The sequence below is a fragment of the Rhinolophus sinicus genome, chromosome 18 (assembly GCF_057876585.1).
Source record: "Rhinolophus sinicus isolate RSI-liver-muscle chromosome 18, RSI-T2T, whole genome shotgun sequence".
In the NCBI taxonomy this organism is placed as follows: domain Eukaryota; kingdom Metazoa; phylum Chordata; class Mammalia; order Chiroptera; family Rhinolophidae; genus Rhinolophus; species Rhinolophus sinicus.
Window position 1 is genome coordinate 81,687,640 of NC_142518.1, and position 60,948 is coordinate 81,748,587.

General features: G+C 39.6%; 2 protein-coding genes and 1 pseudogene across 3 annotated transcripts; 1 reads left to right on the forward strand and 2 right to left on the reverse strand.

Annotated features, from left to right (window-relative positions):
* Positions 1-20,618: 20,618 nt before the first annotated feature.
* LOC109437685 (nascent polypeptide-associated complex subunit alpha pseudogene) lies at positions 20,619-21,711 on the reverse strand (annotated as a pseudogene).
* A 1,657-nt stretch (positions 21,712-23,368) lies between these two features.
* STEEP1 (STING1 ER exit protein 1) lies at positions 23,369-40,702 on the reverse strand. Of its 2 annotated transcripts, XM_074323505.1 has the most exons (8): positions 40,514-40,702; positions 37,711-37,828; positions 29,812-29,853; positions 27,999-28,137; positions 27,222-27,311; positions 26,545-26,637; positions 24,757-24,849; positions 24,209-24,346 (listed from the first exon to the last, which is right to left on the reverse strand). In XM_074323505.1, exons 1-7 carry the CDS (start codon positions 40,635-40,637, stop codon positions 24,787-24,789), a joined length of 669 nt encoding a protein of 222 aa, XP_074179606.1. In that variant the 5' UTR covers positions 40,638-40,702; the 3' UTR covers positions 24,209-24,346; positions 24,757-24,786. The 2 variants fall into 2 exon arrangements, with proteins under 2 accessions (XP_019572605.1, XP_074179606.1); XM_019717046.2 differs by having other exon boundaries at positions 23,369-24,849.
* Positions 40,703-49,733: 9,031 nt separating this feature from the next.
* Positions 49,734-59,301, forward strand: UBE2A (ubiquitin conjugating enzyme E2 A). The gene is made up of 6 exons (XM_019717037.3): positions 49,734-49,968; positions 50,103-50,183; positions 50,601-50,626; positions 56,218-56,307; positions 57,251-57,339; positions 57,866-59,301. Exons 1-6 carry the CDS (start codon positions 49,925-49,927, stop codon positions 57,992-57,994), a joined length of 459 nt encoding a protein of 152 aa, XP_019572596.1. The 5' UTR covers positions 49,734-49,924; the 3' UTR covers positions 57,995-59,301.
* Positions 59,302-60,948: the final 1,647 nt, after the last annotated feature.

The window sequence follows — 60,948 nt, forward strand, 5'->3', positions numbered from 1 at the left end:
AAGAAAATATACAAATGGCCAACAAGCATAGAAAAAATTGCTCAATGGTACCAATTGTTAGAGAAATGCAAATAAAAACCATGAAATATCACCTCATACCTGTTAGGAAACTGTCATAGATCAGAGGAAACTAAAGAGACATGACAGCTAAATGCAATGTGGGCTCCTGGATTGGATCCTGGAAAAGAAGGAGGATATAGTGGAAAAACTGGTGAATCCAAATGAAGTCTATCTTATTGTACCAGTGTTAATTTCTTAGTTTTGACCAGTGTCCTGTGGTTTTATATATATATTAGTCTGCTAGGGCTGCTATAACAAAATACCAAAGACTGGATGGCGTAAACAATAGGTATTTATTTCTCACAGTTCTAGAGACTGGGAAATGCAAGATTAAGCTGCTGGCTGGTTCAGTTCCTGGTGAGAGCTCTTCTCCTAGCTTGCAGATGGCTGCCTTTTTGCTGTATTCTCACATAGCAGAGAAAGGGGAAGTAGAAATAGAGATAGAGATACAGATAAAGAGAGAGAACATATGCTAACTTTCTGGTCTTTTATGAGGGCACTAATCCCATCATGAGGGTCCCACCCTCATGACCACATCAAAAACTAATTACCTCCCAAAGACACACCTCCAAATACCATTACAGTGGGGGCTTGGGCTTCAAAATATGAATTTTGGAGGGGGACACAATTCAGCCCATAGCATTACATAAGACATTAATATTAAGGGAACAGGAGTGAAGAGTATACAGGAAATCACTGTACTACCTTTATAACTTTTCTGTAAATCTAAAATTATTTAAAGATTTTTTTAAGTTGAAAAAAATCATGGTAAGAGGAATTAAATGTGCTAGTGATGAGAATTCAGATCATCAATCAAAGGATCAGACTGAGGTAAAAGGAAGAGAGACGATGATGGAATCACAAAACTGGAAGAAAACGGATGGATCAAGGTCCTATCAAGGAAGTTTAAAAGGATCAAGGAAGTTTAAAAACAGGTTAGTTGAGTCCTGGTCAAGATGGTGGAGTAGCTAAATGCTGGGCTCACCTCCTCCAATAACCACATCCAAATTAAAACTAAATTATAGAACAATTAACCTGGAGAACCATCTGAAGACCAACTGAACAGAAGTCCTATAACTAAGCATATAAAGAAGAAACCACGTCAAGGCTGGTAGGAGGGGTGGAGATGTGAAACAGGCTGGCTCCACACCCATGAGTGGCAGTTCAAAATTGGAAGGGATATCTCAGCTGCAGAGGTCCCCCCCCATGGATCCCTGCCCTACACCAGGATCCCTAGCCCACAGCATCAGTGCCAGAAGAGGAGCCCCCACAACATCTGGCTGTGAAAATCAGCAGGGATTCAGTCCATCCCGGTAAGATGGACAGTGGCTGGAAACCCACACATCCTCTTAAAGGGTCTAGATTCACGCACTCACAGGCACTCACTCTGGGCTCCAGTGAAGGGATAGCAGCTTGGGAGGTGCCAAAGACATACAAGGAGAGACTGAGTTGTGTGGCTTCACAGAGAGGGCTAGAGGGATACTTACCGTTGTCTTTGTGTTGAGCCCTACCCCAACATGGCCAAATCTGTATCCACATTAGCCTGGTGAACAACACTTGCCCACTATGGTGACTTCCTGAGACCCCACCTCACCCAACTCTTGTACTGCCTAAGGCTCTTTCAGTAGTTAGCCTTACAGGGAGCTGGTAGACAGCAGCAAGCCTCAGGATACCCTGGGCCTTTTTCTGAACTGCCTGAGGCTTGGTACTGGTGACAGCCAGCCTCAGTTCATACTGTGGCCTCTCCCATGTGCCTCCAGGTACACCACAGGCAGCTACCAACTGCAGCTCACTTGGTAGCTCCTACCAGGAGCCCTGGGCTGGTCACAGGCAGCAGCTGACCTTGGCCTGCACCAGAGCACCTCCCAAGAGGCTCAGGAACCAACACACAAGGAGGCCAGCTTCAGATCACAAGGCACCACCCAATTAGCCCCACAAGTGGCATACCCAAAGGTTGGTCTTGGCAGGCACACAAGCCTGCTGACAAATCCCACGTTATGGGGTCAGCCCATACACAGCAGCTCATATGCTGTGGGCATGGCCAATCCACACAGCCACAATGCCTGAGAGTCACTCCCACCCACTGATGTGCCAACAGCAATCAATGCTCAAGTACAACAGGAGGGCACACACAACAGGAGGGCACACACAACCCACACAAGAATAACTCCTGGAGCACCTGGCTCAGGTGATCAGGGAGACTTTGCCACTGAGCCCCATGTGACACCTACTACATAAGGCCACCCTGCTAAGTGTGGGAGACAAGCAGATCTACCTAATACATAGAAACAAACAGAGAGGTGGCCAAAATGAGGAGACAAAAAGAAAAAAAATGTGTCCCAAATGAAAGAACAGGAGAAAACTCCAGAAAAAGCACTAAACAAAATGGAAGTAAGCAATCTACCAAAGACAAAGTTCAAAACACTAGCTATAAATATGTTCAAGGAACTTAGTGAAAACTTCAAAAAACAGGTCGTAAGCATAAAAAAGAACATAGAAACCATAAGAAAGAACCAGTCAGAAATGAAGAATATAATAACTGAAATAAAGGATACACTAGAGTAATCTACAGCAGACGAGATGAAGCAGAAGAACAAAATAGGCAATTTGGAAGACAAGGAAGTATAAAACTCCCAGTCGGAACAGTGGAAAGAAATAAGAGACCTCTGCGACAACATCAAGTGTAACAACATTCGCGGCATAGGGGTACAAGAAAGAGAAGAGAGGGTGGCTGGTTAGTTCAGTTGGTTAGAGCATGGTGCTGATAGCTCCAAGGTTCGATCCCCACATGGGCCGAAACTTGAGAGACAGAGAGAGAGAGAGAGAGAGAGAGAGAGAGAGAGAGAGAGAGAGAGAGAGAGAGAGAGAGAGAGAGAAGAGACACAGCAAGGGATTGAAAACCTATTTGAAGAAATAATGACAGAAAACTTCCATAACCTGGTGAAGTAAACAAAAATACAAGCCCAGGAAGCACAGAGAGGCCAAAACAAGATGACCCCAAAGAAGCCCACACCAAGACACATCATAATTAAAATGCTAAAGCTTAAAGAAAAAGAGAATCTTAAAAGCAGCAAGAGAAAAGCTGTTAGTTACCTACAAGGGAGCTCCCATAAGACTTTAAGCTGATTTCTCAACAGAAACTTTGCAGGCCAGAAGGGATTGGCACAAACTATTCAAAGTGTTGAAAAGCAAGGACCTACAACCAACACTACTTTACAAAGCAAGGCTATCATTTAAAGTTGAAGAAGAGAGATGGACATACAGCAGAAGCCACCTTGAGACTGGTAGGAGGGGCAGAGACGCAGAACAGGCTGATCCCATACCCGGGTGCGACCATTAAAAATCGGGAGGGATATCTCAGCTGTGGAGGTCCCCCCCCTGAGGACCAAGGGGTCTCAGCCCAGGGAAGAGAAGTCCCCACAATTTCTGCTTGTGGAAACCAGCAGAGATTGTGACTGAGAGAGATGGAGGGCAGCTGCACTTCCAGGTGCTCCTCTTAAAGGGACAATGCACAGACTTACTCACTGAGGGAATCACTTACTCTGAGCTCCAGTGCTGAGGCAGCACCTTGAAAGTCAACAGGGGCATATGGGGAGGAACTGAATTGTCTAGTTTCAGGGTGAGAACTGGAGGGACAGCTTTTTTCCTGACAGAGGAGGTGGCAGAAACTATTGTTTCTGTGTTGAGCCCTCCCCATCCCTACATGCAGACACAGGCAGCCGCCATATCTGAGGCTCCATCAAACTGGCGATCGCCTTACGTATGCACTGCCCTACTGATTCCCTGAGACCCCACCTCATCGAAATGTTGGGCACATCCGTTGCTTCCAGTGGCTTTTCCATATAAACAGCCTGCTTTGGATCATGCTGTGGAATTTCCTAAAATCTCTCAAAGGTTCACAAAACCCAAATAAGCAGCATCTGGCTTTGGCAAGTCCTGTACATCTGGCTGAGCAGCCCTAAGTCCGGCACTAGTGACAGCCAGCATTGGTTCACGGCTTCGCCTCTCAAGATACCTCCAAGTACAGTGTGGGCAGCAGCCATTTCTGCATTGCTTTGTGGGACGTGCCACGTGGCCCCAGGGAGGGCACAGATTGCAGCTGAACTTGGCCTGCAGTGGTTTCCCTCCCAGGAGGCTGGCAGGCCCAGGAGCCAGCTTCAGACTGGGCCAGAGAATCACCCTGCCACCTCCAAGGACGACACACTCAAAGGGCAGACTGGGCAGACACCAGAGCCCTGCTAAAGCAAACCCTACTGGGTAGGGTCACCTCTGCACAACAGCTCCTCCACTGTAGTCAAAGCCAGTCCAAACAACCAATGATCAGTAGGTTAGATGAAGCAGAGGACTGAATCAGCAATTTAGAAAATAAGGTAGCAGAAATTAGCCAAAAAGAACAGCAGAAAAAAAAGGAATCTAAAAAAAAAAATAAAAATGAGAGTTTAAGGGACCTCTGAGACAACATCAAGCATACCAACATTCACAACATTGGGGGTACCAGCAGGAGAAGAGAGAGAGCTAAGATTTGAAAACCTACTTGAAGAAATAATGACAGAAAACTTCCCAAACCTGGCAAAGGAAATACATATACAAGCCCAGGAAGTGCAGAGTCCCAAGTAAGATAAACTCTAACAGGCCCACACCAAGACATGTCACAATTAAACTGCCAATGCTTAAAGACAAAAAGAGAATCTTAAAAGCAGCAAGAGAAAGAGACAACTAGTTACTTACAACAGAGCTCCCAAAAGGCTATCAGCTGATTTCTCAACAGAAACTTTGCAGGCAGAAGGGATTGGCATGAAATATTCAAAGTGATGAAAAGTGAGGACCTACAACCAAGATTACTCTACCCAGCAAAGCTATCATTTAGAATCAATGGACAGATAAAGAGCTTCCCAGACAAAAATAAGCTAAAGGAGTTCATCACTACCAAACCAGTACTAGAAGGAATCTTAGAGGGACTTCTTTGAGACAAAAGAAAAAAAAAGATAAAAAAATATAAATAATAAAATGGCAATAACTACATATCTATCAACAATTACCTTAAATGTAAATGGATTACATGCTCCAATCCAAAGATAGGGTGGCTGAATGGATAAGAAAATGAGACCCTTACATATGCTGCCTACAAGAGACTCATTGCAGATCAAAAGACACACACAGATTAAAAATAAAGGGATGGGTAAAAGATATTTCATGAAAATGGAAGGAAAAAAAAAGCTGTCATAGTAATACTTATAGCAAACAAAATAGACTTTAAAAAAAGGCTATGTTATGGAAGGCAGTGTAGAGGTTCCTCAAAAAATTATGAATAGAATTACCATATGACCCAGCAATCCCTTTCCTGGGTATCTACCAAAAAAATCTGAAAACATTTATACATAAAGACATGTGTACTCCAATGTTCATTGCAGCTTTGTTTACGGTGGCCAAGACATGGAAACAACCAAAATGTCCTTCGATAGATGAATGGATAAAGAAGTTGTGGTATATATACACAATGGAATACTATTCGGCGGTAAGAAAAGATGATATAGGAACATTTGTGACAACATGGATGGATCTTGAGAGTGTAATGCTGAGCGAAATAAGTCAGACAGAAAAAGCAGAGAACCATGTGATTTCACTGATATGTGGTATATAAACCAAAAACAACAAAAGAACAAGACAAACAAATGAGAAACAGAAACTCATAGACACAGACAATAGTTTAGTGGTTACCAGAGGGTAAGGGGGTGGGGGGTGGGAGAAGAGGGTAAGGGGGATCAAATATGTGGTGATGGAAGGAGAACTGACTCTGGGTGGTGAACACACAATGGGATTTATAGATGATGTAATACAGAATTGTACACCTGAAATCTATGTAATTTTACTAACAATTGTCACCCCAATAAATTTTTTAAAAAAGGCTATAAGAAGAGATGAAGAAAGACCCAGTAATCGCACTTCTGGGTAATTATCCAAAGAAACTCAAAATGTTACTTTGAGGGGACATGTACATCCATATGTTAATTACAGCATTGTTTACAATGGCCAAGATGTGTAGGTAGCCTGGGTGTCTGTCGATGGATGAATGGATAAAGGGTAGGCAGTACATATATACAGTGGAATATGGCTCAGCCAGGGAAGGAAATGGGGTCTCACTATCTGAGGTGGCATGGATGGACCTGAAGGGTATTTTGCTGAGTGAAGTATTTCATACAGCAAAAGACAGATTCAATGTGATTTCGCTTATATGTGGAATCTGTAGAACAAAATAAACAAACTGTTAAAACAGAAACAAACTCATATATACAGAGAGTCTTTTGATGGTTTCCAGACAGGAGGGGGGTTGGGAATGTGTGAAAAAAGGGAAGGGATTAAGAAGTACAAATTGGTAGTTACAAAATAGTCAAGAGGATGTAAAGTAAAGCACCGGGAAAATAGTCAGTAATATGGTAATAACTGTGTATAGAGCCAGGTGGGTACTAGACTAGTCGAGGGATCACTTCTTAAATTATATAAATGTCTAACCACTATGCTGTACACCTGAAATTAATATAAAATAATATTGAATATTAACTGTAATTGAAAAATTAAATAAAATGGGAGGGAGGTGAAGGGGAATAAAAGGTTCAAGTTTCCAGGTATAAAACAGATAGGTCATGGGGATGTAATGTACAGCATAGGGAATACAGTCAATAATAGTTTGATAGCATACGAGGCCTGACAATTAAGTTGGCAAACTCATCCTAGAAAAAGAGCTACATACCTCATTGCTGAATATCACTATAGTCACCTTCGAAGTACTCCCCTTGGGAAGCTATGCGTGGACACCAGCGCCTAGTCCACCCTTCAAAGCAATTTTGGAACTCTTTTTCTGGAAAGGTGATCAGAGCTGTCGTCATATTACCCTTGATGTCCTGAATGTCATAAAAATGTCTTCCTTTCAATGTTTCCTTTATCTTCACGTAAAGAAAGAAGTCATTGGGGGCCAGATCAGGTGAGTAGAGAGGGTGTTCCAATACAGTTATTTGTTGACTGGCTAAAAACTCCTTCAGAGACAGTGCCATGTGAGCTAGTGCATTGTCATAATGTAAGAGCCGTGAATTGTCGGCAAAAAGTTCAGGTCGTCTAACTTTTTCACACAGCATTTTCAGCACTTCCAAAGAGTAAACTTGGTTAACTTTTTGCCCATTTGGTACAAACGCATAATGAATAATCCCTCTGATGTCAAAAAAGGTTAGCAACATCGTTGCAACACAGTTCACGAACTTAATTGTCTGACCTCGTAGTACGGTATTACATGGTTGCTAGACTTATGGTGATCATTTCCATAGGTATATAATACTGAATAACTATTGTGTACACCTGAAACTAATATAATATTGTATGTTATCTATGTTTTAATACAAATCTTTAAAGAAAAACGAAGTTGAAGGAGATATAGAGTTTCCCAGACAAAAGAAGGCTAAAAAAATTGATTACCACTAAACCAGTATTACAAGAAATGTTAAAGGGACTTCTTTAAGAAGAAGGGGGAATAAAAACAGAACATAAAGATGTATAACAAAATAGCAATAACTATGTATCTATCAATAATCACTTTAAATGTAAATGGATTAATGCTAGAATGAAAAGACATAGGCAGCTGAATGGATAAGAAAACAAGACACATACATATGCTGCCTACAAAGAGACCCACTTCAGATCAAAAGACACACACAGACTGAAAGTACATGGATGGGACAAGGTATTTCATGCAAATGGAAATCAAAAAAGTTGGGGGTAGTAATACTCATATCAGACAAAATAAACTTTAAAACAAAGGCTATAACAAGAGAAAAACAGGATCATTGCATATGATAAAGGGATCAACCCAACAACATTTTAAACATTTATTCACCCAACATAAGAGTACTTAAATGTAAAAAGCAAATATTGATCGACATTAAGGGAGAGAGCGACAGTAATACTCATTATAGAGGAATTTAACATCCCATTGGCACCAATGGACAGATCTACCAGACAGAAAATCAATAATAAAATAGCGGCCTCGGGGGTGGCCAATTAGTGCAGTTGGTTAGAGCATGGTCAAGGTTGCAGGTTCAATCCCCGCATGGGCCACTGTGATCTGTGCCCTCCTTAAAAAAAAAAAAAAAAAAAGCAAAATGGCCTTATGTGGCACACTAGACCAGATGAATTTTATTGACATCTTTAGAGCATTTTACCCCATAGCAGTAGAATATACATTCTTTTCACAGGCACATGGGACATTGTCCAAGATAGACCACTTGTTAGGCTACCAAACAAGTCTCAATGCATTTAAGAGGACTGAAATCATATCAAGCATCTTTTCTGACCATGATGGTATGAAACTAGAAATCAAGTCCAAGGGGAAAAAAAACACTGAGAAACACACAAACACATGGAGGCTAAACAACATGCTACTAAAAAATGAATGGGTTAACAATGAGATCAAGGAAAAAATCAAAAGGTACCTAGAGACAAATGAAAATGAAAACACAACAGTCTCAAATCTACGGGACACAGCACAAGCAGTTCTAAGAAGGAAATTCATAGCAACACATGCATACTGAAAGAAACCAGAAAAATCTCAAATAATCTAACCTACCACCCAAAGGAACTAGAAAAAGAACAGTAAACAAAGCCCAAAGTGAGTACAAGGAAAGAAACTATAAAGATCAGAGTGGAAATAAATGAAATAGGGTCTAAATAGGGTCTAAAAACACTCCTCAAAAGATCAAAGAAACCAAGATCTGGTTTGAAAAGACAAACGAAATTGAAAAACCCTTAATCAAACTCATCAAGAAGTAAAAAGAGGACCCATATAAATATAATCAGAAATGAAAGAAAGTGACCACGGACACCACAGAAATAACAAAGGATTATCAAAAACATTATGAACAATTATATGCTAACAAGTTAAACAATCTGAAAGAAATGGATAAATTCCTAGAAATATACATTTTTCCAAGACTGAATCAAAAAGAAACAAAATCTGAACAGACCTATTACTACTAATGAAATTGAATCAGTAATCAACAACCTCCCAACAAACAAAAGTCCTGGAACAGATGGCTTCACAGGTGAATTTTACCAAACCTATTCTCAAATTATTCCAAAAAATCCAAGAGGAGGGAAGGCTCCCATGCTCCTTCTACAAGGCCACCAGTACTCTGATTCCAAAACCAGAAAAAAGACATTACAAAAAAAGAAAACTATAGGCCGATATCCCTAGTGAGCATAGATGCAAAAATCATCAACAAAATATTAGCAAACCAAATTCAGCAATACATTAAAAACATCATACATCATGATCAAATGGAATTCATTCCTGGTATGAAGGTTGGTTCAATATCTGCAAATCAATTCATGTGATACATCACATAAATAAAATGAAAAATAAAAATCATATGGTCATGGGGGCCGGCCCGGTGGCTCAGGCGGTTAGAGCTCCATGCTCCTAACTCCGAAGGCTGCCGGTTCGATCCCCACATGGGCCAGTGGGCTCTCAACCACAAGGTTGCCAGTTCAATTCCTCGAGTCCCGCAAGGGATGGTGGACAGCGCCCCCTGCAACTAAGATTGAACATGGCACCTTGAGCTGAGCTGCCACTGAGCTCCCAGATGGCTCAGTTGGTTGGAGCGCATCCTCTCAACCACAAGGTTGCCGGTTCGACTCCCACAAGGGATGGTGGGCTGTGCCCCTGCAACTAGCAATGCCAACTGGACGTGGAGCTGAGCTTCGCCCTCCACAACTAAGACTGAAAGGACAACAACTTGAAGCTGAATGGCACCCTCCACAACTAAGATTGAAAGGACAACAACTTGACTTGGAAAAAAGTCCTGGAAGTATACAGTGTTCCCCAATAAAGTCCTGTACCCCTTCCCCAATAAAAAAAATAAAAGTAACAGAAACAGAAACTCATAGACACAGACAATGGTTTGGTGGTTGCCAGAGGGTAAGGGGTGGGGTGGGGGGTGGGGGGTGGGGGGTGGGAGATGAGGGTAAGGGGGATCGAATATATGGTGATGGAAGGAGAACTGACTCTGGGTGATGAACACACAATGGGATTTATAGATGATGTAATACAGAATTGTACACCTGAAATCTATGTAATTTTACTAACAATTGTCACCCCAATAAATTTAATAAAATAAAACTAAAAAAAAAATCATATGGTCATATCAATTGATGCAGAAAACATGTTTGAAAAAATTCAGCATCCATTCATGATTAAAAACTCTCAGCAAAGTGGGAACAGAGGGAACATATCTCGTCATAATAAAGGCCATATATGACAGCAAATATTCTCGATGGGGGAAAGCTAAAAGCACTCCCCTTAAAACCAGGTACACTACTTTCACTACTTTTATTCAACATAGACTGGAAGTTCTAGCCACAGCATTCAGACAAGAAAAAGAAATAAAAGGCATCCAAATTGGAAAGGAGAAAGTAAAATTGTCACTATTTGCACATGACATGACACTGTATAGAGAGAAACCCAAAGATTCCACCAAAACAACTATTAGAACTCATAAATGAATTCAGTAAAATAGCAGGATACAAAATTAATATTCAGAAATCAGTTGCATTTTTATACACCAATAATGAACTATCAGAAAAAAATTAACAAAACAATCCAATTTATAATTGCATAAAAAATAAAATATCTAGGAATAAATTTAACCAAGGAAGTAAAAGGCCTGTACTCAGAAAATTACAAGACATTGAAGAAAGAAATTGAAGAAGATACAAACAAATGGAAGCATGTACTATGTTCATGGATAAGAAAAATTAACTTTGTTAAAATTTCCAATCAAATAATGAAATCACCCCCCCAAAAAAATGTCCATAATACCCAAAGCAATCTACAGATTTAATGCAATCTCTATCAATATACTAATGGCATTTTTTTTTCCCACAGACTAGACCAAATAAAAAAATTTATATGGAACCACAAAAAACCCTCAATAGTTACAGCAATCTTGAGAAAGAAGACCAAAGTTGGAGGTATCACCCTACCTACTATCAAAATACACTATAAGGCTACAGTAATCAAAACAGCATGTTATTGGCATAAAAACAGACACATAGATCAATGGAATAGAATAGACAGCCCACAAATAAATCCATACCTATACGGTCAATTAATCTATGACACAGGAAGCCAGAATATACAGTAGGGTAGAGGCAATCTATTCAATGAATGGATTTGGGAAAATTGGACAGATACATGCAAAAAAATGAAACTGGAGGACCTTCTTACATCATATACAAGAATAAACTCAAAGTGGATTTAATACTTAAATGCAAGACCTGAAACCATAAAACTCCTACAAGAAAACATAGGAAGTAAAGTTTGAAATTGCTCTTAGTTATATTTTTTTTTCCATTTTAAAAAATTAGTTTCAGGTGTACAAGCAACAGTGATTAGAAATGTATATACCTCACAATGTGATAACCCAAATACGTTTATTAACCATCTGACACTATACATAGTTTTTACAATAATATTGACTATATTCCCCACACTGTACTTTACATCCCCATGACCCGTTTGTAACTACCAATGTCTATTTCTTAATCTCTTCAATCTTTCTCGCCCAGCCCCACAACACTCTTCTCATCTAGTAACCATCAGTTTGTTCTTTGTATCTATTAGTCTGTTTCTATTTTGTTTCACCGTTTATTTTGTTCTTTAAATTCCACATAAAAGATCATATGGTATTTGTCTTTCTCAACTGACTTATTTCACTTAGCATAATAGCCTCCAGGTCCATCCATGTTGTGGCAAATAGTAAGATTTCATTCTTTTTTATGGCCAACTAGTATTCCATTGTACGTATGTACCACCGCTTCTTTATCCAGTCGTCTATTGATGGACACTTGGGTCGATTCTGTATTTTGGCTATTGTAAATAGCACTGTAGTGAACATGGGATGCATATATCTTTTCAACTTAGTGTTTTGGTTTCTTTAGATAAATACCCAGGAGTGGAATTGCTGAGTCATAAGGTAGTTCTATTTTTAAGTTTTTGAGGAACCTCCATACTGTTTTCTGTAGTGGCTGCACCAATTTGCAATCCCACCAACAATGCATAAGGGTTTCCTTTTCTCCATATCCCCACCGACACTTGCTGTTTGTTGATTGATTGATAACGGCCATTCTGACAGATGTGAGGTGATATCTCATTGTGGTTTTAATTTGCATTTCTCTGATGATTATCAACGTTGAACATCTTTTCATATGTCTGTTGGCCATCTGTATGTCCTCTTTGGAGACATGTCTATTCAGAGCCTCTGTTCATTTGTTGATTGGATTGTTTGTTTTTTTGTTCAGTCCTATGAGTTTTTTTTTTAATTTTGGATATTAACCCCTTATCAAATATGTATCATTGGCAAATATATTCTCCCATTCAGTAGGATGTCTTTTCCTTTTGTTGATAGTTTCCTTTGCTGTGCAAAAACTTTTTAGTTTGATGTAGTCCCATTTTATTTATTTATTTATTTATTTATTTTATTTATTTATTTATGTATTTCTTTTTTTTTTAATTAAATTTATTGGGGTGACAATTGTTAGTAAAATTACATAGATTTCAGGTGTACAATTCTGTATTACATCATCTATAAATCCCATTGTGTGTTCATCACCCAGAGTCAGTTCTCCTTCCATCACCATATATTCGATCCCCCTTACCCTCATCTCCCACCCCCCACCCCCCGCCCCCCTTACCCTCTGGCAACCACTAAACTATTGTCTGTGTCTATGAGTTTCTGTTTCTCATTTGTTTGTCTTGTTTTTGGTTTATATACCACATATCAGTGAAATCACATGGTTCTCTGCTATTTATGTATTTCTTTATTTGTTTGTTTGTTTAATTTATTTTCCCCATGCCCAAGGAGATATACCAATAAAAATAATACTAAGGGTAATGTCTGAGAGTTTATTGCCTGTTATCTTGTAGGAGTTTTATGGTTTTGGGTCTTACATTTAAGTCTTTAATCCATTTTGAGTTTATTCATCTACATGGAGTAAGAAGGTGGTCCAGTTTCCCCAGCACCATTTATTGAATAGACTGTCTTTACCCCAAGGTATATTCTTCCTTCTTTTGTCATAGATTAAGTGACCATATGGGCATGGATTTATTTCTGGGCTCTCTATTCTGTTCCATTGATCTATGTGCCTGCTTTTATAGCAATACCGTGTTGTTTTGATTAGTATGGTCTTGTAGTATAGTTGGATATCAAGTAGTGTTATACCTCAAGATTTGTTCTTCTTTCTCAAGATTTCCATGGCTATCTGGGTCTTTTTTGGTGCCGTTTAAATTTTAGGACTATTTCTCCTAGATCTGTGAAAAATGCCATTGGTATTTTGATAGGGATGACACTGAATCTATAGATTGCTTTGGGTAGTATGGACATTTTAACTATATTAATTCTTCCTATCCATGAGCATGGTGTATGTTTCCATTTATTTGTATCTTCTTTCTCTCTTCAATGTTTTATCATTTTCTGAGTACAGGTCTTTTACTTCCTTGGTTAAATTTATTCCTAGGCATTTATTTTTATGCAATTTTACATGGGATTGTTTTGTTAATTTCTCTTTCTGATAGTTCATTATTGGTGTATAAAAGTACAACTGATTTTTGAATATTAATTTTGTATCATGCTACTTTACTAAATTCATTTATGAGTTCTAACAGCTTTTTGGTGGAATCTTTGGGGTTTTCTCTATATAGTATTATGTCATCAGCAAGTAATGACAATTTTCCTTCTTCCTTTCCTATTTGGATGCCTTTTATTTCTTTTTCTTGTCTGACTGCTGTGGCTAGAACTTCCAGTACTATGTTGAACAGAAGTGGTTGAAGTGGGCGTCCTTGTCTTGTTCCTGATCTTAAGGGGACTGCTTTTAGCTCTTTCCCATTGAGTATGATATTAGCTGTGGGTTTGTCATATATGGCCTTTATTATATTTATATCCCCTCTATTCCCACTTTGCTGAGAGGTTTTGGTTGTTTTTTGTTTTGTTTTTTCATAAATGGATGCTGGATTTTGTCAAATGCTTTTTCTGTATCTATTGATATGATCATATGATTTTTACTTTTCATTTTGTTTATGTGGTGTATCACATTAATTGATTTGCAGATATTCACTCATACTTGCACACCAGGAATGAATCCCACCTGATTGTGATGTATGATGTTTTTAATGTATTGCTAAATTTGGTTTGCTAATATTTTGTTGAGGATTTTTGCATCTATGTTCATCAAAGATATTAGCCTATAGTTTTCATTTTTTTGTAATGTCTTTTTTCTGGTTTTTGAATCAGGATACTGGTGGTCTCATAGAAAGAACTTGGGAGGCTCCCCTTCTCTTGAGTTTTTTGGAATAATTTGAGAATAGGTGTTAAATTTTTTTTTTTTTTTTTGACTGTTTGGTAAAATTCACCTGTGAAACCATCTGCTCCAGGACTTTAGTTTGTTGGGAGCTTGTTGATTCCTCATTCAATTTCATTAGTAGTAACTGGTGAGTTCAGATTTTCTGTTTCTTGTTGATTCAGCCTTGGAATACTCTACACTTCTAGGAATTTATCCATTTCTTCCAGATTGTCCAATTTGTTGGCATATAATGCTCAAAGTATTTTCTGGAAAAAAATTTGTATTTCTGTGGTGTCAGTTGTGACTTCTCTTTCATTTCTGATTTTATTTCGGTCCTCTTTTTTTTCTTGATTATCAATTCTTGATTATCAAAGTTTTATCAATTTTGTTTATCTTTTCAAAGGACCAACTCTTGGTTTCATTGATCTTTTGTGCATTTTGTTATCCTCTTTTTCATTTATTTCCACTTTGATCTTTATTTTCTTCCTTCTACTCACTTTGGGCTTTGTTTGCTGTTCTTTTTCCAGTTGCCTCAGGTGTGAGGTTAGATTGAGATTTTTCTTGTTTTTTTGAGGTAGGCCTGCGTTGCTATGAATTTCCCTCTGAGGACTGCTTTAGCTGTGTCTCAAAGCTTTTGGGTCACTGTTATTTTCATTTGTCTTAATGAATCATTCAATTTCTTCCTTGATATCATTGTTAACCCACTCATTGTTTAGTAGTATATTATTTAGCCTCCATGTGTTTGTGTTTTTCTCAGTTTTGTTCCTTTTGATTGATTTCTAGTTTCATGCCATTGTGGTCAGAGAAGACACTTGCTATGATTTCAATTCTTAAATTCACTGAGATTTGTTTGGTGGCCTAACATGTGATCTATCTTGAACAATGCTCTATGTGCACATAAAAAGAATGCATATTCTGCTGCTTTGGGGTGAAATGCTCTAAAAATGTCAATTAAATTCATCTGGACTAGTCACTTACAGCCATTGTTTCCTTGTTGATTATCTGTGTGGTAAATCTGTCGATTGGTGTCAATGGGTTGTTAAAGTCCCCTACTATGATTGTGTTATTGTTGACATCTCTCTTTATATCTGTCAATATTTGTTTTATACATGTAGGTGCTCCTATGTGGGGTACATAGATGCTTACTGGGGTTGTCTTCTTGTGGGACTGATCCCTACATTATTATGGAATATTCTTCTGTGTTTATTATAGTCCTGTTTTTAAAGTCTATTTTGTCCGATATAAGTATTGCCACCCCATCTTTTTTTGTGTTTCCATTTGCATGAAATATCTTTTTCAATCCCTTTCCTTTCAGTCTATGTGTGTCTATCATCCTGAGGTGGTCTCTTGTGTGTATGGGTCTTGTTTTCTTATCCATTCAGCAGCCCTATGTCTTTTGATTGGAGCATTTAGTACATTTACATTTAAAGTGATTATTGATAGTTAAATAGTTATTGCCATTTTATTATTCATATTTATGTCCTTTTGTTTGTTTTCCCTCAACTTCTTAAAGAAGTCCTTTTAACATTTCTTGTAGTACTGGTTTAGTGGTAATGAATTCCTTTAGCTTTCTCTTGTCTGGGAAGCTCTTTATCTCATCTTCAACTTTAAATGACAGCCTTGCTGGGTAGACTAGTCTTTGTTGTAGGCCCATTTTTCATCATTTTGAATATTTCTTGCCACAACCTCTGGCTTGCAAAGTTTCTGTTGAGAAATGAGCTGACAGTCTTATGAGAGCTCCCTGTGAGTCTTTCTCTTGCTGCTTTTAGGATTCTCTCTGTCTTTAACCTTTATCATTTCAAGTATGGCGTGTCTTGGTGTGGGTTCATCTTGCTTGGGACTCTGCACTTCCTGGGCTTATATGTCTATTTCCTTTACCAGGTTAGGGAAGTTTTAAGTCATTATTTCTTCAAATAGGGTCTTGATCCCTTGCTCCCTCTCTTCTCTTTCTGGTACTCCTATGATGTGAATGTTGTTACTTTTGATATTGTCCCAGTGGTCCCTTAAACTACCTTCATTTTTTTTTTCTTTTTGTTGTTCCAGTTGAATGTTTTCTGATACCTTGTTTTCTAAATCACTGATTCACTCCTCTGCTTCATCTAATCTGATGTTGATTCCTTCTAGTGTATTCTTCATTTCAGTTACTGAATTCTTTATTTCTGACTTTTTTTTATGGTTTCTGTGCCCTTCTTTACGCTTACTATCTTTGTTGAAATTCCACTATGTTCCTTAAGCATTCTTTAAAAAACAAAACAAAACACTTTATGTATGTTTTTCCAGGACGCATCAGCTCCAAGTCAAGTAGTTGTTTCAATCCAGTTGTGGAGGGTGCAGCTCACAGTGGCCCATGCAGGAATAGAACTGACAACCTTGGCATTACAAGCACCTTGCTCTAACCAACTGTGCTAACCAGCCGCCCCCTTAAACATTCTTATAACCAGCGTTTTGAGCTGTCTCTGGTAGATTGGTTGCCTCCATTCCATTTAGTTTTTTTTTCTGGAGTTTTCTCCTGGTCTTTTATTTGAGACATGTTTCTTGTTTCCTCATTTTGGGTGCCTCTCTGTGTTTGCTTCTATGTTTTATGTAGATCTCCTATGTCTCTCTTTGCTGGGTGGCCTTATGTAGTAGGTGTCCTGTGTGGTCCAGTGGCACAGTCTCCCTAATCCCCTGTGTCTTCCAGGAGTGTCCCTTGTGTGTTGTGAGTATTCTGTTGTGTGTATTGTGTTGCAGTTGAGCCTTAATTCCTTATTTATTTTATTTCATTTTATTTATTTTTTAAAATAAATTTCAGGTGGATTAACTGTTTTTTTGTGTGTGTTTGTGTGTGTGTGTGTTTCTAATTTTATTGGGGAATATTGGGGAACAGTGTGTTTCTCCAGGGCCCATCAGTTCCAAGTCATTGTCCTTCAATCTAGTTGTGGAAGGCACAGCTCAGCTCCAAGTCCAGTCACTGTTTTCAATTGTAGTTGCAGAGGGCACAGCCCACCATCCCATGTGGGAATTGAACTGGTAACCTTGCTGTTGAAAGCTCGTGTTCTAACCAACTGAGCCATCCAGCCTCCCCTCCGATAGCTCAGCAGCAGCTTGTTGCCTTCAATCTAGTTGTCATGGGCACAGCTCACTGGCCCATGTGGGACTCGAACCAGCAACCCTGTTGTTCAGAGCTAGCGCTCTAACCAACTGAGCTATCCAGCCACTCCAAGTCTTAATTTCTTTTGGCATGTCAGTGGGTGGGGTAAACTTTCAGGCTGACTGACTCTGAAGATTGGCTACACCCAGCATGTATGAGCAGCTGTGTGTTGGCTAATCCCACAGAGAGGTATTCATCCAAGTGGGCTTTTATGCCTGTTGAGGCCACCCTTTTGGTGTGCTACTTGTGGGGCTAATCAGGTAGTGTCCTGGTATGGTCTCATGCTGGCCTCTGGTGTGTTCTTTATGGTGAGTCTTGGGAGGGCCTCCCATGCAGGCCAATTTCGGCCTTGCCTACGACCAGCCCAGGGCTTCCTGATAGCAGCTAAATGTTATATGCCATTGGTTGCTGCCTTGTTGGACCTGGGGACGTGTGTGGGTGGCCTTGCTGTGAACTGAGGCCGACTGCCACCAGTATAAAGCCAGGGGCTGCTTAGCAGAAGGCCCAGGGCCCCCTCGGCCTGTTGCCAGCTGCTGGCTGCTCGTAAGGCTCAGATGCTGAAAGAGCCTCCTTGGTGTGTGGGCTGGGCTGGTTGATCCAGTGTTGACAGTGACCCCACCAATCCCAGCTGAGTTGGATGGGGTGGTCCCAGGGAGTCACGGAGTATGGCCTGTGGTTTTCATGAAGTTAATGCAGATTCAGTTTTTGTGCCAGTGCTGAGCCTGGCAACTCTGCAAACTGGCCAGAGAACACCATGGCCAGCCACCACTTGCCTTGGGCCCAAACATCCAAAAAAGGCTGTAGTGTGAGCTGTGGATGATTTCCTGCCCCCAAAAGTTTCCCAGGCTGCCATGGGCCATTTCCTGTTGTACAAGCCTCCAGCAGCTTGTGGGGCAGGGCCAGCTGCCCAGGAGCTACGAGTAGCTTCATTAATTGCTGTGCTAGCTGGGCAGAGCCCCAGGGAGCCACGGGGTGTGCCTGGTCAATGTAGATTCAATTCTTCTGCTGGTGTTGAGCCTATGGCCACTACACAAAATGCCCAGAGTAAACCATGGCAGCCATCACTCGCCTCAGGCCCACAGATCCCTGAGAGCCACCCAAGAAAGGCTGCAAGCTGGGGTGACAGACCGCCAAGTTTCCCAGGCCACCAAGTGCCGACTGCTGCTGTACAAGACTCCCGCAGTTTGCGGGGTGGGGCTGCCTGACCAGGAGCTGAGAGTGCTCCAGGCGATGCTGCAATAGCTGGGTGCGGCAGAGTCTAAGAAAGCAACTAAGGTGGTGCACATGTGTGGATTTTACCAGACCAATGGGGGTCTCAGATTTGGCCCTTTGGGGAAGGGTTCAATACAGGAAAGATGGTGCCCACCTGTGGGCTCCACATGAGATGCACTCCACACAGGGATAATGGCACATGTCCCTCTAGCCCTCACCCTGTCGCCACACAGCTCAGTCTTACCCTGTATGTCTCTGGTGCCTCTTGAGTGGCTGCCCCTCTGCCAGAGCCCAGGGTGAGTGCTTGCAAGCGAGTGAGTCTGTGCGTGGGTTCTTCAAGAGGACATCTGGATTTCCAGCTGCCTTCCATCTCACTGGGACAGACAGACAGAATCCTAGCTGTTTTTCACTGGCTGATGTTGTGGGGACTCCTTCCCGGCATAGGACACCTAGGCTGAGAAGCCCAGTGTGGAGCTGGGACCCCTCCTTCTTCAGCAGGGTCCTCCGCCACCAAGATGTCCCTCTGGGTGTTCAATCACTACCTGTGAGTTTGGAATCAGCCCATTTCACATCTCCGCCCCTCCTACCAGTCTTGATGTGGCCTCTTCTTTATATCCTTAGTTATAGGGGTTCTGTTCAGCTAGTCTTCTGATGATTCTCGAGGTAGATTGCTCTATAATTTAGTGGCAATTTTAATGTGATCCTGGGAGGAGGCAGACATAGCATTTACCTATTCCGCCATCTTGGACCTTCTCCAGTAATAATTTTTTCTAATATTTCTCTTCCGGCAATGGAAACAAAAGAAAAAATAAATAAATAGGACTATATCAAACTAAAAAGTTTTTGCACAGCAAAGGAAACCATCAACAAAACAAAAAGGCAACCTACTGAATGGGAGAAGATATTCACCAATGATACATCCAATCAGGGGTTAATATCCAAAATATATAAAGAACTCATACAACTTAACAACAAAAAACAAACAACCCAATTAAAAAATGGGCAGAGGACCTGAATAGACAGTTCTCCAAAGAGGACATAGAGATGGCCAACAGACATATGAAAAGATGCTCAACATCACTAATTATCAGGGAAATGCAAATTAAAACCACAATGAGATATCACCTCACATCAGTTAGAATATATAACATTATATATATATAATATATATATATATATATATATATATATATATATATAATATTATATATATAATATATATGTATATATAAAATATAAAATATAAAATAAAACCAGGTTGAATTCACCACAAATAATGTGTTTTGTTTTCCTAGAGGAATGTAAAATATTAAAAGCTCAGGTGTGATGGGCTGTGCTTTTTAAAATTTGAGTGAAAAAGAGGAGTAGTCAGGTGAAGAAGAAAAATAAAACATCAGAGAAATAAAAAAGGGAACATTTTTCCTTAAGAAAACTTTACTAACAATTGTCACCCCAATAAACTTTAATTTAAAAAAAAAAGAAAGAAAAGGAGGTGGTCCACAGTGGTAAGGATAGTAAAATGGTCAACACAAGCTAGTTTTTAAAAAGCTTTTCAATTTGTCTCAAACAATAAAATTTTACTTCCAAATGTCACCAATTATTATAATGGAAACATTTTACAACATTTTCCTATTTTATCACAGTTGATAATTTAAAAAACAAAAATATAGAATAAGTTTCTGAAATTTCAATATGGCTCTTTATACTAACATTAAAACACTGTAATCACTGCTAAAAGACAAGTAAATAAAGAGAATAGCGCAACTATGCCATATTATGTTAATAGCTATTTCAATGTGAAATAATTAAACATAATGAAGATGCTTGTTTCATGCTAATGATGTAGCAATTTGCAGTCTTTTTTTTTTTTTTTCATCCCAGAGGAAGCCATGATTTTATTGATAGAAACAGTACAAATTTCAATGCAAGCTCCAGTTACTTTTTTGAAATATGAAAAAAAGGTCCTCGGTTTTAGATGGTTACATAGTTAATTCCATAATAGCATTACAATATCATTACTGTTGTTCTTCAGGGCTCGGACTGACTTTGCCCTGGACACATTTGTAACATGAGCAATTCTATGTCCTTAACTTCCACACCTGTTTCATCAGCCTCTTCCACTTTGCTCTCCTCTTGTACAGTTGGAGTCTGTGTGTTCTCTTGAATGTTTAAAACAGCTTCACCTTGAACTTTGAATTTCTCAGCAGCTGCTAGCTGTGCTTGCTGAGATAAATCCTCAATCTTGGTGTCCCCCAAAACTATGTAGGTATCTGAAGCTGAGCTTTTGTAGACATCTGGTTTTGTGATGACAAAGAGGACATACTTAGATTTCTGGATAGTGACCCTAGTAACCCCTGTAACCTGTCGATGATCCAGTTTGAATATAGCCTTCCATGCCTTCTTTTCACTCTGGCTGTTTTGCTTGAATGACTGATTCTTCATCGATTTCAGCTGCTGCTGCCCGCTGGGTATGTTGGGTGGTTGCCTGTGTGGAATCTTGTTCCTTGAGCTCTGGTACTGTTTCATCACTGTCAGATTCTGTTCCAGACCCTGTCTCAGCCTGGTGCTGTGTCAACTCTTGCTCGTAGCAAGGACAGTTTCTGTGGCTTCACTGGGCATTTTGTGCAGTAAACATGGAACCAAGATGGCAGCAGAAAGAGCAACAATTTGCAGTTTTAAAGATGAAGTAAAATGCATAATTTGAACCAGATGCTGAAATGGTTTAGGATGAGTATATAAGGACAAATAATTCAGAAAATATGTAGAATGGTAGCCACACATTTTCTACAGGAAGTCCTCTATACAATTGTCTTTACATCGCACTTTACTTAGCTTCTCAAAATGAAATTGTGATCTGTTCTCAATATTTTATAAAATTCCACAGGAGTAGTAGTTCAACATAGCTGTATAGTCATATTTGTGGCTTTATCACTCATTGGCTATGGGATCTTGGGAAACTTAAACATTTCCCAAGCCTCAGAGTACACATTTGTAGAATGAGAATGACAATACAGTAGTCCCCTCTTACTTGTGGATTTGCTTTCCTCAGTTTCAGTTACCCGTGGTCAACCACGGTCTGACAATATTAAATGGAAAATTCCAGAAATAATTAATAAGTTTTAAATTACATGCCATTCTGAGTAGTATCATGAAACCTTGCACCTGGACATGAACCAGCCCTCTGTCCATTCATATATGAAGTGATCCCCTGATAAATCTAGTACCCACCTGGCACCATACATGATTATTACAATATCATCGCCTACATTCCCCATGCTGTACTTTATATCCCTGTGACAATTTTATGACTACCAATTTGTATTTCTTAATTTTTTATCCTTTGCGCCCGACCCCCAAACCCCCTCCCATATGGCAACCAGCAGTTTGTTCTCTGTATCAATGAATCTGTTTCTGTTTTGTTTGTTGGTTTATTTTGTTCTTTAGATTCCACATATAAGTGAGATCATATGGTATTTCCTTTCTCAGTCTGATTTATGTCACTTAGCATAACACTCTCTAGGACCACCCATGTGGTCACAAATGTTAAGATTTCAGTCTTTTTTATGGCCAAGTAATATTCCATTGTTATATATGTACCATCTTTTCTTTATCCAATCATCTATTGATGGGTACTTGGGGTGCTTCCATATCTTGGCTATTGTAAATAGTGCTGCAATGAATGTAGGGGTGCATGTATCTTTTCAAATTAGTGTTTTGGATTTCTTTGGATAAATACCCAGAAGTGGAATAGCTGGGTTATAAGGTAGTTCTATTCTTAATTTTTTGAGGAACTTCCATACTGTTTTCCATTGTAGCTGCATCAATTTGCAATCCCACCAACAATGCACAAGGGTTCCTTTTTTTCTATATCCTTGCCAACACTTGTTGTTTGTTGATTTATTGATGATGGCCATTCTGACAGGAGTGAGGTGATATCTCATTGTGGTTTTAATTTGCATTTCCCTGATGATAAGTGATGTTGAGCATCTTTTCATATGTCTGTTGGCCATTTGTATGTCCTCTTTGGAGAAATGTCTACTCAGGTCCTCTGCCCATTTTTCAATTGGGTTGTTTTTTTGTTGTTAAGTTGTATGAGTTCTTTATATATTTTGGATATTATATATATCCAAAATATATATGATTATATGAGTGGATATATCATTGGTGTATATCTTCTCCCATTCAGTAGGTTGCCTTTTCGTTTTGTTGATGGTTTCCATTAGTCACTTAGTAGCCATCTCAGTTATCACATCAACTGTGAAAGTATGGCAGTGCTTGTGATCAAGAACCCCTTATTTTACTTAATAGTGGCCCCAAAGTGCAAGAGTAGTGATACTGGGAATTAAGACATGCCAAAGAGAAGCCAATAATGTACATGGATGTATAGGGAAAAACATAGCATATATAGGGCTCAGGCATCCACTGGGGGTCTTAGAATGTATCCCCCATGGATAAGGGGGAGCTACTATAGTTAAACCTCTCTCATGGAATTATTGTATTGTTTAGATTAAGGTACTACCGTAATACCTATAAAGTGCTTTCCATGGCATCTGACACACAGTGAGTACCAATAAAAAGTAGCTAGTATTTTTATCATTATTACTACTATTTTTTATTATTACTACTAATAAAATAATATCCTTCAAATCTAAAAACAAAATAAAACAGGTTTAGTGGAAGTGAGAATGTAAGAGTAGCAATGATAGAAGGTTGTGGGCAGAGAATAGAACACCGGATTTCAGAGGTGGTGTAGGTGACATCCAGGCTGTAGTCATGGCAGCTTGTGGCTAAAGTGGTATGAAGAGGAAGGTCATTGTTTGGAGTTGAGATCAAAGAATTTTGTGGAGGTTATGGTTAGTTGTCTACATGATGCCTAACAGGAAATGAAGTGGAGAGGAAGGCTCAGTTGCAAAGACTTCACTGGATGTAGGCGAATAACTGGGAAGATGGATGTTACCACCCTGGGTTTTCCCAGGACCTCCACCCCTCTTTCTCCCAGTTCTTACTAGCTTATATCAACCCCCACATCAACCTACATTTCCTCCCAAATAAAAAAAAATCAGAAAAAAAGCAAAGAAAAATGCCCTAGTATTTTCCAACAGCATCTCACATATACATCTTGGGCACTTACTAAGTGCAACCCTCTATAGATACTACAAGGAGGTTGAAACATTCTTCCTGCCCCAATACCTTGTAATACAGGTGAACAGATTAAACATGGATACAAACACTACATATTGATATCACAGATACTTTATAAATTTCAGCATCATTTCTTACCCTCTGTCTCCCTCACAGGTACTCACACATGGAAACAGTACTATTAGCTGCTCAACAGGATAGTAGCTCCCTTGTTTCTTATTGAGACTCCATTTTCATTCAGATCTCAGCTATTCTACCCCCTCACTCCAATCTGGCTTTTCTTCTGTAAGTTCAAAGTCTGATAAGAGATGGCTCACCTATGGCTTTCATATTTGAAGTAAAGGAAGCTTTATGCAGATTCTGCCTTTTTATGGATTTTCTCTGACAGTAGAGAGATTCGAACCATAGCCGATACCTGCCAGTCTAAGAAAAGAAACAGAGTCACTTAAAAGCATCTGACTTGCTGTGATTTTAAATATAATTCATACCACTTTTTTCTATGATATATCATATTTTTTTAAAAAATCTTTATGTATTGTATTAACTCTGAAGAAGGAATAAGAATAGCTACTTTAAAAACTACAGACACTTTGGCACTGATTGATCTATTCATAGAGTTTCTACACATCTGAAGAAGTTTACGTCAAAGGGACAAAAAAATAGTATAGAAGACCCATAAACAGAAAGACCCATCTCTGGAAAGCAGGTCAGATGGACTCAAAGGCCTCATTGAATGTCGGAAGCAACATAAAGCCTTCTGCTCGGGAATAAAGGTAGGAACCAATCCACGCAGTCAAGAAAAAGTTCTTTTGCCTCCTGGTCTAAATGCTTGCCTCCAGTGTGGGTTCAGAGAAAGGTCCTGATCATTTGAACTGGTTGTCAATCAAGGTCCCCTTCATTTTCGCTTTCTTGGCTTCCAGTTCAGCCTGTGGAGGAAGAACAATATATGTTCTGATACATGCAATGAAAGTCTTATATCCTTTCCTTATTCTAACTGCCCAAACACAATCTCTCCATGCTCATTTAGTATACAAACTAGAATACTAGTTCTAAAATCATTATCTCTAGCAACTGCTTCCCAAACTTTCTGATGTTATCGCACATGTAGAAAATGATAACATCTGTATGGTAAAATGGCATAAATACACAAAGCAATCAAGTGTAGGAATCCTACAACACCAGGGCCCCTGAAGGGCCGAGGGAATCAATATCATGGCATATCTTGGCATAACAGGAACAAAAACACTGTTCTTGAAGTTGTGTGGTCCATGAACTGTTTGTTATCGGTAAGTGCAAGACACACACAAAAATTGAGAGTAAGCATTTAGAATCTTTTAGTCATTTGACAGAATAATAATAAAATAAAATAAGAAGAATTGAGGCAAATTCATTTTTATTGCATTTTATAAGTTATAAACCTGTTCCTGACAAATTGGAAATTTAGAAAACAAGAAAGCACTGGTCCTTCACCTCAGAAAATTTGATAAACGCTGCTCTAAGCCACTATGGCAGGGTAAAGCAGCTCCCAGGACCTACCACCTCTGTCACCAAAAAAATCCTCTACAGTCATCAGGATAGACTGGTGTACCTTTTGATGAGAGGCACCAATGTAGTGATATCTGATTTTAAAGAAATATCGTAAGTAAATTATTGTCAAGAAAACAAAAATGTAGGGCCGACCCGGTGGCTCAGGCAGTTAGAGCTCCGTTCTCCTAACTCTGAAGGCTGCTGGTTCGATTCCCACATGGGCCAGTGGGCTCTCAACCACAAGGTTGTCAGTTCAATTCCTCGAGTCCCACAAGGGATGGTGGGCAGCGCCCCCTGCAACTAAGATTGAACACGGCACCTTGAGCTGAGCTGCTGCTGAGCTCCCAGATGGCTCAGTTGGTTGGAGCGCATCCTCTCAACCACAAGGTTGCCGGTTTGACTCCTGCAAGGGATGGTGGGCTGTGCCTCCTGCAACTAGAAATGGCAACTGGACCTGGAGCTGAGCTCTGCCCTCCACAACTAAGACTGAAAGGACAACAACTTGAAGCTGAATGGCACCCTCCACAACTAAGATTGAAAGGACAACAACTTGACTTGGAAAAAAGGCCTGGAAGTACATACTGTTCCCCAATAAAGTCCTGTTCCCCTTCCCCAATAAAAAAAAAAGAAATATTTAAAAAAAAATGTAGACACCATCATAAGTAGATGTCCATGCTCTATGATGAATCCATGAATAACGCAGAAACTGGTGGTGGTAACAGCGCTTTTTGAAGCAATGACCAGCCCTATACCTGGTCCCATGAATGTAACACTATCATGTGTCATCATATCCTGGGAGAGCATCCATGAACCCTGATCTTCAACTCCTGACCTTGGGCCACAAGTAGCAGACTGAAATATTATTCTAGTTGGGGCTAGGAAACAATTATTATCAGTTAGGGCCTGGATCCTGTGGTCACTACTCCAGAGCAGGGTATCTTGACAGTCATAGCCCAGGGTTAGACACCTGGCAGCCAACTATACCACTAACTCCCAACAGACTTCCTAAAAGATATCCCTGACTGCTGGAGGGTGTTTCAGACCAAGAGATTCAAATACTCAAGCCCAGCACCTTGCCATCCCATGCCACTCACCAGCTCCTGCAGCCGCCTTTTGCTCATGCCCTTGCGCTCCAGCTGTTTTTCAATCACTTTGGCATTCTGTGCATACGAGTCAGCCACTTCTCTCTGAGGGAAAAAATAAGCATCCTTCAACCAGCAGTCCCACCAATGAGTAACAAAAGAGACCTTAATTTGCCATTTATACCACTCAAATTATGAAATTATTACTGAAATAGCAGGAGTCTGTTCCCTTTCAATTCTTCAGCTTTTCAGTAATCCAGGAGAGTTCAGGTTTCAACTGAAACCATTTTTAAAATGAAAAATAACATCTTTCTCTGTAAACATCATTATACTGAAGTACCATAAAGGTAATTGCTGCTACTGCTAAGGGCAGACTCATAATATCAGAGCTGGACTAGAAGGGACCTGAAATCAATGAGCCCAACAGTATTTAAACTGAAGAGGGATGAGGGATTTGTCCCCCAAAGCATAGAAAAAAAAATCACTCGTCTAATCCAACTCCATGGTTCTCATTTTCCAGATGGCACTGGGATCCAGGGACACAGGAAATAGCCAGTCTCATAGTTTTTTACTAACAGAGCAAGGTCTACATGTAGTCTCTAATTATTCTGCTACTGGATGCTCTAGTTCTAGAGCCCCTTTATTTTCACCACCCCCAGTCCAATTCCCTTGAGAGCAGAAGCACTTACAGCCTCAATCTCCTCTTCCTCTTCATCAATAGTAGACACAGTGACAGAGCTGAACTTGCCCATGTCTTTAGTCCGTTTGGTCATCATCACCTAAAGTCACAGAAGAGGAATCAGTCTAGATCACTGTAAGGGGCTCTGTGAGCCATGGATGTGACTCTGTGTGTGTGTGTGTGTGTGTGTGTGTGTGTGTGTGTGTGTGTGTTTGTGTGTAGGGAGGGAGGGAGGAAGGGGGAGGGAGGGAGGGAGGAAGGGAGGTGGGGGAGAGAGAGAGAGAGAGAGAGAGAGAGAGAGAGAGAGAGAGAGAAACAGAGAGAATGCACGCACATGTGCCTGGGTGCTGGGAAGTAATTATTGGGGGGGAGGGAACACCCATCTCTGTGGGACAGGCTGGCCTATCTAAAAGTGCCAATGTTTTTATTTGCATTATATTTTTCTAATTTTTGCCATCAAAGGTCTTTAAAGTATATTTAAAAATTAGCCTGATTCATTCCATTTTTTAATTGTTTACACTGGAAAAAGAAGAAATTTGGAAGAAAATAAATGCAAATAAAAGCCACAATTTCTAACTTTACTCATAGGCCAGCTGTAGGAAAGAAAAAAAGAACACATAATAGATGTTTCATCTATATAACATGTTACATCTCTATAATTGCACTTTACGGGGACGTAACATAATGTTACATCCCCATAAAAGGCAGTTTCTCATGTACTATAATCTTAAAATTTAGCTAAACCTGTAGCTATGTTAACCACTCTGTCTCCTTCAATGATAATTACCTTTTTAGGAGGCTCTTGCTTCTGAGTATATATGTTCGTTTTCCCAAATCCCTGGCCAAACTTGACTACTGCTCCATCCACAATGAAGGTCACTGGAGCATTCTTCGGCTGGGACTGGTAGAAGAGTGGCAGTCCACACCTGCGAACAGCAGAGTGAATCTCTGGGAGGCCTCAGAATCCAGATCCCCAAAACAGTGATTCGCAAAGTGTGCTCAGACTCCAGGAATTGTGTGTGTGTGTGTGTGATAAACTAATGATGAGCTCTTCCCAGTGTTTCCCAAAACTACTTGATAAGAATCACTGAGGGTGCTTGTTAAAATGCTGATCAGATGCCTAGGCCCCTCCCCTAGGAGATCCTGATTCAGCAAATCTAGGGGGTGCGGCCTGGGAATCTGTCATTTTCTTCAGCATCCAAGTGATTCTTATCATCAGATAAATTTGGTAAACGCTGGCTCCTGCTACTGATTACTTTCCAGTTAAAACTGCTGCCATTCTTTCCAGGTGTCTGGGTAACTACTTGCAGGTTTTGTCTAGTTTTGTTTTGTTTTATCAGTGTCAAGAAGGAGTGTAAATGCTCCACCGCAGCGGTCGGCACACGAATTCCTGTAGTAATTGCCCACTTTCTTTGGCGGGTCATTTTTATTATACTTTTTCAGCTAAATGAAGGAGTCCCATAAGGTCTGAAAAAAACTAATTTAATGAATCCAGTATGGTTGTGAACTAAAATGCCCTCTTAGCCATTTCCCTGCTTTAATTCTCCTAGTCTGAGTCTTCTGAAAGCAAAGATGTAACTGTAGTTACTTCAACAAGATTAACCTTACTACAGTTTAACATTCTATTAACCTAAAGTTGGAAATATACATATATATAGCATTAAATATAAATATATATATATATATATATATATATATATAGCATTAAATATAAATACATATATAGCATTAAATATAAATATATATATATTTATATTTTATTTAATGCTATATATATATATATATATATATATATATATATATATATATATGCTATATATATATATATATATAGCATTAAAGTTCTGGGGTCTGGGGTCCTATAATAGGCTTTATAAATGGGCCTGGACTAAATTACACTATGTTACATTTACCATATGACCCAGCAACCCCACTCCAAGAGAAAACACATCTTCTCACCAAGATTTATACAAGAATGTTCATAGCAGCTTTATTTGTAATAGCCAAAACCATTAATAACTCAAATGCCCTTCAACGAGTGAACTGTGAAACAAACTGTGGTGCAATGGAATACTACTGAACGATAAAGAGGAACACATTACTGATATACATAACGACTTGGATGAATCCTAAAAGCATTATGCTAAGTGAAAGAAACCAGACATAAAAGATACATATTGTATGTAGTAGAACACATACTGTAGAATTTACAGAAAATCTTAGAAAAGGCAAAACCACCGTAACAGAAGCACATGGGATACTAGGAATGTTCTACATCATGGTAGTGGCGGTATTACATAACTGCATGCTTTTTTTGTAAAAACTCATCAAATTGTACACTTAAGAAGGGGAAATTTCATCATGTATGACTTACATTTCAATTTTTAAAATTATACTGTGTTGGAAAAAAAAAACATTTGTGGCAAGCTGGTCAGAGATGTAACTTTGACTAGTCTTTTCAAGGAGCATATTGGTATTTGTGCAGTTGAAGTTACAAGGATAAAGATACAACAGATAATTTTATCCAAATAATTCTGTTCCTAACACATTATTGCCTCTACTTGCTTATGCTCAGAGAAACCCACACTATTAATACTTACTTTGCACATTTCTTCCTGTACTGCCGTTCAATGCCTTCAGACCTGCACAGAAAAAGGAAATCAAAGAAGATATGAACAAATCTCTTAACCTACTAACCACACTATTGCATTTCTTCAAATGCTAAAAGGGCCTTTCAAAGTTTTCATTTCACAGGTCAACTTCATTAGCAAATCCTGTGGCTTTTATCTAAAAAAAAAAAAAAATCTTGAACTCGTCTACTTTTCTCCACCTTCCTGCCACCATCTTAGTTCAGGCAACCAGTATCTCTTCCTTGGACTATTGTCACAGTTTCCTGACTGGTCTCCTCACTTCCCCTCCCCTTGTTTGTTTCAATTTTTTAATAGGCAGTATGTGTACATGATATACAGAGCATAAAATGAGATGTAAATATGCTCCCCACTCATCCTCCACCCACACAGTTCTCTTCCCCAGAGGCAAATACTGTTTCTTCTGTTCCTCCAAGAGATGATCAATGATATGAGCAAAGAATCCTTATTGATATATATAGAAAATGTAATTTATTTCTTTTCCTTTTTAGACAAGTGTAGCATACCTTATACTGTTCTCTACCTCTTTGTTCACTTAAAAATATATCTTCGTTAAAAAATACATAGATGATCCTTTCCCATCATTGATAAAAGAGTTGCCTCATTCTTTACAAGGTCTGTATTGTGTTCCTTTGTATGGATGAACCAAAATGTCTTTTACTTTTTGGATAAATTCCTAGAAATGTATCCACTTTAAATTCTGATAGACACTGCCAAATTACTCTCTAGAGAAGTTGAATCAATTTACACTCCTACACCACCAATGTGAGAATTCCTGTTTCCCTACATAATGTTATTAAAATGCACTACTGCCAATCTGGCACGTGAAAAATATGATCTCGTAATTTGTATTTCTTTTTTTTTTAAGAGTGAAGTTAGGCATCTTTTCATATATTTAATAGGCATTTGTATTTTCTTTTTATGTGTGTGTGAACTGTCAGTTCCTACCCTTTGTCTATTGAGTTGTCTTTTTATTGTATATTAAAGAGACTTGCAAATGTTAAAGGGTCTTGCAAATATTTTTCCCCAGTTTGATATTTGTCTTTGACTTTTCCCCCACGTGGAAATTTCAGATTTTTGTGTCGTCAAATCAGCTGTGTGTGTGTGTGTGTGTGTGTGTGTGTGTGTGTGTGTGTGTTAGAGAGAGAGAGAGAGAGAGAGAGAGAGAGAGAGAGAGAGAGAGAGAGAGAGAGAGACTTAGGCATTCCCCACTTTAAATTTATGTCTATAATAAAAATGCAACCGCTTATTCTAGAATCTGCTTCCACTACAGTCTCACTCCAAATCATTCTCTAAATAGAGTCAAGAGTGGCTTCTGAAGGCACCTAGAATAAAATCCCAACTCCTTACCATGGTCTATCAGGCAGCAACTGAGCCCATAATTGGGCCCCTACCTCACCTCATACATTCCGTCCCTCTCTCAACAATGACTACCCACATGGGTCTTTCTTCTGTTCTTTGAACCAAGAAGTGCTTTCCCACCTGTGACCTTTCAGGCACACTCTTCTCTCTGCCTAGAATGCTCTTCTTACCACTTTGTCAAAGGTGTACCATTCTCATCTTTTTTGGTCTCAGTTCAAATATCCCCTAGTCATGGAAGCCTTCCCTGACCACCTTTTCTAAGAGGTTCTCATGTGATTCTCCGTATGAGCCCTTTGTTTCATTCATATGACCTTCCATAATCATAATTACTTGATTTTTCTGTCATCCCACTAGATTGTGAGGTCCATGAGATCAGAACAGTGGAGATCATGCCTGTCTGTCTTGCCACTCTATTCCCAGAGCTGAATAAAGTACTTTTGTGTCGTCAAATCAGCTGTGTCTATTTTGGAAACAAAATAGACATGCAATAAATGTTGGTTGAATGAATTATTTCAAGAATTCAGTTTAGTGAGGAGAATTATAATCATGGAGGTAAGTTCTAAAATGGAGGAATGTATGCAGTGTAATGGGAACACAGAGGTCAGAGCCACCAATCTGTCTGAGGCAATCATGGAAGGCTTCACGAGGAGGTGATGTTCAAGTTGACAGTCCTGATAGAAAATGATATTTCAGGCAGAGGGAATACTATGTGCAAAGGCACAACAGAACAACATATTCAGAGAATTACAAATAGTCTGTTATTAGCGCTTAAAAAATCAAAGGAGTACTAACAGATCTTACAGATATAAAAAAGATTTTTAAGATTACATTATGAATAACTATACGCCAAGAAATTAGATAACCGAGATGAAAGGGACAAATTCCTAGAACGACAGAATGACAAAAACTACCAAAACTCACTGGAAAAGAAAAAGAAAATCTGAATAATGCACAAGCAATTAAAGAAACAATATATAAATTGAACTTGACTAAAATTAAAAACTTTTGTGCTTCTAAAAATACCACCAAAAAAGTGAAGTCAACACACAGAATGAGAGGAAATACAGTGGCGCTGCTTGAGGTATAATGCCAAAGTCTGTGCTCTCTACCATCTTTAACACTCTGCCTCTCTGCTTACAAGTATTACTTATGTCAAATGTGCTCCCATTTGCTAACATCACTGGACTAGGGCACTCACAATATTTTCTGTTATGTGTACCCCATCTGGTTCCTGCAGGGATTCTAAATTCAGCCTCAGCTTGAAGGGAAAGGTTCATCATGCTTCTAGAATCCTGAAGACAGCCAATTTCATAAGCTGGGGCTTTCAAAACACAGGAATATCAAATAAGGGGGGGCTGTATATTTCCCAATGAGTTAATTTTCAAATACCTATGACAAATGGGATTTTTTCAAGTTTATAAAAATTGATCTATTCCTAACTATGTGCTAAGAATCAGGCAAGATGTCCTAAGGGTTTTAGAAGTAGAAGGCAGGGTTCTTACTCTCAAAAGTTCATTTTTTTTAGATATTCAGCCTCTAATGTAAATGAGACAAGGCTTTTAAGTGGTATGATTATAAAAAAGTGATAAATATGAGCTAGACATTTAGACTAATTGACCTTGGTTGTCTTTCTTACCCTTAACCTCTAGGAATATATGTGATAGGGAAGGCCGAAAACAAAACATTCTTCCTGGTTGTGACAGACGGCCTCTAAGATGGCTTCCCATGATCCTTTCTCCCTGCTATTGACATCCTTGTAGTCCCCTCCCACAATGAATAGGGCTGACCTGTGACACCAATAGGACACTGCAGAAATGATAGTGTGTGGCTTTTGAGTCTTGGACATAAAAGACATCGTGGCTTCTGCCTTGTTCTCTCTTGGATTACTCACGCTGTGGGAAGCCAGCTGCCATGTCACAAGGACACTCTAGCAATCCTATGAAAGATCCCTGTGGTGAGGAACTAAGGCTTCTCCCCAACAGTTAGCACTCCACTGCCAACCATGCAAGTGAGCCACCTTGGAAGTGGAACCCCCAGCCCAATCAAGATTTCAGATGACTGCACCCATGGTCAAGCTCTTAACTACAGCCTCATGAGAGACCAGAACCATCCAGCTCAGCTGCTCTTGAATTCCTGACCCACAGAAACTATGAGATGATAAATGTTTGTTGGTTGTTTTAAAAAAAAAAAATCCAGGGCATCCTAAGAGATGAGAATGAACAGGTATGCCAAGGTCAGATCATACAGAGAGTCTTCAGGCTTAGATTTTATCCTCCAGGATTTTTTAAATTGTGCTCCACAATGAAATTGGATAGGGGAAGGGAAGGAGTCCTCAATGGGTTGGGCTCAACTCTTCCCCATTCAGAGCAGCTTCCTGCTTACTTATATCTCTGGGTAAGAATTTCATTTGAAGAAAGCATTCGTTGTCTAAAAGTGTTTGAAAGCCACTGCTATAGGTCATGAAGAGTCACTGAAAGATTTGAAGCAGGAGATTGATTGACAAAATGTGCATTTGAGATCATTCAGACAGTAGACAACAGACTGGAGGAAAGTAAAACTAGAGGCAAAAAGACCAGGTAAGAGGCCACTTCAACAGCCCAAGCAAGTGTTACTGGGTACTGGCAGTGATGGCAGTGTAGCAGGGTGAATGTGAGGAGGCAGCCACAAGAGAGATTAGAAGGGAGAACTGACAGTACATGGTGAGCGTATCCCCTGGATTGTGCAGGGAATAGTGTGAATGGGGATGTATGAGACAAAGAGAGGACTGGCTCCCAGATTTCTACCTTGCGCCACTGCATGAATGGTGGTATCATTATAGGAGGAGGAAAAAGAAGAAACTGTGTTTGGCTGATAGTTACAGAGACCTGACTACAGTGTCTTCAACATAAGACTTTGTTTCTATATGAAAGAAGTCTAGAGGAAGGTGATTCCTAGCCATGGTCGAGACCCAAAGAAAGCATGGCAAAGCTCCGCAATTCTTGTGGCCTTTCCTTTCTTTTTTAGTTTTCCCCCTTTCTTCCGCCCTCCCCCCACAACCCCCCCACCACCGCCGCACTCCGGTTCAAGCCGTTGTTTCTCAGTGACAGATCCCTGGCCCTGAGGTATTATAAGCCTTGCGCTGCTCCCCCCGCTGAGGCAGTCGGCAGTCTGCGGTAGGCAGTCAGCGGCTCACCTCATGCTGGCTGCTGGCCACTCACAGCCCGAGCCAATGGCAGCCCAAGCTCCAAGGAGAGCTGTTGTCCACAATCTTAGCTGTAGAGGGTGCGGCTCACTGGCCCATGTGGGAATCGAACTGGTGACCTTTGGTCGTTAGGAGCACGGCATTCCAACTACCTGAGCTACTGGGTAGGCCTGGCCTTTCCTTTCTTGATAGTCTTGAAAAAAGACTATCAAGTCTGTTTTCCAAAAAGCTGGAAGAAATAAGTAAAAAGGGCTTTCCTTGGAAGCCCCACCCAACGACTTCTACTTCCATCCCTTTTACTTGGCAAAAGCTAAGTCACATTCAGAATCTTAGGGGGTTTTTTTGTTTGTTTGTTTGTTTTGGTGGGGGGCTGGAATATGTACCGTAACTTTATAGACACAGTATAAACGCAGATATAAGAGAAAAGTGTTGGGAGTGGTGCTGAGTGAACCAACCTGTGGCATTTTCCACATTAGAGAAATGATGAGCTTGGACTTAGTCATAAAAATCAAGAGCCCTGGAGAATACCAACATTTAAGGGCAGGCAGAAGAATCCAGAGGACTGAGCAAGCCAAAGAAGTAGAAGGAGAATCACAAGAGCAGTTTCACAGAAATCAAGGAAGGAGACAGCATCAAAGGAGGCATGGTCAAAAAGATATGGACAGAAAAGCACCCACTAGATTTGCAATTGGGGGAGTGGTAGATGAGGGAAAGATGGAGCTGGGGAACGACAGTGTCAAAGGAGAGGTACTTTAGAATGGAAAGACTTGGAGGTGGAAAAGTGATGGGCTCCAGGGCCTGTGTTGGGCACACTGATGTATTTTTAGTAACTGGTGCTCCCACACTCAGCTGGCTCCAGAAGAGGAAGGGTAAGAGTAGACCGAAATTCCACAGTGGCCAGCAGGGGAGCACACTAGAGTGGGCCCTTGGGAAGACTGTTCATGATTAGAGCAGGAACTATGTCAACCAAGGGGGAAGTTTACCATGCCTTGTTGGTAAACTTTAAGAACTCTGTGGCCAACAGAGTCACTTAGCCAGAGGCCACTGGCTTGGGGAGTACCCAGCACTAAGGCTGGGCCTGAAGCTGGCTCACTTCTAGGATCAGGCTGATTGGATTCCAGGGCTTCTACTTCAGCCTAGGGCCACCCAGTTTTCTGGTCTAGAGTTGAGGGCATCTGCCTTATAGTGCCATAGGAGTCTGTGGCCTAGCTGTGTTGTTAGATTACTTTCTGTAGTAACTGAATAATATATATTTACTTAATATATAATTATATTATAATACGTAATAAATATTTTACCAATTCTAAAGATAGTTAATAATTTTCAAAATCAGAAACCTAAATAAAGATTAATGGAGGGAGAAAGCACAAAGGATGGATTAGCTTTCGATAGGGCATGTTATTTATAAACCTTTCTATATACCATAGAAATGAATGTTTCCCCAATGTCTCCTGGAGGGACTTCCTTTGTGAATTTCATAAGTTTTAATATAATCGGCACCCCTGGTTGTATCTTGTACGTAACCAATTTTCTCTTCAACTGCATAATTCTAGAAACCCAGTTGCCACAATGGTGCTTGATGCCTGATTTGCTATTGAATGTCACCTAACAGTGGTTTCTAACTCTTTTCATTAGTGTGGGCTGATAACAGTTTGATTTCTTAAATAAAGATAGCTAAATGTCAGCCTGTAGCTTTTTCTGGTTCAACACTAGAATATAAGTTCCACCAGAGCAGGGTTCTTTCCTTGTTTACTAGTTGTACTGGGTTGGATGGTGCCCCTTAAAAAGTCATGTCCTTCTAGGAACCTCAGAATGTGACCTTATTTGAAAAGAGGGTCATTGCAGGTATAACTAGTTAAGGTGAGGTCATGCCCTTAATCTAATGTGACTGGTGTCCTTATAAGAAGAAAAGAAACACAGGGACAGAGACACAGGGAGAAGGCCATAAGATGATGCAAACAGAAATGAGTGTGGTGCATCTATAAGCCAAGAAATGCCAAAGACCGCCGGCAAACACCAGAAGCTAGGAAGGGTCAAGGAAGGATCCTCCCCTAGAACCTTCAGAGAGAGGATGGCCCTACTGACACCTTAATTTCAGACTTCTAGCCTCTAGAACTATGAGAAAATTATTTTTTGTTGTTTTAAGGCACCCAGTTTAGCAAACTAATATACTAGGATATCCCAGTTTTCTATAACAGTACCTGGCACGTGATAGGAGACCAATAAATGAAATATTTGCTGAATGAATGGATGGACTTTTTAATTCCCCAGGATTGACCTCTCTGTGGCATTTGGCACCTGTTGATGACCACTCTACCCACACACACTTCTTGAAACTCTGTCCTCTCCTGTTTTCCACATCCCGGGTTCTCCTTGTTCTGTTCCAATTATTTTGTCTGCTTTTTAAATGTCAATGCTTCCCAGTATTGTATCTTCAGTCTTCTCTTCTTCTTGCTCCACATTCTTTCTATGGAATTTTATCCCTTCCCAGGTTTGAATTCCCCTAATACACCAACAACTCCCAAATCTAAAAGAGATCTAACCATGTCACTCCTCTGCTTTAAAAAAAGGAGATGGCTATTGTCTATAGATAAGGTTGGACTTTATCTGTCTACTTCAGCATTTTACTCTGTCCTCACCCCAGGAGGTATGAACCCCTTCTGGTAGTGACCTGGGCTCTAGTCACAAAGGACCATTCAATTTTCCTAAGCACATCATATTTGATGCTTTTAATGCTTCCTTATTCTCTTCACCTGGAATGCTCCTCCTTCTCCTCATCTACTTTGTGAAATCGTAGTTCAAGGCCAATCACAAATGCCACCATCTATTTCTACCTCTCCTGACCACCTTTCAGGTACGATGAGTCACTGCTATCTGTTTTCCCATAGACCTTTTGTTCACAACACCAGTATTTTACCATATCACGATAGGTAGCCTGTTCCCTGGCTGAGCCATTAGCTCTTTGATGGTAAGAATGGTACTTTATTCATCCTTACAGATCCAGTCCCTAGCTCAGTGCCTGCATATATTAATAGTATGCCCTAAGAGATTACAGGTTGAATGAACTCATTCTACTTGCAAAAAACCAAATTACAGCTCTCAAATGGCAACAGAATTACATCTCAGCACCATTTCAACAAAACAATAAAGATACTGCTGCATTAACAGAAGTTAGAGACCTACCACAAACGTCAAAGCATTGGGCCCAAATGGATGACCTGTTCAACACTAGATGGGGTTTTTATAGTCCTCAGAACTAGACTCCAACACAAGAAGTAAGTCTTAGACAGAGAACATCGACATATTACCTGCGAAGATACATAGTCTCCTCATCTTCTGTGTTACAAAACTTGTGGGCGTGTTTGGCAGCATCAATCACCCTGGACCGATCCCGGGGCCTCATGGGTAATTTCTCCAACTGACAGTCTGAAGGAATGGAGAAAGATTTGGTCACTAGAGTCACTGAAAAATACCCTGAGGCAATCAGAAGTTTTCAGTGGGGCCCCCAGCACTGTAATTTTTACTATAATTACTATGCTTATTGATGCCTATTATTGAATTTTCCAACTAAAAATGACTTGGTGTCAGGAGATCTGACTTTTAGTCCCAGCTCTGTTACTACCCTGATGATCTTTAGCAAATCACTTCCTCATTTTGAAGTCTGTTTCTTTATTTGAAGGATGAATAGATTATATTATCTCAGAAGTCCTTCCTACCACTGCAATTCAAGTTTTCTGTATTTCTGTGATTCAGATGTCATAATACACTTGGTTTGTGTTACAGTGCACTAGAAGCAGAAGAGACAATCAAGCGTCCTCCAATACCTATGAGGAAGGCATTGGGAAAAGTGGATAAGTACTTAGAAAAGGAGAGAGAGGTAGGTGGTATGCTATATATAGTATGCAAATGCCCCATCCCAGTTAGAGGAGTTGTAATTCGAAAACAATGAAAACACACAGGAAATAAATTAGGTACAGTTATAAAGCAGATGGAAAATTGATATAATGCAAAGTAACTAAAGGATCACAGAGAACTCAAGTGATCAGAGTGATTTGAGATTAATGGAGGAGGTAGAGAGGGGAGTTAAGAGAACACCAGGCAGTTTGCACTGTAGCTCATTACTCTTCACATTGACCTGTTGGAGTAGACATTTAGTATTCCTAGTTTAAAGATGAGCGAATTGAGGCTTAGAATAGGTAGGAGATCTTCCACATATTTAATAAGAAGCAGAACAAGAATTCAGACCTAAGTCTAGGTAATCAAAAGAGAATTCATTTATTCAATAAATATGCAAGGGTCCTGTATATACCAGGCACAGTTCGAGCATTGTGCTGGGGATTCAGCAAGAATAAAGCAGACAATGTCCCTGACCTGACGAAGTTTACAGTCTGGCAGAGGAAGTAGAAAACTTTAAAATAGTAATTGTATAATGTGATCTTGGATAATGATAAGTACTAATAAAAAATTTAGGCAGGATAATAGGAGAAACAGTGATCTCAGATAGTGATACGTACTACAAAGAAAAATCAGGCAGAGTAGGAAGACAAAGAGTGACAAGGGTGCTATCTTACATAAGGTAGCGAGGGAAGAGTTGTCTAAGGAAGTGACATTTCAGCAAGAGACCTGAATGAAGTAAGGAAGCACTGAGGGAAGAGTGGTCGAGGCAGAGGAAATGCCAATCCAAAGGCCCTGGAAGCAAGAACATTTTGACATGATGGAGAAAAATCAAGATGACCACTGTGGCTGGAGTGCAGTGAGAAAGGGGAAGGGTGTTAGGAGACAATGTCTGAGAGGTAGCTGTGTGTCTGATCACACATGGTCTTGGAATGGACTTTCGTTTTATTTTTGGTGTTATAGGACAACACCACTTTGAAACAGGACTCTGGCTGCTGTGTGCAAAACAGACACTGGGGACAAAGCATGCAGAGCAAGAGACTACTATTGTGGCAACTCAGGTGAGGGATGATGGTGTCTTGGACTTGAGTGGTAGAAATGGAGGTGGTAAGAGGTAGTCAGATTCTGGATAGATTTTCAAGGAAGCACATGCAGAATTTGTTGATGGATTAGATGGATGTAAGGTATGAAAAAGAGAATTCAAGAATGATTCTAAGATACTGGGTGAATAGTGGTACCACTGACTATAATAGGGAAGACTGAGGGGAACAGTGAGAGTAGGGAGTAGGGGATCATGAAGTCAATTTAAACATGATCTCTTTGTGAGGCCCATTAGACATCCAAGTAGACACATAGAACAGGCAGTTGGAGTTTAAGGAGAAGTGCAGATTAAGAATGGGGAGTCATCAGCACATAGATGGTATTTAGAGTTTGGGAATGGTTGAGATCACTTAGGGAGTGAGTACAGATTGAGAACAGGTGAGAGGACTGAGCCCTAGGGCCTTGTAATGCCTAAAAGTCTGAGACAGAAAAAGGAATCAGACACTGAGAAAGGGCAAAATCGAGGTAAGAGTAAAATCAGGAGAGTGTGGAGTCTTGGAAGCAAATGAAAGTGTTTCAAGAAGGATGGAGTGCTCATCTCTGTGAAAGGCCACTGAGCTGGGGGCTAAAATGAACACTGATTGACCACTGGAACTGGCAATATGTTATTAACCTTGACAAATATGGTGTAGATGGTGAGGTGGGAAGGAAAGCCTGTGTGAAGTGAGATTAAGAGGGAATGGGAAGTGAGGACGCTGAAACAGCTAATACCACAACCCTTTTTAGAAGTTTTGCTATAAAAAAGCAAAGAGATGGGGTTATAACTGGAGGAGAATGTAGGATCAAGGAAGAGTTTTGTTTCGTTTAAGATAAGAGATATTACTGCATCTAGAGGCCGAGTGGGAGGAAGAGAAGATACAATAGATACAATATATCTTTTTCTGAAGGATGAATTTAGTTTGGAGGGAGGTTTGGATACAGAGTTACAAGGTTAAATAGAAAACAGAAAAACTGCCCTGGAGTGTGGCAGGGATGTGTAAGGAGGATTTTGATGCAGAAAGTAAGACCACCAATCTTCAAAGAGACGTAGCTTCCAGATCACAGCCAGAGAAAATTCGCAATCGAGAACCCAAAGTTTCGCTGCTTGCAGACTTTCCCCAGTTCCCGACTACTCACCCAGCACCAGAACCATCTGGCCGCACAAACAGTAGTAGACGTGGAGGGGCTTCTCGCCGTCGTCGTATTCCTCCCGGTCCCGGGTGTCGGAGCAGACAACCGACCGGGACACAACTTTAGGCATAGTTCACAGGAGAGGCCTACAAACTCAGCACCAAAAATAAGGGTCGCGCGTAAATGACGTCATCGACGCGCGTCGAGCCTTTCCCCGCACGGTAACTGTGGTCATGTGTCACTAATAGTCATGTAGACTTCCGGGCGGTCCCATTAAGCTAAGATGTTCGGGGGCCGTCCAGAGCCAAATAGAATCTTTTTTGATTTGGCCTAAGTTAGCTGGGACTGCTTTACTTGGGACAAACTTAATATTATTTATTTATTTTATAATAATATGTATATATGACCAGGTATCACAAAGGACTATATCCACACATATATGCATAATACAGATTTTAGGTGTGCCTCTATGATTTTAATGACTGTATTCAGGATGAGTGCTTAATGAAGTAGAGACGTTTTTAAGGCTAAGATATAATTCTCATAACATAAAATTCACCCTTTTAAAGTGTATCATTCAGTAGTTTTTAGTATATCCACAAAGTTGCACAACCATCACCACTATCTAATTTCAGAACATTTTCGTCATCCCCAAAAGAAATACAATATTGTTAGCGGTCACTCCCCACCTTTTTCCCTGCCAACCCCTAATGACTTACTGTCTGTCGCTATGGATTTGCCTCTTCTGGACATTTCACATGAAGGAATTCATACAGTACGTGGCTGTTGGTGTCTGGCTTCTTTCACTTAACAGTGTTCTCAAGGTCCATCCACATTGCAGTGTGAATAAAAAGTAGTAATGAATCAGTAAAAAAGAACTTCATTCATTTTTGTAGCTGAATAATATTTGATTGAATGGATATACCACATTTTGTTTGTTTATTCATCAGTTGATGGACATTTGGGTTGTTTCCACTTTTTTAATGTAATGAGTAATGCTACTATGAACATTGGTGTACAAGTTTTTCTGAGGATATATGTTTTTAGTTCTCTTGGGTATATACTTAGGAGCTGAATTGCTGGGTCACATAGTAACTTGATGTTTAACCTTTTGAGGAATTGCCAAGAGTATTTTCCAAAGCGGCTTTACCATTTTACCTTCATATCAGGAATCTATGGGGGGGGGGGTTCTGATTTCTTCATGTCCTCACCAATAATTATTGTGGGTCTTTTTGATCATGGACATCCTGGTGGGTGTGAAGTGGTATCTCATTGTGGTTTTGACTTGCCTTCCCCTGATGGCTAATGATGTCAAGCACCTTTTCATGTGTTATTGGTCATTTACATATCTTCTTTGGAGAAATGTCTATTCAAATCTTTTGCCCATTTTTAATTAGGATATTTGTCATTTTATTGTTGAATTGTTAAAGATGTTATATATTCGGGATACTATACCCTAATCATGTAAATGATTTGCAAATAGAGGCATCTTAATGATCCTGTTTGCCACAGGCATAAGGGAACATCTCCCACCCTTCCTTTCCCCAACTCAGAAACTCTCCCAGAATGCTCTTTTTCGAGGACAGGAGCCTGGAGCCATCCAGAATAAGGACGTTGAGACAGTTTACATTGAACAACTTCAACAATCCAAGTGATGACACCAAAATAGTGGGTTTTTAACAGAGAACTTACTGAAGATAGCAGGAGTATGACTAGAAAATTGACAAGCTGGCTGGAAGAAGAAGTGTAGTGTTCAACATACACAAGATGCAAACCAATGGGAATTTAAAGCAATCTGCTAGCTCTTGAATGAGCATGGGTTAAATAAAGTATAAAATAAATATAAATGCAGGTCATAAAGAATCACAGTGTTTGCTCCTTAGGTGTTAGTCCAATGTCATCCCTATGATTCTATGTTATTCAGTATTCATGGATCTTCCACTGTATGTCAGGCACTGTGCTATATACTGGTTGTACAGTGTATAAATAGTCTCACCCGTTCGTGTGGCTTAGTCTAGTACTTAGTCTAGTACTTTTTCTGTAAAGGAATAGAGAGTAAATATTTTATGCTTTGAGGGCCAAGAGGTAAAATCAAGAACATTATGAAAAAAAAAAAAAAGAACATTATGTAGGTACTTGTATAATAAGAGAGAAAACAAATTTCCACAAATGTTTTGTTGGTGAACTTCAAAATATAATAATAATTTAATATAATTTTTGGAAATACAAGTCTGCTAATGAGAAAAATGGCACTTTTTAAAAAAAAATTATTGGGGAATAGTGTGTTGTTTCTCCAGGGCCCATCAGCTCCAAGTCATTGTCCTTCAATCTAGTTGTGGAGGGCGCAGCTCAGCTCCAAGTCCACTTGCTGTTTTCAATCTTTAGTTGCAGGAGGTGCAGCCCACCATGTCATGTGGGAATTGAACCAGCCACCCTGTTGTTCAGAGCTCATGCTCTAACCAACTGAGCCATCCGGCCCTCCAGAAAAATGGCACTTTTTGATGGAGGTGGATAACATTTCACTTAATTAGGGTTCAAAGTGAGGTGTTCCCTATCATCAAAATCAGTTGCAATCTCAATACACATTTAAATTATTTCATATCTGGTCAAGTTGAGATTTTTAAGAATGTCATTTTTAATTTGTAATAAAAGTTTACAATTTGATTTTTTCAAGAGTTAACAAACTGCAAACACCTGTTAATAAAGGTCTTAAATAATTTTTAAAAATTAGTTGCAAATATTCATCTGTTAATGCTTATCTGTAATGAGACTTTATATATTTCATCTTTGAAAAAAAAACCAAAGATAAGTACTGCCAAATACTAATATCCACAAACAACTCATTTTTTTTTTAAGGAGGGTGCAGCTCACAGTGGCCCGTGTGGGGTTCAAACCAGCAACCTTGCTGTTATCAGCACTACGCTCTAACCAACGGAGCTAACCGGAAACCCCTGCAAACAACTGATTTTAATTGAGTGTATTCATCTCTTAGAAGGCATTCAGAAAACTCTATTAGATTCATCTCTTGACATTTGCCTTTTAATATGTCATTAATTTTCACTTCCAATTGAAGTCTAGATTGAAGCTCCTCAAATGCACAAATTGATTTTGAAATATAGAAATTTCCTTTACACTTTGCATTGTGGTCCAAAAAATGCCACTGGAACTGTAATTTAGGCTCACAAAATATATCCACTGCAAATTTGTGTGGGAATGCAAATCTTGATTTTTGTTTTAACTTTTTATACCACAGGAAGTGATTAAAGTAACTTGATATTACTTTTGATTCAAACAATGTTAGTTGTCATTGAAATGACTTTACTGCAGTATGTTTCACATATAAACAGTGTTTTGCCTTGTAATTTTAGGTTAAATTCATTACGTAACATTATCAAGTCTACCATAAAAGCTAATTTTAAAACCATTCAGTGCTCATAAATAGTGGTTGAGGGTGGCTTTTCTTGTTCAGAAAAGTTTCAATCTCAGCCCTGAGCTTAAAAAATTTTTTTTTAAAACCCCAAAAAAACAAAAACCACCCACTGCTAAGCTATTGAACTGCTGTTAGTAGGGCAAGTCAGAATATTCCGCTTCTATTTCTGACAAAAATTCATGGAACAATGGTTTTGTCCATGAGAGTGAATGAAGTTCACTGTTGACACTAATGGTTGAATAACAAAAGATAGATTCAAATATTTTCCTGCAAATTACCTGTTGTTTAATAATGCAATAAATAACAATAAGATTTTAAAAATTTACATTTGCTCAAGCTTTGTACATTTGCCCAACTAAGCCATTTTCTGCTCCATACATATTGGTAATGTATGTTAGCAGACTCTGCTTCAGGTTGTATTGAACTAGTGTTTTCTTCTTTGGAAATTTTCTCATCTGCAGTTGTTCCACACAGACGACCCACACAGGCCAGTTCTTCCATCCCTTTAAACTCAGCATTGACTCTGAGTAAACAACAACTGAACAGTATTAGTAACATCTGTGAACTCATCAACAGCCAAGGAAAACAACTTGAGATCATTTGCCCTGTTTTCTAAATGACTATTGGTTAATTCCAATGTCCTTAACTCTGAGCCATTGTTCTTCTTGAAAGGTTAATAGTCTTTAAAAAGTTTATTTTCTCTGGACACATTTCTTTGGCTTCTGCAATCAAACATGACTTAATTAACTCATCATCAGTAAATGGCTTTCCTTGCTTGGATAACAAATTAGCCACTCAGAAACTCACTTTGGCCTCAACCTCATTTTCATTTTTGCAAAGAATTCTGCTATGATATGATATTCCATTTTAAACTTTCTAATTTTTCTGACCATGGATTTCCTGTGAGCTGGGAACATTGTGATGAGCACTTAATTTGGTACTATCCATGTATATTGTATTATTTTAGCAATGCTACGTGTCACTGTGTAATAAACACAATGCTTTGACATCTAATTTGATAACAAAGTAATCTACACTTAGAAGCATGATATTCAAAATCCACTTTTATTTTTTTGTTTTGACATGATAGGTATGCACTTTCAATTTTTAAAAATGCCACAATATGGTGATATTTGTGGCACTCAAAATGCTACTGAGTTATAACTGCATCACTGTGATTTGTAGTTAACAGACCAACATGTGAAGTGATGAGAGCACCAAATACAGTTTCTGTCACAGCTACTCAACTCTGTCACTGTAGCACTAAAACAGCCACAGGCAATACATAAATGAAAGAGTGTGGCTGTGTCCCAATGGAACTTTATTCATGGATATTGAAATTTTAATTTCATATCACCTTTATGTGTCAGGAAATGTTATTAAATATTATTATTGTTTTGATTTTTTTCAACCATTTAAAAAAATAGAAAACCATTCTTAGCTTGCAGGCCATAGGAAAAAAGAGAGCAGGCTAGATTTGGTTGTAGTTTGCTAGTGGATCTTGCTGGTTTGATTGAATTCCCATGAGCAACACTGTAGCCATGTGTATTAGTTTCCTATTGCTGCTGTAACAAACTACCACAAACCTAGTAGCTTAAGAAAACACAAATTTATTATCTTACGATTCTGGAGATCAGAAGTCCAAAATCAATCTCACTGATCTAAACTCAAGATGTCAGCAGGGCTGGTGGCTCCCAGAGGCTCCAGGGGAGAATTCATTCTTTGCCTCTTCCAGTTTCTAGAGGCTGCCCACATCCCTTGGTTCCTCAGCTGGTGGCTGTATCACTCCAAACTCTGCTACCACCATCACATGGCCTTCTCCCTGAATTTGGACTCCTCCTTCCCTCTCATTTAATTCTAGATAACCTCCCCATCTCAAAATTCTTAATTTAACGACATCTGCAAAGTTCCTTTCGCTATATAAGGTAACATATTCACAGGTTCCAGAGATTAGGACATGGAGGTCTTGGGTTGGGGGGCATTATTCAGCCTTTTTTCCTCTTGATTCAACAAGTCAGCAGGTAGTGAAATCCTATGTTCACACCTTAATTTCCCCATTTCTCTAAGTTTCACTATTTCTCTCTCCTCTCCTTCTTTTCCTTCCCTTCTCTCTTTTTCTCTTTCCTTCCCCCTCTCTCTCCTCTTTCTCTCCCTTTCTCTCCTTATGTCCTAGGAGCTATAGATGGACAGCATACTACTACTTTTATTGCCAAAAGCACACGCTGTGATAACTGTTCTTTCCTATGTGATCCTCTTGACTTGTCTCCTGAGATTATTTGAGTCAAGAAAAACCTATTTTCTGTTGTTTCTTGGTTGTCATTTGTACTAAATTTTATCAATAGAAGTGGAAACTATAGGAAAATAAAATTCCTTGCCTTGACTGGCTAACAGAAATAAAAACTCACAGCCTCATGAGGCAGGAAATGATCGTTTATCTGGTCTCTCCTTCCAACCCAAAATAGTTCAGGAAAATCACAATCTCTTCCACATTTTGAAATCCCACAATTTCCCTAGTCATATATTCCCATATTTCCTCCCTTTTAGGAAAATTCTCAAATGTTCACCTACGGACAATTTGGAATTTTTCATCTTCCCTGCAGCTGCATTGCTAACACAGTTTAAGCTAAAAAGAACTTCCAGTTTCTTGACCCCTGCTCTTGGGGAAGAGGCGATGCTTGGCTGTGAAGATGTTATTTGTTTAAGATGTCAAGGTGAGAAGGGGGTGGAAGGACTCCTTGGCCAACTCTGCTATAGTTACTATGTTCTAGTCTGATAAATTGTCTGTGCTGGAGAACAATCTTCTGTGTTGCTCTTTGCTATGACAACCCTGCTTCTGATGAAGAATGTGGGAGCACAGTGTTCCTATAATGCAGTTCCACTATGCAGTCAGGGTGCCCTGGTGCCATGGGGCTTCCAAACTGCTTTGGTTCATGCTCCTGACTTTTCTTGATTAGTTAGTCCCAAGAGGGAAGAGCAAAGGAGCTTCAGAAAACAGACAAGCCCGCAACAAACTGAAATGCATCTGTAGCATTTGATGACTCAGATATGTATATCCAGTGGCAAGAGCTTCCCAGTCTCTTTCCTACTCTCCTTCTCAGTAGGATGTTTTCAACACATCTCTCTTAGGCTCAAACACCGACAAAAGCCACCTATCAAGCCTAAATTCCTCATCCTTGCATTTGAGGATATTTAATCAACTTCTGTCACCCTCACTTTTCCTAGTGGCAGTCTCATCATTCTCCATTAGCCACGTGAATCTGCCCACTATCCCCAGAACATGGTTTAGCTCCATGTCCTTGTTCGTGCTGTTGCCCTCATAGAAACTGCTTGAGTTCTTCTCTCCCAAGCCCTGCTTCCATCTCTTTTGAAAGAAAATTGAAGTAGACCCATTCTAGGAAGCTAATTCTAACCCAACCAGATCGATGAGTCGCCTGCTATACAGTACCTCAACATTTGCGGGTTTACATGCTTCTGCTATGTAGCTTGGTGCTGCTCTGGTAGGCAGAATTCTAAAATGCCATCCCCTCCCTCAAGATTCCTGGCTACTGATATACACACACCTTCTTCCAGTTATTCAAGCAGACACTAATCTAGGTTCTGCTGTGAGGGAATTTTGCAGATGTAATTAAGGTCCCAAATTACATGATTTTAAAACAGGACATTATCTGGGGTGGGCCTGACCTAATCAGAAAAGCCCTTAGAACTGGGCACTTCCTGAAGAGATTCAAAGCATGAAAGGGATTTGATGGGAGAGAAATTCTCTATTGCTGGCTTTGAAGATGGAATAGGCTACATGGCAAGGAATGTGGAAGATGTCTCGGAGCTGAGAATAGTCCCTGACTGGCAGCCAGTGAGGAAATGGGGGCCTTAGTACTATAACTGGGAAGAACTGAATTTGGCCAACAACTTGTGATAGTTTGTTAAGCAGCAATAGAAAACAAATGCATCTGCTTTTGCAGATCTTGCTTTTGTTGATTTCATATGTGTGTATTTGTGCAAGTTCCTAAATGAGAGGAAAAGGTTTTTAAAACTTATTTCTGTACCGTCTTCCCACCACAGCTATAATGTGAGACTATTAGGGAGACTTGCTTTAACTGATATGTTGAATTTAATGGGAGATAGAAATCCTCGGCCATGAAGGTACGTGTTGTTGAGCAGCAGCTAGAATTACAACCAGTGTCAAGTGTCTCCCGCCTCCCATGTTAGAAACAAATTTCTGCACCTCTGATGTCTTCTGGACATCTTTATATGGATGTCTCACCAGTCTTATGAACTCAGTAAGGCCCCAGATTTCCTCTCCTAAAACTGCCCCGTCCCTCTAGTTCTGTTACTGGCACCTTTAAACTTCCAGTTTGGCACCTTTAAACCTTACAGCTTAGAACTACAGCCATTGTCAACTCCTTCCTCTGTGTGACCCCCCACATTCAATCTGTTGCCAAGTCTTCTCCATTCATCCCCTCATCTCCATTTTTATTGTCATTGCCTGATTCCATATCTCTCACCTAGAATAATTCCAGTCTGTCTCCTAGCTGCTCTCCTGGGACCAATGTCTGATTAGTACAGCCCTAATCATGTCACTTCTCTGCTCACCCACCTTCCAAGAAATCCATCAGCTTGGCATTCAAAATTCTCCAGGACTTAACCAAAATCTACCTTTCTCATATTTTCAAAAATTCTTAAATGAGTATTTTGCCTACCTTCTGAGTTATTTGGGGTTGACCTTTAAAAATTATTCTTTAAAACTGTTATTGCTCTTGCAGGTCCGCATCTTGTGACTCTTCCCTGCCACCTCCACCTTTTTCACACACATCTTCCTGTTGCTTTTACTTCAGATCCACTGCCCTTCCACTTCTCTGCAGTTGGACATTCTCAGACATTGGACCCTTCTGAATATATAGCAGCGTCTCAGCTTGTTGAACTGCCAAGGAGAAATGTGGTTCCAGAACCAAATTGTGAGTGTCCAGAGCTAAAACCTCGTTCTTGCCTTAAGCTCTCACTCCCTCTCTCAGGACACACACCACCATTTTATTCTGCTTGGGGGTGATCATGGGCCTAAATGTTGGGACTCAAATCTCGCACAGGAAAAGGGACCCACTGCCTCCTTTCACAGTTGAGGCCGACTTATTCTTTTGATTTTTCAGTGATTTTATAACAGGTCATACACAACCCTTCCCCAGTCTCCTGTGTACGCAGGGGATGTGCACCCTACAGTTCCTGCTTTTTGAGAACAGCTTTGCTTCAGCCCACTCCCCGCTTCTCTAGTTTGGTATTTCCATCCTTCTCCCCCGAACCACAGGGCGCACTTTAAGTGATCTATTGTTAAAAAAAAAAAAAAAAAAAAAAGAAGAGGAAGAAGAGGGAGAAGAGGGGGAAGAGGGAGAAGAGGGGGAAGAGGGAGAAGAGGGAGAAGAGGGAGAAGAGGGAGGAGGAGGAGGAGGAGGAGGAGGAGGAGGAGGAGGAGGAGGAGGAGGAGGCGGAGGAGGCGGAGGAGGAGGAGAAGAAGAAGAAGAAGGAGAAGAAGGAGAAGAAGGAGAAGAAGGAGAAGAAGGAGAAGAAGAAGAAGGAAAAAAGCCGAGGAAAGCTTCCCAGGGTTCTTGTTAGATTTGGCAGGTGGGGATGGAGCCCATTCCACCACCCAATCCTGGGGAATTGGCCTCGCCGCCTGTCTCTCAGCCACCGTCGGGCTTCGGCGGGGGTTTAATGGCCTAAGCAACTTTCCTTACCACCCCACCCTCCGCCCGTCTTGGTACGGTCTGTCCGGTATTAGGCATTCCACCCCCCATTCCTTCCAGGTTGGTTCAGCCCGGGTCTACTCCGGGGTGGTGCTTAGCCGGCGCCAGACCGACCCTCGACTTCGAAGGGGCAGTGCTGTGCCTCTAGGCGCTTCCTCCCCGGCTACTTCGGCTTCTCCAGCGTCCTCGGCCTCCTTACCCTCTGCGGGCACCCGAGAACTCGGTGTATGCTCCAGCCCTGACCCCGCTCGAGATATGTCTACCCCGGCTCGGCGGCGTCTCATGAGGGACTTCAAAAGGTAACTGACAGGGACCGCGGCGTCCAGGGCCGGCAGCGGGGCGCAGGGCGGGTCCCGAGGCGGGCCAGGGGAAGGGGGCAGCCCGGAGCGGTCGCGGCTGCCGGATCGCGGGGCCGCTGTCTGTCTCTCTGAAGGTTGCAGGAGGATCCTCCAGCCGGAGTCAGCGGGGCTCCGTCCGAGAACAACATAATGGTGTGGAACGCGGTCATTTTTGGGTGAGTCTGTGTTCCGGGCGGTGGCGAGAGATGGGGAACTCGAGGTGGCTCTGTCTGCCCTACGGGACCGGCCCCTGGCGAAGGCGGAGAGGGAAGGGGACAGTATTAGGATCTGGCCGGGCCTAGGCTCCTCCCCGGAGCCTGTGCCTCGATTAGCTCAGTTCCCGCTGCCAGGGGAACCGTTTGGGGTTCTCAGGGGGGCGGGGCGGGGAGTGGTGGCGGTTAGGAGCGGCGGCCTGCACCAGCTTTCTGAGCCGGAAACATCTATTTGTGGTGGCTTTCCGACCCAGGAAACGGTGCTTTACCAGAGGTGGAGTTGGCGGAGCTTGACAGAGCCTGGAATAGCCATCTCCTAAAATGAACCAGGGAGAAGGGAACCCCTTAAGCCGGAACTGACTGTTTTTCTCTGTGTTGCAGGCCCGAAGGGACCCCGTTTGAGGATGGTAAGAGAGTTTCTTTACCCACCTTTCAGGAGCCTGATCATCTGGGGAAAGGGTTCCTAGTCATCCTGGAAGTGCCTTCTACTTAGGAACCTGCTTCTCCCTACCCTCTGCCTACTAAAGGCTTGAGTGGAATCCAGTATGTGGCAGGTTGTTCTAGCTATTGTCCGCTTGACTAGAACGGCAACTTTTTTCTTGCTTGCTTCTTTAAAAAAAAGTCTGGGTAAGGCAATCACTTTTTAAAAGGAACATCATAGCACTGATATTAAGGACTTTTGAGGTCTGGGCTATGATCCTGCCAAATTCAGCCCCCCTTCAAGATACTGAGTAAATATCACCCCAACCACTTGCTGATAGACTCAGAGACCCCAGAGACCATCTAGTTAGAATTTGTGTGCTTCTATCAAGACTTTATGCTCAGTAATCTCAAGGTAGCTTCAGTATTGAGGGTAGCCTTAATGTACTTTCAGCTGGTGTCTAGCCTACTTGAAGGGACTACATGTACTTATAGCCACATCATTTTTAATGGATTTTGGTTTGACTTTTAAAAACACATATTAATTGCTTTTTAAAAACTTTGTATTTGAGATAACTATAGATCCATTTGTAGTTGTAATAAATACAAACTATATGCCCTTCACACACTTCCCCCACCCCCTCTTTTGGTAATATCTTGAATCACTATACTACAATATCACAATCGGGAAATTGACGTTGATAGTTTTATGTGCACTCAATTGTGTGTGTAGTTGATTATTGAACATTTAATCCATTTAAAATATGATTAAAAGTATTTGAACTACTGGTTGACATCTTTAATATTGAGGTATTTAAAAAAAGAAAAGGATCTTTCTGTTGCTTTTTCTCTCTCAATGATTTATCTTCCTTTGGTCATGTAGCATGTGTGTGTGTGTGTGTGTGTGTGTATTATATATATATATATATATATACATATACGTGTGTGTTGTATATATATTTGTGTGTATATACACACACACACACACACACACAAGTCAGTTTGAAGGTGGGAACAAAAACATTTCTGCAAACTACTAAGTCATACTTATGTTGCCGAGTTGGATTGCTTTTTGATGCTACCAATTCACAAGATGTGAGGTAGGTCGATATCAACCAATTCTATAATTTGTCTCAAATGCTCAGATTTCCCTAGGAGACTGCAGACAGTCACCTGAATACTTTTAACTTCCTGTCTACTTTCATTCCCTGGGTAAATATCACTGTTCTTCAGCGCTGCAATAAAAGTAAGTGACAGCAGGAGAGAGGGATACTAAAGGCGCAGTACTTTGGTGCAGTAAATGATTTGAAATGATCCATAGCAAGACTTAATTTTCCTCTGCCAGATTGGTGCTAGTTCTTCCTACCTAAACTTTATGTGCAGATTAACTGTATATTTGCTTTAGCTTTAGCAGGCTTTGTTTTCGTTGGCTTTTTTTTTTCCTCCTGATTTTACTCAAACTGCTTTATGCTGGGCACAGCTTTATTAATAGTATATCACTTTGCTGGAAGTTAGCTACTTAAATATTTCAAGGGTGCTTCTCTTGTTTTAAGTGGTATGAATTGAAAAGGTACTTAATGGAATCCATTACCTACCTGGATCTTCCCTCCTGACATTACTAGCTCTATTTTTGATGATGTGTGTCTCCATCCTGGCATTACTGAAAGGAATTACTCAAGCTCAATGACAGTACCCTTTTCTGATTCGTTCTGTTGAGCAGTCTGCTATCCAAGGATGCTTCCTCAGGTGTTTAGAACACTGACTGTGGCTACAAAAATATTTTGACGATTTGTTAATATCCGTCACTTACAGTTAGGGAATTTACTGGAAAAGACTGATTATGAACAAGTGGCATAGTTGATTTTGCTGTTTCCATGTATTATATAACTCAACAGCCTCAAAACTACTGTTGCTGTTTCCTTGTAAACCACTTGTAATAGAAGTTTCTGGAACAGCCAAGCCCTAATTACAGAGATGAAATCTTAAGAAACAAAACTCTTAAAGGTATTTTGATTTTACTTCACACACTTGAAGAGGAAAATGTTCCCAAGAGTTTACACTACCAAACAAAGCACTGGGTAGCGGGTGGCTATGCTTCCTCATCAAAATATCTGAGTCTGCAAGTGCTGTATGGGATAAAGTATTCTCCATCACATCGTCTAAAAATTGTTAATAGACACAATAAGATACTAGTATTTGCTTTTTTAAAGTTAGTTGGGGGTGACAATGGTTAGTAAAGTTACATAGGTTTCAGGTGTATAATTCTGTATTACATCATCTATATATCACATTGTGTGTGCACGACCCAGAGTCAGTTCTTACATCACCATATAGTATTTGCTTTTCATAATAGATGTAGTCTTAAGAATTTGGGTGTAAGATTTTTTTTTAAAATGAATCACTTAAAATCCACTAAGGGTGTTCTTAAGATAAATAAATCCTATAATGAAGAGTATTTGGGTATTATCTTAAAAATGAGAAGTTTTAGTCCTAAAAAATGTTTTAAGTACATGTACTTTGCTTTCTCATCAGGGGTCACAGTCTGGTGGCCAAACGGCAGAAAATGCCTGCAGAGGTGTTTTCTTTGGCCAACACAGTATTTTCAAAAATTTGAATTTGTGACTGTCGTTAGCAGAACACACACTCTGTAGTTTAACCATGTCACTCCCTATTGCCATATACCAGCCATTTAACACATTTATATAATTTTCCTGGACTGTATCAATGGATTAATAGATACTTTCCTTACAATGTTTTGCCCTCTTCAGGGATATGAACAAAATCAGTACAGATTGTGTACAACAATGGTGAGGCTTAAGTTTTCAGTTATTTTAAAGCCCAGCCTTCTAAATATTCAAAGGATAAGCTCTAGTCTTAATTGCATATTAATTCTAGGATTTTAAATTTCTTTAACTTTTGTTTTGGATCTCAGAAATTTCTTTGAGGGTTGTACTAAAGAGGTTCTGATTGTTTAATGTATGAAACATCCCCTTTTCAATGTACACTTTGAATAAGATTTGGGTAAGTCCTAATTTATATTCAGGTAGACATAAGCAGGTTGTTTCACTTCTCAAGATATTAAATGAGCTGCTTTGAAAGACTGGACTCTTCTTTGGTAGCTAGGGTAAGCACCTTGTTGAACTTCTGGGCAAGTCTTAGGCAGAAAGCTGAAGTCACGTGTTTTTTGAGAGCCACCGGCATAGGTACTCAAGTTGCATTTAACTGTGAGTGTTTGATGTAGGTCAGAAATAAAGTACTATTTAATATTTGAATCCATTAATTGTGTATTTCTTACTGATAGTGAAGTTTGGATTTGGGGGTTTTGCCTTCTTCAGCTAGGTCTTGAGATGTGAAACTTTAGAATTATTAGTATTTATAGAGCACTTGTCACTGCATATTTCCCTCATTTTAAACCTCACAATGATGTTATGTGGTGGATACTATGATAAACCCCATTTTATAGATGAGGAACTTGAGATTTAGTTAAGTTGAGCAGTTTCCCCAAGGTTTCACATCTAGTAAGTAGCAAAACAAGGATTTGATCCCAGGTCTGTGTGACTGCAAAGTTCCACTTAGGCCTGCCTTATGTGTTGCTTTACCACTTTTAGGTATTATATTTAATGATGATTTTAATTTAAAGTACATGGGCGCTCCATATGCTATTAAATCTGCCCAGTTTGAAAGCAATTCCTTAATGATAAATCTCTTACCTATAATCAGAGTTTAACATTGAGCCAAATGTGTTTACACTTGAGATACATAAGGAAGCTTGAAGCTTTGAAGTCTTTAACACTGATTCCCACTTTTTCTTGTGTGTTATAATGTCAGTAGTACTGAAAAGGAACAGTATGCTTTTTTCCTCAAAAAGAGGAAAATTTATGGTCAGGTGATGATAAAGGTGTTCTGATGAACTGTAGCTTGTATGTCCATTCCAAAATATTTTCCTTTTTGTCCTTAGCTATAATATATAGCATCTTTCAAATAGTATAAGGAGTAACAATAGTTTGGGGAGTATGTCTCTATATGTTGCATTTTAAATTATTTTGAAACTTTGGGACACATGTTCATACCAAGGGCAACTTTGTTAGCAAATTGTTGCCTATGGGCTTGCTGGTAGGATACAAACTTTTGGTATTGTTAATATGTAACAGATCTAGCAGTAGAATGATTGTAGACTTCTCTTTTTTTCCTTAAGTTGTGATAACCTATTAATTGAAGCAGGAAGGAAATAAATTGCTAAGTCTGAAAAACCAGTAACAAATTATACTCTATCTGAAGTGTGGTCTGTTGTATTAGAATAATTTATTAAATGGACCAGAAAAATATAGTGGATATACCACCTTATGTATACCAGATATAACTGATTCCTTAAGTTTACTTGAAGAGATTTTAGTCAGGGAAGAAACAGTTGCCCAATTGTTGTCTTGAATTTATTAAACCCAATTAAAAATAACATTTTGAAGGAAATTATCTCCCCAAATCACATCTTACAACTCCTGAATGAGCTCAAGTTTGTCCTTCCCTTATAAATAAGTCTATAATCTAGTATACTTTAGAGCAGGGGTGTCCAAACTTTTTTCAATGGTTTTCACCAAGGGCCATATGCGGTAAAATACACAAACAGCCGGGCCATTCACTGAGGTGAAGTACGTATTGCCTCACCTGGTTTAAGTAAACTATTTTTGGAATTTGCTGCAGGCCAATTAAAAATGGATTGCGGGCCGCAGTTGGCCCTCAGGCTGCAGTTTGGACACCCCTGCTTTAGAGCCTCCTGCTACCTTAGCTGACCCATAGTCAAGAAAAATAAATTAATTTCAATAGTAGCCTAAACAAACATCATTAGAAAGATAAATTTACTGGGGACATGAATGTAATTTAATGTGATATTTAAATGATTTCTACTGTTAATCCTCCCCCCATTGGTGTGAATGATTTAGTTGATTTTATAGTGAAGTACCTTGTGAGACATACGTAAGGGTTTTGAGAGGGACTATGAAGTGTTTTTCTGGTTCATACTCAACTGTGTTTTCATTAGAGTTGCTATTACATGAAAAGGAACCAGTGAACACTTTATATTTATTCCCTTCTATTTTAAAAATAATTTGATTACTGATTTGTATTTCTCACATTGATTTTTGAACCTTTGTACTCCCATTCTTTCTAGTTCATTTAAAAATCTGGAGAGTTTAAAATGGCAGTGGATTCAAATAGGCCTTTAAGGTCTTCCAGTTTTCTAATGGAAGAAGGCCGGATTTTGGCTTTAGTTTCTTGTCATTTTAATGTCTTCAACATATGTAGTGGCTAAAGTTATCCTGTAGGCAGTAATTTTGAGTTTAAGATGGCTGTATTTAAGTTTAGAGAATAGAAAAACGAAGAACAAATCACCTTTGGGTTGTAGTTCTTACAATATCTGTCCATTTTTTTGAGCAATTCCTGAAGATGTATCTTTTACCCAGTCTCCCTATATCTTTACATTATTTCATTTAACACTCGAAAAAAGTCACACAGCGTTAAAAGCAAAGTACTACTGAACAAAGTGATAAATATGTTTTCTTAAACCTGTCTTTTCTAACTACAGGAACATTTAAACTCACAATAGAATTCACTGAAGAATATCCAAATAAACCACCTACGGTTAGATTTGTCTCTAAGATGTTTCATCCGAATGGCAAGTATCACTTTTAATACAGTATTTTAAATGATTGCACTGTTTATTAGGGAGGTAACCTATATTTCCTATGGATTTGTCTGTAGTACTTGAGTATTTGTTTAGGCATCCTGCTGTTTCCTGAAAACTGAACTTGTTTATGGTGGTCTATTGCTGTCTTGAGCTATAGTCTTAGAACTGAAACACCGAAGCTACTTTGTCTTTTGAGAGCCTCCTGTTTTTGATAATCTTTACCATTTATTTATTAAACAAAAATAAGGATGCTCTTGAGGTTTCTTTTTAATGTTAGGCCAGATTTGGGTAGTCTTGTGTTGTAATTATTTTCACTAGTGTTTAAGACAATAGTTTTTAACTTTGGATGCAGATCAGAATTACCATGGAACATTTTAAACATACAGATGCCCTGGCCCTGCTCCATACCTACTGAATGTCAGATTCTGTGGCTGAGGGCCAAAAATACAGTACTAGATTGGAAAAGCAGCACAGGTGATTCTAACTTACCATTTTGCCTTTTCCCCCCCTAATATAAGCCTAAGAACAGTTTACCTTTTATTCAGAAACCTGGTGAACTGAGCTATCTTTTGTTATTTTATATAGGAGATATAGTTTACAAATTGGGTAGAATGAATATCCCACAAGTCCACCAATGGCTAGGGACCCTGTTAGAAAATGTGTATGATTTCCTGGATAATGGGGTACTCTCTTCAGAAGAACAAGTGCTAAGTATCTTCCAGTTTTATACTATTACATTTGACATATTCCTAACATCCTGATTATTTCACTACTAATGCTCGTGACTCTATTTAGGAAGGTAACTGAGAAGCAGCATAGGACATCTTTTTAAACCTCAAAAGCAAAGTATTCTTGACTGTATTTGTCTTGACTATGATATAAAACCTTAACGGTTTTCTTATGCTTAACATACATATGTCTTTGCTCCTAGTCTACGCAGATGGTAGTATATGTCTGGACATACTTCAGAACCGTTGGAGTCCAACCTATGATGTGTCTTCCATTTTAACATCCATACAGGTGAATTTTCCTTCATGTGACTAACTGTGGCCTTTTATATGTTTATATTAGCAATTGAATTGTTTTTGAAAGTTATAACTTAAGGTAAAAGGAAGGTCATTAAGACATGAGCCACCAGAATAAATACATACACACACGGTGCCAAAAAATGTATATACATTTTAGGAAAGGAAAAAAACTATTAAAATTGTGATACTCAATATATACTGATAACAAAAGATGAATTCAAGTCACGTTTGACTTCCATAATTACAAGAGGTGCTCAAAGTGGTTACCATCAGTGTAATTTTAATAGTTTTTTCCGTTCTTAAAATGTGTATACATTTTTTTGGCACTATCTATCTATCTATCTATCTATCTATCTATCTATCTATCTAATGTTCGCCTAGCTACTAGCAGATTAATGTAACTCTAGGTTAGTATGCTAAGAGCAAATATACCTGTTACTTAGGACAATTCAATTGAGTGTCTTGATACATGTATCTTTTGCATGGAGGAACTGACATTTTACAAATTGTCTTTATAGTCTCTGTTGGATGAGCCCAATCCCAATAGTCCAGCAAACAGCCAGGCCGCTCAGCTGTACCAGGAGAACAAGCGGGAATATGAAAAACGTGTTTCTGCGATAGTAGAACAGAGCTGGCGTGATTGTTGACCTGCGTGCAGCAAAAGGAGAGGCTGGGCATAAGAAAAATATATATTGATGTGTTTGTCACCTTCCTATTCCTCAGTGTCATTACATTTACTTTATTAAAAGCAAAATAGCTATTGTGCTGTTTCCATCTTCCCTTCCCAAGCTTTTCCTACCCCTTGTATCCTCTCCTTGAACATCAAAAAACACCCTTTATGAGATCAAATGTACTGTACCTGGGTTACGTGCAAAAATTACTAATGCTTAATTCCTTTTCTGTTGTATTTCATCTCCAGCTTTAGGGCAATATTGTTACCATACTTTACACTAAGCTTTTTAAATGAATTGTTATACAAGTGGTGCTGATGCATAGCTTGATGACCAGGATGTTATTTTTAACAAAATGATTGCTGAAGTTTTTCACCCTTGCTCGTCCTTCACTTGTGTTGGATTTGGAAGTAAACGTTTGGAATATGGCCTATAGAAAACAGGAAAACAAATCCATATAAACATCCATTTTGAAAGAGCAATGGAAGCTAAAAATGCTATGATACTAAGATGTAACCAATATGAATTACAAGATGGTTTTTAGTGGTAGGAAGAAGGTTAAAGGATTCGGCCAAAGGAGCATAGCAATTGTAGTAACTGACACATCCTCTCCTTGCAAGATATTCACTGGGTACATCCATGCTAAGTTTCAGACTATAGTCAGCCTTCTGTATCCGTAGGTTTCACATCCACAGATTCAACCAACCAGATCAAAAATATTCGGGAAAAAAGTTATGTTGCTGATGTATACTAGGATGGTTGTATCTGTACTAATGGATACCGAGGGGCAACTATACTGAAATATTCTGGGTTTTTGCTTTTTAAAGAGGTGTAGGAGCAGAGAAATGGAAACAATCATTAGTTTTTAAGCTAGGGAAGGTTGGAGATCCTTTAATCTTTTTAAAGAAGCAGTACTACCCTAGATAAATAAATTTATAACCCCCCATCATTTTTCAGAGTTTAACCCAAGGAAAGGAGCATATCTGTGGCAAGTTATTTTCCACTCAAATCCTGAGTTAATGCTGCATGCTTTGATTTCTTCTTCCCTTTCAGTATTCTAAGAACTTTAATGTCAATGTTTGCAATTTTTCTTTGGATATTTATACTTTTAGATAGACAATACCTTTAAGTAGCAGTGTGGGACAAGGCTTGTAAATGTTTTGTCTAATGTTCCATTGTAACCTTCTGTGCATTTATCACTTCTAAATCTAACTTTGCACAAGTAACCCATGTAAAAAATGTACATTTTTCAAAACTTGTAAATAAAAATAATCTTAAAATTTTGTAGTTAAGGTATATTTTAGCTCAGTATGAACTTTTAGTATTATTGGAATCTCATATCTGTTTATTTCCCCCCTTTGAAATAAACATGACAAAAGCAAAAGTACAGATTCTGGGAGAGGGAAAAGAGAAGAGTAGACACTATTGGAGAGGGCATGTTTTCAGTCATAAGTGTTCATGCTTTTTTAAACATTTTAACAGAATGTAAAACTATTAAATAAAACAAAGCTACTTCAGGGGGGTGCCCAGATGGCTCGGCTACAGCCTGAGGTCTGAACAACAGGGTTGCTGGTTTAATTCCCTCATGGGATGGTGGGCTGCGCCCCCTGCAACTAAAGACTGAAAACGGCGACTGGACTTGGAGCTGAGCTATGCCCTCCACAACTAGATTGAAGGACAACGACTTGGAGCTGATGGGCCCTGGAGAAACACACTGTCCCCCAATATAAGAAAAGAAAAAGAAAAAATACTTCAGAGGCAGCTAGTTAGCTCAGTTCGTTAGCGCACTATGCTCTTAACAACAAGGTTGCTGGTTTGATCCCCACATGGGCCACTGTGAGCTGTGCCCTCCACAATTAGACTGAAACAACTACTTGACTTGGAGCTGATGGGTGCTGGAAAAATACACTTAAATAGTTTAAAAACAAAACAACAAAGCTACTTCAGCACATGTGATGGTCAATCAAAGGAATGAAATTGTAATGGAGAGGAATAAACAAATTTGGATGTTTACCAGTGCCTTCAGAGAGCAACACCTAACTTGTTGATCCTGACATCCACCTTTTAAAAAGCCCTAGCTTAAAACCAAACAGTACCAAACTATTATAAAATGGTATTTCTCAGTTCTCTGTGAGTTCAGGAGTACAGGTATCTTCAATCTTACCTTGCTTAAACAGAAAGTGCTTTCTTTTGAGGAGCAACCTCTCTTTAAAGAGACAGATAAGGACAGCGAACTTGCAGAAACTCACCTCTTTACTTGTTGGGGCGGGGGGTGGTGGTGAGGTTGTGCTAAATAAAAGTCCTTATGGTATATGTACCCACTCATCCTTTAAGACATGGCACTTAAAGGAGCCTCAGTCTAAGGGAGTTCTACACTGACCACCACATTAATTCATTTGTTTCATCTAAGAGCAACATCCTTAAATGTCCTTAATGTTTTCCCTTCAGTCTACTTCTGCTTCAAAGGAGAACCACATTAAATTGGTCTTTATTTGGTACATTAGTTTTACATTAACTTTTTCATCCTACTGTAGGTGGGTACTTTAAATATTGACACTGTTAATCACACTTGAAAAAGTTAAGGTGAGATTGGGAATGTGCAGACATATTTATTTTATGCACCTCCTGAGAAACACTTCCTGATCTCTTTCATGGGAGAATCTTTTTAAAACCTTTCAACAGTCAACAAGCTGACTTCCCAAAGCGCCATACCCGCGATAAAAGATACCAGAAACCATTCATTTGAACATTTAATGGTCATCTGCCTTTTTTTCTTTACATTTTTTTAAACAAGTGTCACAGGCTGCCTGCATATAATAACAACAATAATTATATAGTTAAAACAGATTTGTGAGGTCCCTTTTCAAATGGCAGTCAGATCTGAACTTAACTCTTATAATTCTGTACCTGCTGATGTGGGAAGGGGTATG

Bases quoted from the DNA above. Each gene is read 5' to 3' on its own strand.
- STEEP1 (XM_019717046.2), bottom strand. From the start codon at position 40,637: ATGCCTAAAGTTGTGTCCCGGTCGGTTGTCTGCTCCGACACCCGGGAC. The intron at 37,829-40,513 runs GTGAGTAGTCGG...CCATTCCTTCAG, and splicing joins CCAGATGGTTCTGGTGCTGG to ACTGTCAGTTGGAGAAATTA. The intron at 26,638-27,221 runs GTAAGTGCTTCT...TTTTTCCCTCAG, and splicing joins AGGAAGAGGAGATTGAGGCT to AGAGAAGTGGCTGACTCGTA.
- UBE2A (XM_019717037.3), top strand. From the start codon at position 49,925: ATGTCTACCCCGGCTCGGCGGCGTCTCATGAGGGACTTCAAAAG. The intron at 50,184-50,600 runs GTGAGTCTGTGT...TCTGTGTTGCAG, and splicing joins TGGAACGCGGTCATTTTTGG to GCCCGAAGGGACCCCGTTTG. The intron at 50,627-56,217 runs GTAAGAGAGTTT...TTCTAACTACAG, and splicing joins AGGGACCCCGTTTGAGGATG to GAACATTTAAACTCACAATA.